Consider the following 72,089-nt stretch of genomic DNA (forward strand, 5'->3'; position numbering starts at 1 on the left):
TCAATTAAAATCGTACTTACTCCAATCTATGTCTGAGTCTTACACCTCTTGCAGTGACATTTTTATGCTCATGTATGAAAATAAACTTATTAACGTGTTCCCTAACTGCTATGCCATTTTAAAGATTTTTTTAACATTGCCAATCACTAGCTGTGAAGCAGAACGCTCCTTCTCCAAGATGTCCTATGTAGAAAATAAATATAGGACAACAATGTCGAACCATCGACTAAATAATTTATCACTTCTTTCCATAAATTGTGATCTAACAAAAGACTTGGAATGTAATGACCAAATAACTGTCAATTTTTGTGACTACAACCTATCAATTTCTTTTACTAATTCATAATAAGTAAATAAATAAAATTGTTTTATTGTTTTTTTATATTCTTACAAAATCACTATTTCGGTTTCTCTCTCACCCAAAGTTTGCCTGGAAGAGATTGTTACCACAGCAATAAGGTCGCCTTTTGTACAACTAATACTTGCGTAGATTTAAGTAACATTTATGTTACTTAAATCCACATATCACAAATACCGAAGTCTACAGCAGAATAGGCAGAGAAAGAGAATTGCTCAATATAATAAAAATAAGAAAAACATCATACTTAGGGCATATATTGAGAAATGAAAAATACCACGTCTTACAATTGATAGTTAAGGGTAAGATTGAAGGAAAGAGAGGTCTCGGCAGGAAGAAACTATCTTGGTTGAGAAACATCAGAAACTGGACTCACCTAACTTTTGAAGAACTTATAAGGAAAGCCGAGAATCGTGAAGATTTTGCCAATGTGATCGCCAACCTCCACGAAAGAGACGGCAGGTAAAGAAGAAGAATAATAATATATCATTATAGAAACAGTTTTTTGATATGGCTATTAGTTGAGTACTTATGTAGGCCCCTAAGTAGTTTCAGCCCAGGGCCCCACAAATTCACGATCCGCCCCTGATAGTGTGGACAAACCCCTTCCATGCGAACAGACAGCGAAATCAAGATTTAAAAGAACTGCATCAGACCAATAATGACATATTATGGCATAGAAATCGGAGAGGAAACAAAGAAAACCAAAAGCATGTTAAGAGTCGCTGGAATGAAGAACCTAAGAACCATAATGGAGAAGACTAGAAGAGACAGAATAAGAAACACAAATATCAGATAACAATGTGGAATATAGAACGTAGTAAGATGGGGTAGGCAAAGAAAAAGACAATGGTTCGCACACGTAAAATGCATGGAAGAAAACAGGCTACCACACATAGCTCTTGAAGAAAAGCCCATGGGTAAGAGAGAGCCGGGAAGACCTCCAAAAAGATGGAAAAACAGTTGACAGTCCATCTCCCAAGAACTCCTACAGAGGCAACCTTAAAACTAACAGATCGACTAGATCTAAAATAAGAAAATAAGTAGAAGAAGAAGAAGTAGCTTCATACATTTTAAATTAATTAACGTTTGGGTTTATTAAAATTTCATTACTTCTAACTTTTACAAAGCACTTTTGTATAGAGGTACATAAACTGTGTCCACTTAACTTATTTTGATTGCAAAAATATCTACGTATTTTTTTTTGTATGTTGACGAAATATTGGGACGCTCTGTATTTACTGGTCATGCTGAGGCCTACTACATTAACTTTAGAACAAAAGAGAAAGAAGTCTTTTATAATATATTTTTGATAATTTTTATATTTTCTTCAATGCTCACTAATATCTAATGAATTCATTTTCAGCAATCAGTATGGAAATGGACATATCAACGGGAAAGAAGACTGTAATTCTTGCAAGGTAGGTAATTTATAAATTTTTCATCTCGTTTTATGTTGTCCGGAAACAGATCGATACAGGGGGTATCGGAAATTTTAATTATCGGAAAATAATTATGGGGCTCTGTCGGATAATCTGTTCCATTTGTAAGTACAGATATCAGTGGCGGGTTATGTTAATTTAGAAAGAGAATTCAATGATGTTGAGAAACAAAGCAATACAGATACTTTTTTTACATATACAGGGTGGTCCGAATTATATTCCGGAAACTTCGGCAGTATAGTCTGCAGATAAAAATAAGTAAAAAAGTTCGTATAAATGTATGTCCTAAAATGCTTAGTTTCGGAGATACAGGGTGTAGAAGTTTCATTTTTATTTCGATTTTATCCAAAAAGTTTTTGAAGTAACGTAAATATTTGGATGAAAATTGGTGTTTGGTAGCTTTTTGACATGAGAAATTTGATTTTGATGTCAATATGACTCCTACTTGTAGCCACCACCTACATATTTTTAACTGGTTTGAAGAGTACCTAATAACTTATCGTCCGTACCTGTATAAAACTACTGAGTAAAAAATATACATTAACGACGTTTTTTATGTAAAAAAGGTCTTTTGGTAAAAATCGCTACGAGTAATGGTTTTCGAGATATTTGGAATTGAATTTATCAATACCTATTATTATTGACATAAATTAAACATATTTAACTAAATAATTATTAGACTGAAATCATAAATTTGAAATGTTTTTGTGTCAAAAGTTTAACAGAAACTGTTTTATCATTATTTTTTCGCAGAAAAATTTATGATTAATTTAAAAAAAAATTATTATTTCAGTCAAATAACTCAATATACTGAACTTATTTATTTTTTGTCAATAATGACACGTAATGTCCATTTTAAATATTTTAAGAACGGTTGCTCGTACCGATTTTTACAAAGAGACATTTTTTGCGTAAAAAGTTACGAAAATATATATTTTTTCACTCAGTGGTTTTATACAGGTACAGACGAGAGAAAAGTTATTACTCTTCAAAACAGTTAAAACATATGTATGTAGGTGGCGCCCCCTACAAATTAGAGTCATATTGACAACAAATTCAAATTTTTCATGTTAAAAAACCCTCAGACACCAAATTTCATCCAAATATTGACGTTACTTATTTGGAAAAAATCGAAATAAAAATTAAACTTCTACACCCTGTATTTCCGAAACTAAGCATTTTAGGACATACATTTGTACGAACTTTTTTACTTATTTTTATCTGCAGAATATGCTGCCAAAGTTTCCGGAATACAGTTCGGACCACCCTGTACAGATATATTTATAGCTCTGTATTTCTAAAAATCGTATCAATATGTTGTGATTACATATTACATAATACAGCACATAATATTCACTTATTTCAATTACTAAAAAAATATAAGAAACACATTTTTAAAATTTTGTTAATCATCAATTTTTGAATGATGTGATCTTAAAATAAATGAACGGACTAAAAATCTAATAATGTAATCTATAGATAAGACGAGGACCACAATAGCTTAAAAATCTAAAAAAAAACAATTTCAAATTCCTACGAAACTGATTCTAGTAGAATATTTTTTTTGTTGACGTTGGAGTGTCTACTTGCTTGCTTGGCATAGTGACACTAGCCGTACATTTCACGAGCCGCCTCTGTTGATTCGGACGGCACCGAATGATAAATAATTTCATTAGGGTAATTGCAGCGGCGTACTAGAAGGGGTGAGGGAGAGAACGAGAAACAGTAACGGAGTGACATTTGAAAATAAAATCCGTAAGGCAGTGCTCCCGCCGAGATGTTGCTTTATAAATTGCGTCGGGCTTGAAAAGAACACCAAAGATTCAACTACGTAGGTTGTTTGGGTTGGCGACATATAATTTTAATTTAGCCTATATTATAATCTAAAAATATTTAAAAATGATAGTAACAGAAAAAAAATGACTTGGATTTTTCATTTTAGTTTTATATTGGATTGGTAATATTCTGGAAGTAAAACTAAAATAATTAAAAAAATTTTTTTTTAAATATCAAGTTTTTTTTGAAACTTTTACTAAGTTTTAACTTTCGATAAAGTTCTTTGAAATTAAGTTTAATTTTTAATAGATATTCATAATTATTGCGTATATGATAATCATTTGTTATTTGATACACTTTTGAGATACTCTACTTAATGGTAATACTGAGATATTAAATAATTTGTTTGGTTCAGAAATTACATTTTTATAGCAAGTACTAATTTTATACTAACACAGGGTTGCGTGTAACCTTGCTTTTATACAGTATGTCCACGGATTGTCTTTACAAGCGGAAAATTTTTTATTATTGACATTTTGAGGAAAATGCATTCTTTCTAAAGATTTTTGCTTGTTCTGAAATAGTTAATCACGTTTATACTTTTTCAAATTCCCATGCCGTTTTAGAGAAAAATAATATGGTTGAATTTTAAAAGTTATAGTTTTCAAGTTTATGTAAATATAATTTCGATTTAATTCTATAGTAGATGGTTATTATTAATTTTGATTCATATTTTTTGATGTTGGTAAAGTATCATATTTTCCTGTAACTATTTCCTATATACAGGGTGGTCCGAACTGTATTCCGGAAACTTCAGCAGCATATTCTGCAAATAAAAATACGTAAAAAAGTTCGTCTAAAATGCTTAGTTTCAGAGATACAGGATGTAGAAGTTTCATTTTTATTTCGATTTTTTTAAATAATTTTTGAAGTAACGTCAATACTTGGATGGAAATTAGTATTTGAGAGTTTTTTGACATGAGAAATTTGATGTTGAGGTCAGTATGACTCCTACTAGTAGAGAGCGCCACCTATATGTGTTTTAACTGTTTTGAAGCGTAATAACTTTTTGTCCGTACCTGTATAAAACTACCGAGTGAAAAAATATGCATCTCTGTGACTTCTTACGTAAAAAATATCTCTTTATAAAAATCTCTACGAGCAACCGTTCTTAAGATATTTAGAATGGAAATAGTCAATACATGTCAATATTGACGAAAATTAAACACGTTGAGTTGATCATAAATTTTTCTGCAAAAAATGATGATAAAACAGTTTCTGTTGAACTTTTGACTCGTAAACATTTCAAATCTATGATTTCAGTCTAGTAACTATTTAGTCAACATATTTAATTTATGTCAATGATGACAGGTATTGATAATTTCGATTCCAAATATTTCAAAAACCATTACTCGTAGCGATTTTTTCCAAGAGACCTTTTTCACCTAAAAAACGTAAATGTATATTTTTTTACTCAGTAGTTTTATACAGGTACGGACGAAAAGTTATTAATCTTCAAACCAGTCAAAAAATATGTAGGTGGCGCCTTCTACTAGAGGAGTCATATTGACATCAAAATTAAATTTCTTATGTCCAAAAATTCCCAGACACCAATTTTGGTCCTAATATTGACGTTACTTCAGAAATTATTTGGAAAAAATCGAAATAAAAATGAAACTTCTACACCCTGTATCTCTGAAACTAAGCATTTTAGGACATACGTTTATACGAACTCTTTTACTTATTTCTATCTGCAGAATATGCTGCCAAAGTTTCCGGAATACAGTTCGGTTGTATATATTCTTTTCGGTAGCATTGAATTAAATAAATGTTGTGCTTCTTTGATCTTTTAAAATAGCAAAAAATATGACGGTAATTAAAATCATCATTAACTATACTGGGTGCGTCTCAAAAGTGGCTCCGAAAAATTTCCTGTGAAACAGGAAGTGACCAAAAACAACTGAATACGTCACTCAATCCTAATTTATGTCATATATTAACATACCAAATCTCGTTTTATTATCTGAAAAAATAAAAAAGTTATAAGGGTGAGCCACTTTTGAGACGCACCCGGTATATAAAAAAAACGACATTATATTACCATAGAAACGCGTTTTGATTTTTAGAATTTTTAATTCAACTGTATTTCCATGTTTTTTTTTTTAATTTTCTTTAAAATGGTATGGAAATTTGGAAAAGTATAAACGGGATTAACCATTTTAGAACAAGCAAAATTTTTATGAAGAATGCATTTTTCTCAAAATGTCAATAATAATTTTTTTTCCTCTTTTAAAGACAATTCGGGGACATTGATTTTAGACTATAGCATTTTTTTACTAGATTTTGTAGTTTTTAAAAAAAATGTATCTGTAAAAAACACCGTATTGTAGCTTAATGACGTGCTTTTCAAAAATTTGCCTTTGATCTGCCATCCTAACTTACAATAACCTAACTTACAACGATAATATATAAGATCTGTTCGTTTTCCTGTTATTATCGATTCTGAATCGTCCTAGAACTCTCCAGCGCATGCGCAAATGAAATAATGCCTTCATATTTCCTTCTGCGCATACGCATCACAATTCTAGGACGGTTCAGAATCGGTAATAACAGGAAAACGAAAAAAGCTATAAATTATCGTTGTCAGCAAATAATTTGATTTGAAGTACTTCAGTGTTGTATTGTTATTAGTATTACTTTCATAAAACCTATTTTGAGATTCGCATTTGTGGTAATATTTGCTGTCTGTTAATATTATTAACAAAAAAATATTAGATTTTAAATTAGTTAATAATAAGTCTCTAATAAATTAGACTTTTACAGATGAGTAAAATTTCTCTAGCAAATGAATAGTGATATAATAAATTGTTTTCCTCCTAATTTTTCAGTTTTTGTCCATTTCCAATTTTTGTTGTATTAACATAAAATGAAAAAAAATCATAATCTGATTCCTCCCGCAAATATAGCGAACAACAAGGAGATGCATTTCATCATTACACTGCGGTAAATAATTTCAAAACTTGTCGCACTAAACTGCAAAATAACGACCGTCCCGTTAAGTTCTATTCTTTTGAAACGATGTCTCCCAAGGCAAAGAGTTCCACTCATTCTTAGAAATATATTCAGCTTTGTTTACTACTCTCTGCTCTTTCTCTTTCTGCCATATTCTTTATTTGCTTTTATAAGAATAGTTTAAACTTGGCCTGGGCTCCACCTCCGGGGCCTAGGGTCGTTTCTCCTTCCTTTATTTCTGTTGTGCGTTGATTTATTTTTTGCGATTATGGTTTCTATCCACTTAAGTGATTGCTAGAACAGAAAAAGTAACCGAAAAAACACAAGTTTTAAGACAATTTTGTTTGAAAGATTGTTTTGAAACTCTGACTTTGATAAAACTGAAATTTGTTTTAACTTTTAAATTCATAATTAATTTTAGATTCATAATCTAGGTGTATTTTGTATACCAGGTGTGTATATCATACTTCTTCAGCTAATGGTAAACTGCTGATGGACACATTCCATCCAGTTCGAAAGGACCCAGTCCAGGAAAGTATTCTCATTATACTTTGGTTTTAATATATTCTTTTGATGATAATAATGTTATTTATTAACGAATTTGTACCCCCCAACCGAAGAATCATACTTCTTCAGCTAATGGTAAACTGCTGATCAACACATTCCATCCAGTTCGAAAGGACCCAGTCCAGGAAAGTATTCTCATTATACTTTGGTTTTAATATGTTCTTTTGATGATAATAATGTTATTTAATAACGAATTTGTACCCCCCAACCGAAGAATCATACTTCTTCAGCTAATGGTAAAATGCTGATGGACACATTCCATCCAGTTCGAGAGGACCCAGTCCAGGAAAGTTTCCTCGTTATAATTCGGTTTTAATATATTCTTTTGATGATAATAATGTTATTTAATAACGAATTTATACCCCCCAACCGAAGAATCATACTTCTTCAGCTAATGGTAAAATGCTGATGGACACATTCCATCCAGTTCGAGAGGACCCCGTCCAGGAAAGTTTTCTCGTTATAATTCGCTTTTAATATATTCTTTTGATGATAATAATGTTATTTAATAATGAATTTGTACCCCCCAACCGAAGAATCATACTTCTTCAGCTAATGGTAAACTGCTGATGGACACATTCCATCGAGTTCGAAAGGACCCAGTCCAGGAAAGTATTCTCATTATACTTTGGTTTTAATATGTTCTTTTGATGATAATAATGTTATTTAATAACGAATTTATACCCCTCAACCGTATAATCATACTTCTTCAGCTATTGGTAAACTGCTGATGGACACATTCCATCCAGTTTGAAAGGACCCAGTCCAGGAAAGTTTTCTCATTATACTTTGGTTTTAATATATTCTTTTGATGATAATAATGTTATTTATTAACGAATTTATACCCCTCAACCGTATAATCATACTTCTTCAGCTATTGGTAAATTGCTGATGGACACATTCCATCCAGTTCGAGAGGACCCAGTCCAGGAAAGTTTCCTCGTTATAATTCGGTTTTAATATATTCTTTTGATGATAATAATGTTATTTAATAACGAATTTATACCCCCCAACCGAAGAATCATACTTCTTCAGCTAATGGTAAAATGCTGATGGACACATTCCATCCAGTTCGAGAGGACCCCGTCCAGGAAAGTTTTCTCGTTATAATTCGCTTTTAATATATTCTTTTTGATGATAATAATGTTATTTAATAATGAATTTGTACCCCTCAACCGTATAATCATACTTCTTCAGCTATTGGTAAACTGCTGATGGACACATTCCATCCAGTTTGAAAGGACCCAGTCCAGGAAAGTTTTCTCATTATACTTTGGTTTTAATATATTCTTTTGATGATAATAATGTTATTTATTAACGAATTTATACCCCTCAACCGTATAATCATACTTCTTCAGCTATTGGTAAAATGCTGATGGACACATTCTATCCAATTCGAAAGGACCCAGTCCAGGAAAGTTTTCTCGTTATAATTCGCTTTTACTATATTCTTTTGATGATAATAATATTATTTAATAACGAATTTGTACCCCCCAACCGAAGAATCATACTTCTTCAGCTAATGGTAAACTGCTGATGCACACATTCCATCCAGTTCGAAAGGACCCAGTCCAGGAAAGTTTTCTCATTATACTTTGGTTTTAATATATTCTTTTGATGATAATAATGTTATTTATTAACGAATTTATACACCTCAGCCGTATAATCATACTTCTTCAGCTATTGGTAAACTGCTGATGGACACATTCCATCCAGTTTGAAAGGACCCAGTCCAGGAAAGTTTTCTCGTTATAATTCGCTTTTAATATATTCTTTTGATGATAATAATGTTATTTAATAATGAATTTGTACCCCTCAACCGAAGAATTATACTTCTTCAGCTAATGGTAAACTGCTGATGGACACATTCCATCCAGTTCGAAAGGACCCAGTCCAGGAAAGTTTTCTCATTATACTTTGGTTTTAATATATTCTTTTTGATGATAATAATGTTATTTATTAACGAATTTATACACCTCAACCGTATAATCATACTTCTTCAGCTATTGGTAAACTGCTGATGGACACATTCTATCCAATTCGAAAGGACCCAGTCCAGGAAAGTTTTCTCGTTATAATTCGCTTTTACTATATTCTTTTGATGATAATAATATTATTTAATAACGAATTTGTACCCCCAACCGAAGAATCATACTTCTTCAGCTAATGGTAAACTGCTGATGCACACATTCCATCCAGTTCGAAAGGACCCAGTCCAGGAAAGTTTTCTCATTATACTTTGGTTTTAATATATTCTTTTGATGATAATAATGTTATTTATTAACGAATTTATACACCTCAGCCGTATAATCATACTTCTTCAGCTATTGGTAAACTGCTGATGGACACATTCCATCCAGTTTGAAAGGACCCAGTCCAGGAAAGTTTTCTCGTTATAATTCGCTTTTAATATATTCTTTTGATGATAATAATGTTATTTAATAATGAATTTGTACCCCTCAACCGAAGAATCATACTTCTTCAGCTAATGGTAAACTGCTGATGGACACATTCCATCCAGTTCGAAAGGACCCAGTCCAGGAAAGTTTTCTCATTATACTTTGGTTTTAATATATTCTTTTGATGATAATAATGTTATTTATTAACGAATTTATACCCCTCAACCGTATAATCATACTTCTTCAGCTATTGGTAAATTGCTGATGGACACATTCCATCCAGTTCGAGAGGACCCAGTCCAGGAAAGTTTTCTCGTTATAATTCGCTTTTAATATATTCTTTTGATGATAATAATGTTATTTAATAATGAATTTGTACCCCCCAACCTAAGAATCATACTTCTTCAGCTAATGGTAAAATGCTGATGGACACATTCCATCCAGTTCGAGAGGACCCAGTCCAGGAAAGTTTTCTCGTTATAATTCGCTTTTAATATATTCTTTTGATGATAATAATGTTATTTAATAATGAATTTGTACCCCCCAACCGAAGAATCATACTTCTTCAGCTAATGGTAAACTGCTGATGGACATATTCCATCCAGTTCGAAAGGACCCAGTCCGGGAAAGTTTTCTCGTTATAATTCGGTTTTAATATATTATTTTAATGATAATAATGTTATTTAATAACGAATTTATACCCCTCAACCGAAGAATCATACTTCTTCAGCTAATGGTAAACTGATGATGGACACATGCCATCCAGTTCGAAAGGACCCATTCCAGGAAAGTTTTCTCGTTATAATTCGGTTTTAATATATTCTTTTGATGATAATAATGTTTAAAGGTTTAATATTTAATAATTTAATTAATTAATTTTTAATATGTATTAAAAATCATAAATTATTACTATTATTACAATAATCAGAGCGGTTGTGTTCATTATTAACGTAAAACCAAACCTATCTTGTTTATAGTTGAGAAAATCGTATAAACTCTATTCCGCCTACCGAATAGCGAACAATAGGGAGATGCATTTCATCATTGCACTTGCATAAATGATGGCAAAACTCATTACTTTAAGCTGCAAAATAACGACCGCGCCTTGGCATTATTTTATTTTCGAATACAATACCACCTGGGGAACTAAAACCGCACGACTTACAAATATCAAAAAGATGAAAAAAAGCCTCTTAGGAATGAGAAAATGCAAAAAAGTGAAAAAATTATGTTTTTATCCAACAGCCACTACTTATACAGACATTACTCACATGTATACATGCATATAAAATAAATAATAACACACGCGTGAGTTTTCGAAGTTAAAACAAATTAGTGTGTTATAACTTCAAAGCCACACCATTTTATAGAAATTATTAAGCTTTATTCATAAATTATTAATTCAATTATTTATTTAAATTAACATTAGCATTAAATGAAATTAATACTAAAAATAATAATAATTTAATACTTAGTCCATAAGGATGATGGAGCAAATTTCTTCTGTAGTTCAAAGAAGTAAGCAAGCAAGATAGTTTCGTTTATACCTTTGACATGTTTTACTTTCATCCACTCTTCAAACGCCTTGAATTCCCTATCATATACGCCACGAGACTTTTCTGGCAGTATTTGTACTGTAGCCGCCTCTACCTGGTTAATAATTTCTTGCGGAAGATCTTCCTGAATCACTTTTCTTTAAAATCTGACTTGCTAGTTGATAATTCACTATTTTATCGTTAAAAAATCGCGATTTATCTAAATGAGGTCTTAATGTCAGTGCTATTTACAAAAAAAACAAAACGCACATCTATATTGCATAGTAACATAAACGCACCCTGATAATTTATTAATTCGCAACACAGAGTAGAACTGGTAGAGCCTTTTAAATATATTATTCTTTAGAGATTGAACATGAAACAGTTCTGCTGTTGGATAAAATTTTGTATGGCACTCGCGTGTTATAACATATAAGTTACTTGATCGATGGCTAAACATTTCCCAGCGTGACATATACAGTGTGTCAATTTTAAAACTTCCCACCCTTAATATCTTTCTTGCAGTTAAAAATATGAAAAATTGGAAAGACACGTCAATTTTATTTGTAAGGGGGACACTTAAAATGAATATTTTTAGCCTTTTTTTTTCAACCCCCTAAGAAGGGTAGATATCACCTTTACAATCTTAAATGGGAATGGGTGTCAAGTGGCACATCGTTTTAAAGGGCGTTTAATTCTCTTTTCAGTGGTATCCTACTTTATTGCTTTTTATCCAGAGGTTTCCGAATAATCGCGTTTCAAAGGTTTTGGTTTTCAGGTTAGTGTTTACACAAAAGTTATTGCAATGATCTTCTTGTAGTACAAATGATTAGAAGATTAGGTTACACCCCACTTACGTCCTATCTTATAAGTTGTTCAAAATGTTGTCCATTTTCCCGTAAACAGTAATAAAGTGTGTTTTCAAACACCTCTTTAACATTTCGGAAAATTTCACCGGAATTTGACTGGCATTCTGCTGTAATTCGCCTTTTAAGATCATCAATATCAGTAGATTGTGTTTTATAAACAATGTATTTAACATGTCCCCCCACCCCAAAAAAAGTCTTGAAAGCCATTCAATTGGTCCCCTTCTGCCAATCCATGTACCTGCAAATCTCTCGTTTAACCACTGTCGGACCGGAAAAAAATAATGAGCTGGAGCACCCTCCTGCTGGAATGTTAACAATTCCTCCTGTGAAACTGATTAGAGGTTGCATTCGAATTTGAGAAAGGAAACGTTAATGTTTATGATGTCTTCTGTTTATTAGTATTTCGAATTTTGACCCTCTAAAAAAATTTAATGGCTACGTCCATATTGCCACCTAATTTTCTAATCATTTGTACTACAAGGAGATCCACTGCAATAATTTTTGTGTAAACACTAGCGTGAAAACCAAAGTCTCAATGCAGGCATGTTTAATTGTTTCTGCATTTTTGAAACGCGATTATTAGGAAATCTCTGGACAAAAAGCTACAAAGTATGATACCGCTGAAAAGAGAATTAAATGTCCTTTAAAACGATGTGCCACTTGACCCCCATTCCCATTTAAGATTGCAAGGGTGACATCTACCCCTCCTAAGGGGTTGAAAGAAAAAGGTCAAAAGTATTCATTCAGAGCGTCCCCTTACTAATAAAATTGACGTGTTTTTTCGATTTTTCATATTTTTAACTGCAAGAAAGATACTAAGGGTGGGAAGTTTTAAAATTGGCACACTGTATGTAAGATACCACACTAGTAATAACTATTTGTGCGATTTTTTGTTTATAACTTTAAAACATATCAACTTCTCGTAAAAAATCTTTCTATTCAAAATTTAAGTAAGGTAATTTCCTTTTTCCTTTACAGCCAATTGAAAATTAGCGTTTTTTGGTTGTCTCCGCAATAATAATCCGAATGTCAATCGATAGTGATTTTAATAATTATAGTCCAGTAAATGAGGACACTGAACTAACATTTTCTTGAAATAAAAAATAAAGCTTAGGTTATTATCTATAAAAAAGATCCTAACATTTTTTTTCGTAAAGTCTCAGGAAAATGGTTAAAAACGGCCCTAAAGGATCAAAGAACGGGGTTTTCGCCAATATTGGCCGAAATATGATTTTCGTGATCGCCAAATCTTAGTTAAAAATATGATCCTGACACTTTTTTGGTAAAGTTTTCAGATATGTCCAAAAAACCGAGTTATTTTATTTTCAAATATATATTTTTTTTTAATATTTTGATGATATCTTATTTTCGTAACCACTGGATTCATTTTCATTTTTTTGTAAATTTAATCTACCACCTATATGTAGTCATAATATGACGATATAAGCCTATTTGCCAAGATCTATATCTGAAATCTGCCTAAGGCTTAGCCCGATCCTTTCATGTTAAGCCACACCCAAAATTCCAAACACACGTGCTTTTATTAAAGCTTGATTATGGTTTGCAGAGGTTCAGCATTTGCCATAAAATAGCCAGCAATTTATTACAAAACCATATAAATTATGTACTGTAATCACAAAACTTTGCACTGCAATGCACTGTAATCACAAAACTTCAATCTATTTCCGTATTGTAACGGAATTTTAAATTATGTCTTTATTTTCGAGAAAATTTTGACTAATCATAAGGAATATTTTGTTGATGTTTGACCATCAAAATCTTAAAAATAAAGAAGTTGTCTAAAAATGTGCTACAATACGGATATAGTATAATCTTTTATCTTTAATTTTCTTCTTCATTTGTGTAAAAATACCTAGTCAGTTTTACATAAAACGTTAAATGCCGAACGCTTATTTTGATACTTTTTTGGAAGTGAAATGGACTCTTAAACGTGTTTCTGGGGTTGAAATGTACCACCCCTAAAATATTTGCACTTATTTAAGACTCATCCTGTCTAATGTCACTGAATTTATACTTACTACTGATAAAACGAGGGGTACGAGTTTCACTCTTTGGCTCAATGAGCTCAATGAGCTTTGGGTTTAGTTTTAAGGAGGTATTAACGCCAGCACCAAAGCCACGAGTTTTACATTTATTACAAGAAACCTTTTGAGCTTTGTGCACTTTTTGCCGCTTGCCGTATCTTTCTATACTTTTATTCTGTTGATGTTTCTCAGACAAGAAGAGTATAAACTTATGAAGGGCCTGTGTTAAGCCGCAGACCCGAGATTTCGGGTGCCGGCTTCTTCTCCACTTCTATTGTTTGTATTGTGCGTCTGTTTATTTTTCGGCCCTATCTGCCCGAACTTTTGAAACTTTGCTGGTTTTGTTTTTTAACACTTTGGGATATCTTTGTCGCAAGAAATTAAATTTGTTTTTTGGTTATTTGAAATTCAATTTTAACTTTAAGGACTTATTTTTTTATAAGGTTTAATCCGATAAGTAGTAAAAAAAACAACCCTCGGAGTTCCCAATTGGCAAAAATGCGATATCCCCAAAGCTGTTTACAGCAACACTAGAAGAAATCTTCCGTCAACTGGACAGGACCAACAAAGGATTAAAAATAGATGGAGAATACCTTAACCATCTAAGACTCGCTGATGACATAGCCCTAATTGCAAATAGTCCTGAAGAACTACATGCACAAATTAATGATCTAGATACAGCGAGCGATAAAGTGGATCTTCAAATGAATTTAGCAGAAACTAAAGTAATCTACAAGGAACTAGTGGAAAGAAAAGACATTCTAATAACACAGCACTGGAAATAGTAGAAGCATATATATTTGGGACAGCTAATACACAGCTCGGAATCTCTACCACCAGACATCAGCAGAAGAATTAAGTTAGCATGGAGTATTTATAGAAGAAACTCAATCATATTCAAATCTAGAATGCCACTCTATCTAAAGAAGAAAACATTCGACCAATGTGTACTACCAGTCATGACCTATGCATGCCAAATCTGGACACTTAAAACGGACATCATAAGGAAACTGCAGGTTGTATAATGCTCAATGGAACGAAATATGCTGGGAATAACCAAGAGAGACCGTAAAAGAGCAGAGTGGATACGACAAAAGACCCAGGTAATAGATGTCATCCACAGAGTCAAACCCCTCAAGTGGCAATACACAGGGCAACTGGCAAGAAGGGTGGAGAATAGATGGACTACAACAATAGGTCTGTTCACTAAAAAAAAATTTGCACTAAAAGCAGTAAAAAATTAATGTTTTAATATGATAATACCAATTAAATACCTATTTTTTCAAAAAAAAATAAACTCCTTTGACAAGAGAGACTCTTGAAGTTATGCGCTCCGTTCAAATTAAATAAACGTGCTCTCATTGGCCTGACGTCACATGCCTGCCGCACGCAGCTCCACTTGCGACGGCATGACGGCATGACGGCAAGACCGTGATTCAGTTTGACTGTGACACTCCCTATACAAGGTATTGAAGTACAGTCGACATTTACAGTAGTTACATTATTATTTTTGTTGTTGAATACCGTAAAAGAAGTTGTATTTGTTGCTAAATATGGAGGAGGGTTTACAGAAAGGAGATTCACAGAATTTACCGCAAGTAGATGTCAATATGGTATTTGACTTTCTCGCGATGAATACTGATTATAACCAAGTTGAATCCAGTGGTGTTAAAGTCTTTTTACAATATGTTAATAACAATAACGAAATAGAGAAAAACTACTTAGCACAAATAAATCTGCAAATGTTAGCAAGAGGTGTTGAAAAAGGAATATTTTGCGTAGCACATCCCAATTTTGAAACTACAAAGGCAAGGAAATTACTGTTATCAACGTTAAATATGATGAGGATTTTACAAAAGGTCTTATTGACTCTGCCATACACTTTTGGAAAACCAACATTTTTAAATTACTGTATGCAGTTTTTACTGAATAAACATTTAAGATCTTAATAAAAATATCGTTTAGGAAACCATTGTTTTATTTAGAAACAGACATAGTATAATCTTAATGTACTATTGTATTATAATGGGTTTTTGTAAGTTTATTATGGCACAGAAAATACTAACTATGTTATCTAGTTTTTGAACCATTGCTGAAGAAATAGTAGAGTGGGGTCCTAACATTTTAAAATGTCGCAAGCGATTTATTATACGTTCAATATGTATTCGCACACTTGCAATTCGTTTTGTAAACAGAACGTCATCCTTGGTCATTTTTACATTACTTTCAACACTTGGAGGTCTGATCAATGTACATTTTTTTTCCTTAGGGATGTTATAATTTGTTTAAAACCTCGGTCTGCCATAATAACGCAATTTTCTGGAAGAACTTTTAAATATCCACAATCTTCAAAAATTGCAACATCGCTTGCGCGTCCTCCATACCCACAAGATATAAAGTTTATGAAACCATCAGGAGGGGGTACATGATATCAAATACTTTATAGTGTTACACTTTTTATAATCGGACCAAGTCAGCGCCTGTTGAACAGGGTCGCTAGGTTTTTGAATTTCAATTTCCAAGCAGCCGATGATAGACTGTACATTGTAAAAAGACATTCGAAATTGAATGGGAAGATTTGAATATATAAAAACTTAAACAGTTAGTTTTAAAAGTAAAATTTGATATAAAAATTGCCGACTCTGAACTGTCTGGAACTTAGAGAGGTAAAAAGTAAAGTGCGTGTTGAAAAGTAGAGTAAAAAGCGACATCTTGGGACTGAATTGAATTAAAAAGTGTGATTAAGTGTTAAAACTGTACCTAGTAGATCCTTTGTTTGCGTAAAATACAAACGTGTCTGAACAGAGGCTATATAATTTTACAATAAGGACTTTCCATCGACTAATAATAATTGAAGGGTCGTTTATGTCTAAGCGTAAAACAGAATCGGTACAAATAATTCTGAATACAGTGGCGTAACTTGTAGTACAGATAAAACTTGACTACAACTATGTAACTAATCTAATTAAATCTAGACAGGGATACAAGAAAACGGCGCAACGAATCCGTCCGTTATGTCTCTGATATTAGCGAGCATGTGACGTCACACCCACGGTAGCTCTCCTGGCAGCGTTTTCCCGCCTCGTCGAAAGGATTCAAATTGAATTACGAATAACTCGAAAAGTATATGAGTATTTGTTTTCAAACTTTGTACGGTCTTTCAATATGCACAAATTTATAATTTGCAGTAGAAAACTAAATTTTGTTGACAGACCTATTATAGCATGGTACCCACGAGGAATTAGTAGACCTAGAGGAAGACCAAACCTGAAGTGGAACCATGATATTAAGAAATTAGCAGAGATAACTTGGACCCGCAGAGCCAAAAATAGACAACAATGGGCCCAACTACAAAGAGAGTATCTAAATATGTGCGGAAGGCTACACCATAGTTTAAAATGGTTGAATAATTTCAAAATGATGACAATGATGATGAAGTAGTAAGTTATAGAAAAACGGATATGCCAAAGAGTCAAATATATAAAGGGTGAGTTTTTAATAAGTGCAAAAATATTTAGGGGTAGTAGATCTCGATAAAAGAAACATATTTTCTCTTTTTTTCGTTTTTCAAATAAGTCCAAAATAACGGAGATATTTTGCTTTGAAAATTAAAAAAAATAATTTTTCACTTACATTTTGAGAACCGCTGGATCTTTTCTTTCGTGTAAATTTAATCTGCTACCTATATTGCCTATTTTAATCTGCTACCTATGTTTTATGTAGATATTATGGTTTTTAACTAAAAATCAATCTTTTTAATTTTCTCTAAAATTACTTTTTGGAAAAGTATAAACAGGATTAACCATTTTAGAACAAGCAAACATTTTTATGAAGAATGCATTTTTGTAAAGATAATCCGGGGACATACTGTATAATAAATTCAATTTGTAGAATAATTAGATCAGTTTTATTAATGATAATCATTATAATTATAGGACAACCTCTATAACGATAAAAATGTTATAGCTGAAATTAAAAACAGGCATCTTTTGTATAATCTCACATATAATGTAATAATTTCTCTTGTTATACCGCATGATAGAATAAAAACGGTGTGCAGCTGGCTTGGAAATGACGATCGATGGCATTCTTCATATAATTTTGTATACAAAATCACAGCGATCTTCATTTCAAAGCCATCGCTGACGCTGTTTTTTTCGATGGTATTGTACAGGGTAGACCATTTCGGTTGTTTCTATAGGGTATCTAGGAAACCGTGAGAAATATTCAAATTTCGATACTGCAGTCTTTTAAAAAAAATACAATGGCGCAAACGGATCGTGGCTATCTTGATCGGTTTCTAAGCTACAGGGGGATTCTCAATTTTTTTACTTTTTGAAGATGTTTGATAGTTTGTTTATTTCAGCAACCACGGAAAAATGAATTATACATTCTAGAGGAGATTCATTCTTTTCTATGTAGAATGCAGTGGCGCAGTCAAACATTTTTCGAAAAAAATATTTTTTGAGATATTAACTATACATATGTTTTTTTAAATAGAACCCCCCGTATATTTCTAAATTTTCTTATTCACTTTGGCATGGACTTCTCGAAAATACATAACACTCTATATTTATTTTCACTATTAACCTCAACATTTCAAATTTTTGGAGGACATTAATATATTGATTTTATTCATCTTCTTTCTGACAATTTTTCAGACGCGATTTTTGAAAAGATCCCCAAAATTGATTATTTAAACTATATTCTAACCTTTTAAAAATGGCTGGGATTGGTTGCTCGCGCTCTGGATACCGCTCAAAATACAAATCAGCTGCCATTTGCTTATATTTGTGAGACTCAATATAACATTCTAACGTATTATATTTCTCAAATGTTTCAAATTTACTCATTTTTTTATTATTTAAAATACACACACTTCAGTCTGTTGAAATGAAATGTCCCGCATCCATCAAAAGTATGTTCCGATCACCATGACAACCGTTTACTTTGTTACTCGGCGCGGCCTACTATGTACTAAGTGGATATTTTAAGAAAAATTTGAAATGTTGAGATTAATAGTAAAAACAAATATAGACTGTTATATATTTTCGAGAAGCCCATGCCAAGCTGATTACAAAAATCTAAAAATATACAGGGGGTTCTGTTTAAAAAACCTAAGTATAGTTAATATCTCAAGAAATATTTTTTTCGAAAAAAGTCTGATTACGCCACTGCATTCTACACAGAAAAGTGCTTTTAGAATGTATAATTCATTTTTCACTATTAAACATCTTCAAAAAGTACAAAATTTGTAAATCCCCTTGTAGCTTCGAAACCGATCAAGATAGCCACGATCCGTTTGCGCCATTGTAATTTTTTCAAAAAAAGAACCCGAGACTGCAGTATCAAAATTTGAATATTTCTCACGGTTTCCTCGATACCCTATAAAAACAACCAAAATGGTCCACCCTGTACAAACCATACTTCAAAAAGTTTTATAACAGAATTTATAATTTAATATCAAAAGTAACGGTGTTGTATTATTAAATATTTTTTGAATGTTTTCTGGTCAATATCAATTAACACAAATATAAATTAAATCGCATAAAGTCAACTATTCTCATTTAATTAAACAATGCATTTAATTAAATTGTGTTTTGAAATATATTCGTCAATATTTGTTTATAGTATCGCTATAAATAGCTCGAACGAATAAAACCATCAATTTAATTTTGACTTTTAAGTGTTTTGTTTATTTTTGTCGTCTAAAATGCCTTAACTCTTTGACAAATCACAATTCCCAACAATTTCTGAAGTTTCAAACTCGGGAAATTTGTTAAGTAATTTAATTATATCTGCGTCGACGTTTTATGGAGAACAAGATTTTGGTATTTTCTCCCTTTTAAAAAAGACAAAAGTAAAATTTTCGGTAATCATAATTAAACTACAATAATTGGTTTTTGACTTAAAGGGAAGACAGATGATCAAAACTAAATTAATATAAATTGAGCGTTTATACAGAGTGTTTCTTAATGACATGCTAATATTTAAGGAAGTGATTCTTGGACCTATTCTAAGAAAAAACCTATTTGCCAAACAATACATATTTCTGAATACAATCTCTTCATGTATCAAAAATTGTAATATAGGTGAATCGTTGAATTCTGTCTCATGATTTACTTAAAGAAGTGGGCATCATAATCAGATAAGTTATGATCTCACTTTGATTTTTAATTATATTTTGTCTTTTCCTTTTTTTGGCACTGGTATTTTAGTCTGATAATGATGTAATTTGTCTGTTTAATTGTGCGTAATATTAATGAAATTAATTTTAAATAAATTGTTTGTAAGTCCGCCACCTTTTGCAATTGACAGCTCACATCACGCACGCTTATTTGTAATAAATTGATATTCACTGCAAACCAGTGATATACTTGACATTATAGAGGGTGGTCCAAATTGTATACGGGAAATATGGCAGCATATTCTGCAGATAAAAGCAAGTAAAAAAGTTCGTATGTATGTCCTAAAATGCTTTGTTTCGGAGATACGGGGTGTAGAAGTTTCATTTTTATTTCGATTTTTTTTTAAATCATTTCTTAACTAACGTCGATATTTGGATGAAAATTGGCGTCTGAGTGATTTTTGATATGAAACATTTGGGATTTTGATAGGACTCCTACTTGGCATCGTTAGTAAAGTATCACATTTTTCTATAAATATAAGCACCTTTTCCGTAGCATTCAACTAGGTAAATAAATTTTGTGTTTTTTTGACATTTTAAAACAGCAAAAAATATGACGTTAATTAAAATTGTGTCAATAATCTATCAAAGAATGAAATCGAAATTATATTACCATAGATATGTCTTTTGATTTTTAGGACTTTATCCATTAATAGACGGTATTAACCATTTTAGAAGAAGCAAAATTTTTTATAAAGAATGTATTTTTCTCAAAATGTAGACAATAAAAAAGTTTTTCATATATTCAATTGAATATTTCACGAAATAATTTGTTTCAAATATAACAAATTCATGAAATTCATTCAATAATTTGTAATATTCTGTTTTACATAATACAATTAAATGATAAGCTCAAAATTTTTTATGCGTTTGAATGCACCTAGATATTTTTTATATTTCTATTTCTTTAAATTATCCTACTATCGATGCTTTCTTTCAAATCGTTGCAGAAAGTTGGCGTTGAAATAGCTAATCCTAGCAACCGGCGCTCGTGATTTGTAAAAAACGTGAATATTTGTTTTTTTATTCTACAATAATACCAAGCTTAGTTTTTAGTTTTGTTTTTATTTTGCGTTAGTTTTAAAGTAGTGTAATGCGGTTTAAGTGTACTGGTTCCGTTTCAGCAGTTTTATAGTAAGGTAGGATTTATTTTATAGCTTTATATTTTTATATTTCTGTTGTTGGGAGGATTAAAGTTTTAAAATAAGCATGTGAAGCATATTTTTAAGATATACTTTTTTTGTTAAATACGAATTTTTAGCTTTATATGGCTCTATTATAATATGATCTAATAGGCGTGGTATATTGTAAACAACCGGCATATACAGGGTCCGGTAATAGTGCGTCGGGCATCTGTAGCTCCTAGAATAAAAAAACTTGGAAATGTTGTTTAAGTGCTAACCTAAAGTATGTACTAGGATGTATTTTAGGCAAATATTTTAACTTCTACAGGGTGGCTCAAAAAAGTGTGAGTGGATCGGGATAATTTTTTTTTTAATAGAACAACCCTGTATATTATTGCATTTTTGGCTTTCCTTCAGATCACTTTACATAATCCTAAGATATGAGTAGATATATTTCGATAGTTTATTATAATATTTCAATAAATAAATAAAAAATGATGTATATTTTTCATTCTTAAAAAATGTATTAAAAATACAAGAACTGTCCTGAAATCAAAACTATATTATGTATTTATGTTAGATGGTCTGTACTTACTTTACTATAAATATCGTAATATTAAATCATACAAAATTCTATGCCAAACTTTCTAAAATATAAAATAAGTTTTCTTGTTTTTTTTAAATGGAACACCCTGTATATTTTTTTTAGAAAATGGAGAATTAAAAAATTTACATTTTTATGTATTTAGAGTATTTCAAAATTTTTAACGGTTTCGCAAATATTCGCGGTTTTATATTTCATTTGGCATTTTCCAGAGTAAACTTTTATCAAAGCCACCTAATGATTCTTCTCTCGTATTTTACCGTTGAAAGAGCCATAGGGAATAATATCGCGAGTATCTGCCAAGCCGTTACAATTTTTGAAATACCCTAATTACGAAAAATGTTCATTTCTTTATTCTCCATCTATTAAAAAAAGGTATTCCATTTAAAATAACAAAAAAAAAATTATTTTATATTTCAGAAAGTTTGGTGTAGAATTTTGAACACCCTGTATGATTTTACCACGCCCTCCTTTACACGTTTTTCGACATTTTTTCGACGATTTTATTAACATTTAAAATTGTCACAACACAAGCGACGTTCAGTTCCGAAAGAGCGTTGATTTTAGCACTATTGATTTCTCTATATAAACTCACCGGCAAAAAAACCCGCCACTAAAAACTAGACCCAATTTTAAAGTTGGATTTCTCCCGAACCACTCATTAGATTTTGATGATTTTTCTTTTAAATTGTAAATTAATTCCTTTTTGCGGATGCTCCGTCAGAAATTTTTATTCCGAACTTATTTTGAGCTTATACAGGACACAACAATAAGACGAAGTTTCTTGCCCGAACTTTGTAACACCCTGTAGGGTGCAGCAGCGGTAGTAGCTATCGGTATATGGAAACAGGAAATTTCACCAGGCAAGTGGACACTAGATATTAGTCCCTTAAAATGTCTTTACCTTTTTTTTAATTTTCATGTTTTAGTTAGTTTACGTCTACGTTCTGATGTTTGGTTTGATTTTAAACCTTTTTTCGAGGCGTTTATTTTAAAGCAGCGTATCTCCAATACAAACAGAGATAATGTCGTGATTAAAAAAACAAAATGCTCACAAAAGATGAGGCTATAATGTGGTTAGATTTAGCAATAGCTACTACAGCTGTTGCACCCTACATGGTGTTACAAAGTTTAGGCAAAAAACTTCGTCTTATTGTTGTGCCCTGTATATGCTCAAAATAAATTCGGAATAAAAATTGCTGACGTAGCATCCGTTAAGAAGGAATTAATTTACAATTTAAAAAAAAATCATCAAAATCTAGTGAGTAGTTCGCGAGAAATCCAACTTTGAAATTGTGACTAGTTTTTAGTGGCTGGTTTTTTTTGCCCACGAGTGTATATTTAATCTAATATTTTTTGACAATATTATGCAACCAATCTTATAAAATATAAAAATTGTAAGATTTTTATTAAATCCTCAGCACTGAATTGACAGAAAAATAATTAATAGCGTTGATATAAATTTTATGTTTAATTCATTTGTATTTAGGCATAACCTTTTCTTTCTCTTCTGGATCTAAGCTGTTGTAAGATACACAAACAGGGCTCTTGTTCGTTTCATCTTCCGCTGCTCCTTTAGCGGATGATGATCCTCCTCCCAATTTGTCTATGACGTTTTTCGGAAAATGGGCTATTCCAGAAAATATGTTTGAAATAGCTCCGTTCCAAAGCCTTTGAAACTTCAACGAAATATCCTCAGCTCTGAATGGCGGCAAGTCGCAGTGTCCGTACGGATCGTAGCTTGATTGCTGCAAAGAGATTTTTGTCATTAGTTTTACTCAGGGTTGGAAAAAATCATGATTTTTAAAAAAAAAAAAAAAATCAGATTTTTTTGATTTTAATTCAAAACAATATTTAAATCGAATTTCCAAATGACTAGGACTTATTTCCAATTAAAGTCCTATCCTAAATGGCTAAATCTTTATAACTCTGCCCGATACCGATAACATTAACAATTCTACGGCGCGTGTCATTTTTCCACGTGTCGGTCACCAATATATTCCGCAAAAAAGTCGCTCGCTTCAGATCAAAAGGATTTTTTTTCAAACATCTCAAAAATATTAACTTTTGTCATTTTAACGCCTAGGCATAAAAGTAAAGTCTGTTACGCTTAAGCACAAAACTACAAAAATATATTATTAAACTGATATTAAGTGTCAAATTCAACGAGTGTACAAATTGTTGCTCGATTACTGTTCATATTATATGCAATGTTTGAAATTGATTAAAAAATTATTTGTAATATTTTAAAAGAAGTAGTATGTTCTATTAGGAGTAAAAATGTACTTTTTGTGCCTCCCTGTAACGTCGGAATAGCTTTACGTTGGTCCACAGTGCTTCGAACATATGGCTCTAGAGGACAAAAATCCAAAACTTCTCTTTTATTGTAAGCAATTTATTCAAACTAGGTTTATTTGACACAAATGATGAGTACTCTCATTGTACTAAATGATGATGTTCTTAGTCCCACGTTTATGAAAAAAAATCTAATAAATAATAAAAATATTGGAGCTGTGTTCCATCTAAGCAAATAATAATTTATAGTATGAAAACGGTGTAAGTATTAAATAAATTCCTGTGATAAAAAAGAATTGAAATAACATTAGAACATGATTCCTACAATATAAGCCTAATACGTAAGATAAGATAAAAATGTTTTTGTTTAATGAAAAAGAAACATTAATGTTATATTTAATTAAAAAAAAAACTTAAGATACTATAAATTTACTTTAGGACAACAAAATGCATAGATCGTAACTACTTTGATTCAGAAGAATTACTGCTGACAGAATCTTCCAAATTTATAGTATCCAAATCAGGTAGATGAAGTATCCTCACATATAAGATATTTCTGTACATCATTTTCTAATATGTTACTTTTTCGCGTTGTTACTGTTCATTTTGTCGCTATGAGGGGTTCGGATGTTAATAGTTACCTCTTTAATACAGCATATCCATATATTATTTTTTCCTTTTCTTGGGTATGAGATTATATAATAAATTGAAAGATGGACACTTTTTTTATGCGACGTTTCGCTCCAACATAGTGGACTTTTTCAGGCACCAGTGGTGTCTCATTTGACTGGAAGGTTCATCAATATCTAATAAGAACATATTTTTTGAAATACAAATAATTTTGAGTTCTTGTCTTTATGATCAAGCCAAGTATTAGCCAGATCGGCATTGCTTATCAATTTTACTCCATCTGAAAAGTATTATAAAATAAGTTCGTCGCAAGCAGACGCAGGTGAACTATACAAAAATTAAAAGTGTAGAATATGGCAACAAAATATTCAATAAATACGATATGTTTTGATATGTTTTTTAAATGCCTTTTGAAGTTTGAAAACGTAAAATTTTTATACCCATTTAAGAATCATCTTAAAAATAAATAAAAACTAAACAATCACGAACTTGTTTGGAAATAAATTTAAAGTACATACCTTGTTTAACAATATCCATAGTGGCTTTCAATTAAGTACGTACCCGTTTAACTCCACGTATTATACATAACTACTATGAATGTTATTCTTTTCACTGATGAGGTAATGATCGCAAAATTTATTTTTAGTGAAAATATTTGCTAACAAAAACGCTGTTTATGAAAAATAATATACAGGATGGTTGAGCATTGCTATAAGTATAAAATTATATATTCAGATATTAGTAAATTTTAACTTATTTTTTGATTTTTGTCCATGGGACGAAACACTGTTTGGTCCTTCAAAGGTACAGCATCGTCAAAAAAAGTACAATTTTTACTCCTAATAAAACAATACACTATTGTTCGGAAATAGCCTTAAGTCAAGAATGAAATTAGTATGTATGATCTTATGTCAAAGTGTAAAGTATTTACTGCAGATCAAAATGTCGGTAGGAATTTGGAAACATACAACTCTGTTTCAAAAAAAATATACACACATAACACATTTTCTGACAACGATTATTGATTCTCGGGAATGAAGATATAGTCTCTATATCAGAAGAACCTAGTTCTGGCTCTAGACTTTGTGAATGAACACTGAATTCTACACTGAACACTACTTTGTGTATTCGAACACGGAATTTTTGTCACTTATACATAAATTTTAAAATAAATCTCTGCGTTTAGCGGTCTAATGGATTCACACGAAATTACTTCAAAGATCGATCGAGTATTTAAATCGATGAATAGATAGTTTTATAACATTTACAATTATTTTTCGATTTAATCTGTTATATCTGTTATAAAAATATTTTTTCTAGTTTTCTAGGACATATTTTTTTTAACTTTTACAGTTACTTTTTGACTTATTATAAAGTTTCAATAAAAAGTTGATTTAACAAACTTGATTTAAATCACGATTTAAATCATGATTTAAATCATGCCAGCCCTGATTTTACTTGACATTTTGTCTAATTTTTAAGACTGTATTTTCCTATAAAACCAGGTTAAATATAGTTCGTATCAAATAAACTTTTAGTCACGTGATTAAACTTGACCGGCACAATGTTGCCCACTTTTACATATTTCTTTTAATCAAAATATTTCAGAAAACCAAAATAAATTAATTATAAATATACAACTTATTATAAATATACAATGTTTCAAAAAACATGTGCCATCTCCCGTGGGAAGGTTCCTTACGTAAAAATATGATTTATTTTTCATATCAATATAGGTCCGATTCTGCTTTGTTTCGTAGCTACAGGGTGTTAAAGTCTTAATAATCTTTCAATTTATTATCATTTTCTTCCAAGTACTTTTAGTGATTTGAATGAAATTTTGAGGACAAAAGTTACTATAAGTGCTACATATTTTAATGCTAAAAAAGTGTCGATAAATTCATCAGGGACGTCCATATGGGTTATCATTGGAATATTTTCCAAAAAAAGAAAACATGTGCGCCACTTTTTTCTTTTGATATCAAAATTGTGTAGGCCGTTTAATACCAATTAAAAGTTATCTCTTGATATTTTGTCGAATTCGGCCTCCTTGATGAGATAAACGCAATTTTATTAATCACAATCAATAAAATTAAATTTATTATTAAATATTATTATTACTATTAGTCCAACCTACAGTAATTTAAAAAAAAAAAACCTAATTTTAAAAAGTTTTAACATCCTGTAACTCTAAAACTATGCATTTCCATATCCATGTTTATAGGAACTTTTTTTCATATTTTTTGATGAGGAATCAATGAGTACTTATTTAAAACTTTCACAAGTTAATGATATCAAATTTTTTTAATGGTTTTGGTTTTGCATCAAGGCAAATTAATAAAATTGCGTTTATCTCATTAAGGAGACCGAAATCGTACAAATATCTCTTAAACTGCTTACACTATTTCGCTAACAAGAGAAAAAAGTCAGTGGCGTATAAATATGTGGCATTTATAGTAAATTTAACCTTCAAAATTTCATTGAAACCGCAAAAAGCATTTGGCAGAAAGTTAGAATAAATCGAAAAAAAATATTAAGACCCCTAAGAGTGTAACACCCTGTAGCTACGAAACAAAGCAGAATCGGACCAATATTGATATGAAAAATAAACCTGAGAGTGAGGAATCTCCCCACGAGAGATGGCACATGTTTTTTGAAAAACCCTGTAGGTGTAATATAGATTAACTAATTATACAATATGATCTGGTGTCATTTTATATTTATTTAAATTTATATGAGAAGTGACATCGATCGTTATTTCCAGGCCAACTACAAGCATTTTTTTTCGATCATACTGTATAAAATTTAGAAATGTTCATTCTATAAGAATATTGTGCTCTATACAGGGAGTCCCTGAAATAAGTGCAAGTATTTTAAGGGGTGGTAGATTTTTTCAAATAAGTCCAAAATAACGGAGTTATTTTACTTTGAAAAAATTTCCAAAAAAAATATTTTTTGCTAAAATTTTGAGAACCACTTTTTGACAACCAATCTTTTCTGGATTTTCTTTCTTGTAAATTTTATCTAATACCTATGTTGCCATATTATCAAAAAATTATGTTTTTTTAATTAAAACTAAAAAAAAATCAAAAACATTTTCAAAAAATTTCGAATTTTCAAAATTTTTTTTTGAGAAAAAAAACCTCATAGGCGTGTTTCTGGTGTTGAACTATACTACCAGTTAAAATACTTGCACTTATTTCTGGGATACCCTGTATTTCAACACTTGAATATGTTCTGTTAATGCATTTTGTATTGTTTGTCTAACAAACTACATCTAAAAAATTAGAGAAAAAAATAGTTTACTTTTGATTGAATGTTTTTTTTCAGTTCAACAATTACTAATCAGTTTTTACTTACATGAAATAAATCGCTCTCAGCTTCGCAGGATGGTGGATCCCATTTGGTATTTTTTTTCGGCCGAGGACCCTTGAACATCGCACACGCGGTATTGTACATTTCCTGGGTTTCATCTGTGGTGCCCCATATACCCATGTCGTACGAAATGTAAACCAGTGCTGCAGCTACTGCAGATTTCATTCCAAAACCTGAAAATAGTTCGCATTCAAATTGGTATTTAAACATATAAGAAAACAGACAAGATATATGATACATAATGTCATTATCCATAATATCATAAAATGATACATAAAATCCCGACCGCTCACGTTTGTGTCATCATCATCATCATCATTCTGAAATTATTCAACCATTGACAATTATGGTGTAGCCTCTTTCACATATTTAGATAATCTCTTTGTAGTTGGACCCATTGGTTGTCTATTGTTGGATATGAGGGTCCAAGTTATCCCTGCTAATTTCCTAATATCATTAGGAACCATCTCTGGTTCGGTCTTCCTCTAGGTCCATCTGTTGTCCGTCCTTCTAGCGAGGTGTCCTGCCCATTGCCACTTGAGGGATTTGATTCTGTGGATGACATCTAGTACCTGGGTCTTTTGTTGTATCCACTCTATTCTTTTATGGTCTTTCTTGGTTATTTCCAGCATAATAAAAATAATAATTAAATAAATAGCTAATTGGGGCAATAAATCGGCGTCATTTTCGGTCAAAAAATTATTATCAATGAACATATTGACTATGTTGCTAGTAAATGTAATCGCTTCTTTGGATTTGTTATAAGATCGTGCAAATTTATCTCATCCCTGTAATCTATAAAGTCTATGTACTTTGCATATATTTGTACCAGGATGAATTTTGTTTCGGTGGTCTGGTCCCCGCAATACTTTGTATATAAAACAAGATTAGAAATTATACAAAATAAATTTTGCACGATTTTTAGATTTAAAAAAAAATAACATTTATAATTATTATGCGAACACATATCTCTTACGTCAGGAATTTGGGTTGATTACACTTGAGCAGCGTCGCACCTGTGCTGACGTTTGCTTTTTACATAAATTACTCAACAGTAAATACGATGTTTCAATTTTGTTGGAAAAAGTTATAATTTTAACGTTCCCCAGCGTAATTTTAGTGGAAGTTATTTGTTTTCTAAGAATCTTTACAATACTAATTTAGATAAGAATTCACCACTAAACCGAATTCAGACTGCGTATAACGAATTATTCCATAACATAGATATTTTTATTGTATCCTATCCCGTATTTAAAAGTAGAGTTAAGAGAAACGTTACTAATTTTTCTAATGATGCTTAAGTAATTGCAATATGGACATTAAGTATTTTTTTTCTCTTTTTTTAAAAGTTAAGGTTTAGTAATTAAGTATTATAAAATTGTTGTGATTTGTATTCAACACTACTGTAAACTGAGGTGCCATAATATTAGGTCTTGGACCTGTTTGGCATCCTTTAGTCTTGAATATTGTAGATATTGATGAGAATAAAAACCACTTAAATTAAATGGCTAATAAGTGGGTGGGTATTTTAAATGCACATTTAACATAGTGGCTCCGAAATGCATTTTGTAAATTAAAACTTGTTCGAATCACGCAAAAGCCTAAGGTATAGAAAATACAATTTGACATTCACAAATTATAGGTTGACAACTTAAGGTATCTTGACATTTGTCTATTGTTGGCTCTGCGGGCCCAAGTCATCCCTGCTAATTTCCGAATATCAGAGTACCATCTTAGGTTTGGTCTCCTTCTAGGTCTCTTAATTCATTCGTGGGTACAATGCTGTAATTTTTGTAGTCCATCTGTTGTATACCGGTGATTCTTCTTGCTAGGTATCCTGCCCATTGCAATTTGAGGGATTTGACTCTGTGGATGACATCTATTACCTGGGTCTTTTGTCGTATCCACTCTATTCTTTTACGGTCTCTCTTGGTTATTTCCAGCATATTTCGTTTCATTGAGCGTTTGTTTATCGCAGTTTCTTTATGATGTCCGTTTTAAGTGTCGAGGTTTCTCATGCATAGGTCATGGCTGATAGTACAAATTGATCAAATGTTTTTTTTTGGATAGAATGGCATTTTAGATTTAAATATGATTAAGTTTCTTCCATCGAAACATTGAAACCTGGTCATTTCTAGCTGCAATGGAGGACGCGAGAATTGATTCCAGATATTATTCCATTATTAAAAATATCTATGACAGTGCAACCTTCCAAGTTAAATTAGATGATGACCTCAAAACAGAAAAAAATACCACTCGGCAAGGGTGCGAGACAAGGAGATACCATCTCTCCCAAGTTATTTACACTGGCACTGGAAAATGTCTTCAAGAAATTAGAATGGGAAAATAGAGGTCTAAACATCGATGGGGTACACCTTAGCCATCTTAGGTTCGCAGACGATATTGTCTTGCTGACCACTGACATTCAAGAACTGAACACCATGCTAAAGGAGCTAAATGACCAGTCCCAGAAAATTGGCCTTAAAATGAACTTGAAGAAGACCAAGATAATGAGCAACAATAGCCATAACATTACCGTAGACAACGTTGTTATTGAAAACGTAGAACATTATATATATTTAGGTCATAAAATCAAGCTGGGTAAGGAGAACCAAAATACGGAGATCAAACTCAGGATCCATTTGACATGGGTAGCATTTGGAAATATGAGCGATGTTTTCAATGATAGAAAGGTGCCCATCAACCTAAAGAAAAAGGCTTACTACAGCTGCATTCTACCTGTGCTTACGTATGGCTTAGAGACTATGGCAATTACTCCAAAAACAGCAGAACAACTACGAGTAGCAGAAAGAGCCATGGAAAGAATCATGCTGGGAGTCAGCATTAGCGAAAAAATACGGAACACTCATATACGTCAAAAAACAAAATTAATAGATGTCGTTAAAAGAGTGGCAAGTCTAGAGTGGCAATGGATAGGACATGTGGCAAGACAGGATCCAGACCGATGGCCCAAAAAAGTCGTCCTATGGAGACCTAGGGGAACAACAAGAAGTGTGGGCCGACCAAAAAAGAGATGGGTCGATGACGTCAGGGCAGTGGCGGGAAGACAATGGATAAGATTGGCTAGAGATCGTGAAGCATGGAAAAACCTAGAAGAGGCCTATATCCAACACTGGATAGAACCAGGCTGAGAAAGAAGAAGAAGAAGAAGTTTCTTCCATAAGTCCTCCACGCTAACTTAATTCTTCGGTTGATTTCTGATAGTAGAGATCCTAAGATGTGTATTAGTTGCCCTAAATATCTTCCAATATCAATTTCGGCAGATAAAAATAAGTAAAAAAGTTGTATACATGTATGTCCTAAAATGCTTAGTTTCGCAGATACAGGGTGTAGAAATTTTATTTTTATTTTGATTTTTTCCAAATAATTTCGGAAGTAACGTTAATATTTGGATGAAAATTGGCGTCTGGCAGTTTTTTGACCTAAGAAATTTGATTTTGATGCCAATATGACTCTTACTTGTAGGGGGCGCCACCTACATATTTTTTTACTAGTATTAAGAGTAATAACTTGTAACAGCCTTTTTTCCTAGAGAGCTATTACTAACGCCTAACAGTCGGTCTTTTTGTTCTAGGGCGCCACCCCCAAAGTTTAAAGTGTTTGAGAGACCACCTCGGCCAATACGGTAGCTTTTCTACAGTGGAGAATCCAGGGAAATGGGGTAAAAGCCAGTTAAAGTCGAATATATTCCATAACGAGGTTTATTTAAATAAATTAATTACGAATCCAATATCTTCAAATAAATAAAATATGAAGAAAATAATAAAACATGAAATATCGCAAAATCTCTTTTTTAAGTAAATCGGCGTCGGATCAACCGAAAGGGTCTGGTTTTCTGAATCGTCTACAGCAGCCCGGAATCCAGGCACACTAATTATTTACGGTCAGGTATAAAGAAAACTTAAGAAAATCGGCGTCGGATCAAAACGAAACGGTCTGGTTGTCTATTCACGGTCAGGTATAAAAAAACTTAAATGCTCGGTTTTTAACTATCTATACTCATAAATCAGAAATACGGTTTAGACTTATTTTAAATCAAATCTCTGCGACCATGATTTATACTTATTTAAAATCAAAAACGGAGATACGGTACTTTTATGTTTTATGTTTGATTTATGTTCACGCCTAGCATTTAACCGGTTAAATAAAAAAATATACGGACTTCATTACAAACTTTTCGTCCGTACCTGTAAAAAAATCCCACAATTATGTATTATAAAAGTGAACCGAACCGAGCTATTTCCAAAATTATAACGAATTCCCTTCTCAAAGACGAAGGCAGCAGGCGGAAATTCGAATTTTCCCCCATTTTCGAAACAATTACGAGGCGCCTTGACAACCGGATGGGTGGGACGAAAGCCAGCGTTTCGTCTCATTATTAAACTCCCCTCGCAAAAACTTAGTTGGACCGGTTTCCTAAACTAGTCGCCGCCGCCTAACAACGGGCAGGCAGGCGGTTGTGACAGAAGGACGACGACAAACGCCTCAAAGTTATTCGGAATTAAGTGGCGGCTGATAGTTGTGCTGTTTTCGACTTCCAACGTCCCTTTGTATGAATTAATTATTGTAAATCTAAAATCAATTAGTTGTTGGAAATGTTTGAAAGTTTTGAAATTACGCATCGCTTATTAACGTACAGTTTCAGTTAGAGTCTGCATTATAGGCTTGATGCATTCTCCGCCGCGCCGGTGCTGCCACCATCGGAGAATATCGTAAAAAAAATAAATATATTGATATCTTCAGAAGGTCTAAATTGTATTATTAGTTATTTTTTATACAAGACGATAAAATGGTATATTAAGGTATTATTATTATTATGGTATAAAAAGATTTATTCACGAGCGATGAAATCGGGAGTGAATTAATTTCGGGAGACGATTATGCAATTTTATCGTCGCGCATAAAACAATATTTTTTTATTATTTCAAAGAATTTATTACGAATAGAAAAAATATTGTGCTGGGTTGGCGTTTGTTTCTATGTAATTTGACAAATAAATAAAGCTGTCTCTTTAGTTGTCAGTTTTGAGTCAATATTTTTTAATTCTCTTTCGTGTCGATTGCTGATTGAATTGGAGCAAGAAATGGCTCAAAACGAAATAAGTAATTTACCAACAGATATTCAGGCTGAGGCGACAAACGCCGTATCCAAACTACTTCCATTTAAATCCCGAATAAGTTATGAAAAACAATACAAAAATTTTCAAAAATGAAAGCAATTAAAAAACGTGCGAGAAGAAATAAAAAGTTTAACCTATCCTCGCTGCTAAAGTATCATTTAATCTACCCTTGCGGTTAAAGTACTATTTTATCTACTATTTTTGATAGATATAAGGCAATTTTAATAGTTGCTATAGAAAAAAAATATTATTTCAATTAAAAAAAAAATAGATGAGTTCAACTACGGTAGCGAGCAGAGTTTTAATCACGGGTTTTGCTAGTGGGGTATAATTGGGGCTATTTCGGCTATAACAAAAAAATTTAAAGGTACATAATTATAATTTTAGAAGATATTCATAAAACATTTAATCACTAGTCGATTAGAAAAGTATACATTAATATTACAAATTATATTTTATCCTCTCATAGTATGTCTATTTAATTTCTTGATTATATAACGAGTACTTTGTTTTTAATCACTTGTTTCCTCGAAGAATCCATTTTTGCTAGTGATCAAATCGGTGTGAGAAATGATGAAGCTATAAATGTTGTTTCGGTTTTCGAGTTGAATGTCCGGGAAAGTTGAGTTATTGAATGTTATTGCACCCAACAACGCTTTAATTACGGTCTCCTTTACGCGTTACCATTTTGTCGGCAATTTTATTAACATTTGAAATTGTCACAACACAACACGACGCCTAGTTCGAATTCTTTTTCACTTATTTTTTACTACCCGAAACAGCGTTACATTACACAAACTTCGTGTATAGGTACCTGAGTATTTTATAGTCTCAATAACTGCACTAGCAAAAAACTAAAATACCTAAATATTATGATAAAACCACGATTAAAATACTATTTTAATGCTAACTATGTGTTGATAATTTTTGATTTTTGCCGTTGAAGCGCTGCGGTCGGAATTTGTTGAAATCAACTGAAATGTACCAAGCCTATAATATAAGACTTTTTCTTTTATTTCCTTTGATAAAGTCTGAATTCGGCGATAGTTTTTGCTTTCATTGGATTGAAAACGACTTAAGAAAATGTTGCTCTCGAGTATACCGCGTGGAAAAAAGAAGAACTGCATTTACTTTTAAATTGAAACTGAAAAGACACCTACAAAGATAGCATCTAAATATGTGAGAGAAGTTACACCATACTTGAAAATGGTTGAATAAGCTGAAAATGATGATGATGATGATAATGATGATGATGATGATGATGATGATGATGATGATGATGATGATAATGATAATTATGATGATGATGATGATGATGATATACTACCTGTATCTTATTGATTTAAAATTGCTTCTTTACTTAAATATAAGTATATTATATTACCTAGGAATTTTAGAAGTCCAAATCTCTTCTTTACTTCTACTTCCTTAAAACATACTGGCGGGGCACACATCTTCCTTAACTCTTTACCAGTACATATGTTTATTCTTTTTGGTTTCGGTTTACATATTGCTAAATTAAAACAAAAAGAAAAATATAATTAAATAAAATGTAAGTAGATCCAGAAATGTATAGGTTAAGAAGGTCAGTTTTGTTGATGTGAATAAAAACTGTTTATATATTTATAATTAATTTATTTTTGTTTCCTAAAATATTTTGATTAAAAGAAAATATATAAAAGTGGGCAACGCTGGTGCCAGTCAACGTTAATCACGTGACTAAAAGTTTATTTAATATGAACTAAAGGGAAATTAAAACAACTTTCGTTGCACGTCATCAATGACACCATGTCGTCTTATGGCGTTTGCTGGTGGTCGTATTATGATGTGCAACGAAAGTTATTTTAATTTCCCCCCATATATAAAATAATCTTCAATTAACAAGATCCATATTTCGCCAAGTTTATTTAAAATTTCATTACTTATGGTAGATATAATTTAAGCAGACCTGTGCGTTCGACCGCTTAATTTAGTCAATAGGGTAGACTTTTTTTAGAATTTTGAATGAGTGGGAGGGGGGTTAATCACTTCGACCTTACAGATCCATTGTGTCCCCCTTTCTTGAATCATAACTCATCATACAGTCCCAGGGCTTTGACAAAAGCCAGTATCTGGGACGGTTTTATAGAGGGTAGTTCTCCATCTCCAATATCAGTCGTACCAAAATTCATGGCACGAATGGTTGTCGTCTCGGTGCACTCAGTGATGAGGTGTACTGGTGTTTCACCATCTTCCCCACAGAATCTGCATTCGCCGTTTCTTCTTAGTTTCAATCTACTGAGGTGTTCATTGAGGAGACAGTGTCCTGTTAAAAACCCGTGACAACCGAAGATTGTTCTTACTCAGACCCAGGAAGATCTGTGATTTTTCTTGATCATAAGCCCTCAGAAACTTCTTCGAGTGTCCTAGACCATTGCAAGATTTCCATTCTAGGTTGCGGATGGAATCTTCCAAGTTCTTGTGTTCCGCCTTGAGTTGGTTACCACTTGGAAAGCAGAACGGTTCTGGTCCAGTTAGTGGAGTGTTCGCTCCTTTCCTAGCTAGATTATTTGCTTTTTCATTGCCTTCTATCCCTTGGTGAGCAGGCACCCAGTGTAGGAGGACTTTGTTTTCTTTGCCTAATTTATTCAGCTTCTCTATGCATTCTTTGACCAATTTCGAATTGATTGATACTGAGTTGATCGCCTTTAACGCTGCTTGACTATCAGATAAGATGGCTATTTCTTGTTTCCGATAGTTCCTATCTAAGATAAGTTGTACGCATCTCTCGATAGCGTAGATTTCTGCCTGTAGGATACTAGGGTAAGTGCCCATTGGTTCGGAGTTGCCCATTGGTTCGGAGTGTCAATAGGGTAAGTCTCAAATTTCCTTTGTAGGGCATGATATTGAAGGGGAGCTAAAACGGTTTTAGTGAAACGTTAATGCGAACTTCTGTCTTATTGGTTTGATTTTGGATTTATTTGTGCTTAAAGTTAGACGTACAGCGCCCGGCAATAGTCCTTCAGGCATCTGTAGCTCCTAGAATAAAAAACTTGAGAATTTTGTTTAAGTACAAACCTAAAGTATGTACGAAAATGTATTTCAGGAAAATATTTTAATTCCTAGAGGGTTGGATCGGGATGATTTTTTTAATGGAAAACCCTGTATATTATGGCTTGGTGTTCCGATAATCGAATATTTTTACTTACCGCTTTGAAAGCGTAATGTTTTTATATCAAAGTTAAGAATTCTGTAAGTTAGAAAACGCTAAGCGCTTTTAGACGCTCAGTGTATATGACGTTAATTTCCTCTTGGCGCGCACTTAACTACCGATTTGGGTATTCTCATCTGACACGCTTAGCGTCTTTACCCATTGCGCTAACTGATTTGAAAACGGCTACCTTAAAGGATCGTTTTGCTTGTCAAACTGTCAGTAAAAATAGAAAAAAATTGTGATTTTGTGCGTCTTCTTGCTCTCTAGTGAAAAGTACGTTCTTCTTCTATAAATTCCTCAATAAGGTAATTGTTAATTTACGACTTGGCAGCTATAAATATTGTTTAAAACATCGAAAATGTTGAGAAGAGACTTCAATATTTCCCTCGTATAATAAGAATTATACATATCCATAGAAAAATAGGTTGACATAACTCAATAATAGGTTATGAAATTCACGTAACATTGACATTTTTCATCGTTTTATTTACATTTGACTATTGGTAAACTATTAGATACCTGAGAAATTGCTGCCAATATGTGATCAACGCGTATCCAGAAAACGATTCGCACGGCAACGAGTATACCAAAATCGACTGCTTGGGTTCCGCTAATCGAATACTTTCGCTTACCGCTTTGAAAGCGTAACGTTTTTATGTCGAAATTCCAGAGTTCGGGCCATACATATAAAATTTGAGATTTTCATTTCCAATCTCCGATGCCATTTTTTTCAGTGGTATCATATTTTTAGTCATGTCTTGACATAGACTCTTCTGTGCGCTGCGCTGGACGTAACAACTTCTTTAAAAAAACTGATGCTCCAAACAAAACGGAAAAAAAAGGAACAAATTAGGATTGGGCCTGTAGCCGTCGCATTTCCAATTAAATATGAATACCGGCAGTTAACACGCCCTTCGCTGTTTACCGTACGTGATTTAATTTCCAGCCGTATTGTTATGGCGTGCTTTTACAGTAATTTTATAGTTACACAGGGCCAGCGTCCCATTTATACAGGCCGACAGTTATTGTAGATTTTCTCCCTTTTTAATTCTCGTTGTTTCATTTCGGTATTTCATCGGATGCTCTTCTGTACAATGAGTTAACGAGTTGGGAAGGGATTAAGTATTTGAACTAGTTTAATGGATCAAGCGAGACATTAGAAAATTTTGTATCATTATTATTTCCAGATTATTCAACAATTTACCATTTTTTTATAGCCACCATTACATATTTATATAATCTTTTTGCAATTGGGCCCTTTGATGTCTATTGTTGGCTATGCGTGTCCAAGTTATCCCTGCTAATTTCCTAATATAGGTTTGGTTTCCTTCTAGATCTCTTAATTCCTCTGTTGAACCATCTTTAGTTCGTCCTTATTGCTAGGTGTCCTGCTCAATGCCACTTGAGGGATTTAGTTCTTTAAATGACATCTATTACCTGGGTCATTTGTCGCATCCACTCTATTTTTTTACGGGTATTTTAACACTCCGTTGAAGAAATTCATTCGAACATTTCTGGTAACACTGCTCTTTTCTATGTGACATCCATGCTCGTGCGTCAAACAAACGTTAATCCATAGATAAAGGAAATAAATTTAGATTGGAAAGCTCGTCAAAATATATAATTGTTTTGGGTCGCGACCGTTGCACAGTGGTTCCCAGATAGGTCATTACTTAGAAATATCAGTTTCAAAATGTTTGCATGCAACTTTTGCTAATACTTTTCTTATATTCCCCTGTAAACGATACATAATAAATAACAAAATCAAGTAAGCCTAGTGTAGCGCTTTTTTTTATTAGAAATGTCACATTTTTGCTACTGGTATCAAGCCGACATAAACAGTTTTCAGATAACGCCAATTAATTACTTATTTTATTAAAATTGATAAAAGCTGTTGCCTTTTCTGTAATGGACGTTCGAAAAGAAGGTAAAAAGAACTGTTTTTTCTATTTTGCACTTAATTAAACCTAAGTAATATTAGTTTATGGTTTGGTTTAGTATTTTTACATTTTTGCTTGTCACTCTTTAAGACTTTTAACTACTTTCCCTTTCAAATCCTCTTAAACGGCATGACAATACTTGTTGCTTAAAGTATATTGCATATAAATTAATTGCCACTGGCTGCCGCGAATTGCCGCCGGATCTTATACCGGGTGGTTAAAGACTGACATTTTGTCTTAAAATAAAAGTAACTTATTTTTTCCCCTTCGTGTCAACTTATTTGGTGGACACACTGTATATCAATTGACAGTAAAATTATATTTATTAAATGAAACAACTGTCTCTTTAATTTTTTCAACATTTAAAATAAATTTGACCTCTTCAATATGAAAAAACATGTACATATGTGCAAACATAATCTGTATACCTTTCCGAATAGTTAGAACTTAAAATGCAATTCACACAAACTGGGCCCAATTTTTTTAATACATATTACATTAAATCTTTTATATACAATTATTTAGCATTTGTTATCAATTTCTATGAAAAAAGGTGCAGTCAAGCTATATCTAGATATCTAACAGTTATGACCGCGCAGCTAATTAAGGGGAACTACTGTGCGTTGTACGCGATCTGGCGCTGCTATAACCGTTGCTACGGACAACCGCCAAACAATAACAGAAATAATTTTCTCATGCCAAAGTCAGTATCTTCAAAAATTATAAAATCTTTCAAAATTTAAACCGCCTTTATTGAAAAAATACCGAAAAGTGTTTAAAGCGTCCATTCCCAAAGTAATTATTACTATCTTGTGAGTTCAATTTAAATTTTACATGCTCAAACCCGTGATAATTATGAAAAAGTGGCTTTAAAAACTAAAAAACTGTGTTGTGAACTGTGAACTGCAAAAACCATCTTGGATCGTGGCGTAACGACGGTTTCCAATGTTTCATAGGTATTTCACATACTTGTCCTTATATAAAATAAAGTTTTTTGTATGCAACACACTGCATTTTATTTATAAAATTAAAAGAAAATAATAATAAATTTGAATAAATAATATTTGGCGACATAATTCCGGAAAAGATCCGAAATTATCAAAAGCTTTGGGTTGCGACCATTGCAAGAATAGCGCAAAATAGTGGTTACATTGTTCTTATGGGCACTTTCCAATCTAAACTTGTTTCATTTATCTATGCGTTAATCTCATGAATCTGTAAATCGTTGAGATTTGGTTGAGATCTAAATAAAAGTCGATGACAACGGTTAAAAATAATCCATAAGGAAGGCAAATAACAGGAAAAATAGGTATAAAAGTTTTAACGATGATATTGATATAATATTAATGGTATTTTATTACAGGTTAAGGAAGACCAAGACGTATAGAACTGTAGATAGAATAGTGAATGTGAAATTTCTAGATAAAATATTAACAAGTATTGTAAGGTATAAATTGAGATAAATAAATGCTATTTATTTACCCAACCTATAGTTTTCTTTAAATATATACATATACTTACTGTTTTCGTAAAAAATATTCTCGACGTATTGTCAACAGTCGTTTGGAGATGAATTTTGATAAATACTTTAGTAGGTACTTACGAATTTTCAATCGTTTTTTGCAACCTTCTGGTCGTTCCTGTTTTTGCCCACTTGGCTGCTGGTACACTAGAAAATTTGATTTCTTAGGGCATTTTTCTGGCTTTTTGTCTGAAGACATATTGCGAATTTTGATTGAGTATGTGGCACAAAAGACAAATTTTGACAAAAGATGACAAACTCGGTGATGACTGTGTTATGTCATTGTAAAGTGTCATTATTTATTTTTTTAATCAGTGTGTAACCTTAGCAATATACAGGAAAAATTGAAAATAATGCATTTATACAAAAAAAAGTTAAATAAATTTTATTAAGGAAGAAGGATAATGATATTCATGCATTAAGACGTTTAGACTCTCAAATAATTTGCACCAATTGGTTTGTGCAAATAAATTGAACCTATAGAACGTCAAATGTAAACAGAAATCTTTAGTTTGTGCAGTTCAAAAACTTAGGTTGAGTAAAATCTATCTTGTCTTGATTTTTATGAGCGTTACCACGGTTTTAGATAGCTTTAACAGGCTGTAACATTTGTTGGTGGAGATTTAACATCAAAAATTGTTTATCAAAGATATTTAAATAAAAACCCGCAGACAAATAGCACCAACTAACTGCTCTTCATTTCCAATCCATATTTCAGTAAAATGATTTGGTTATTTGTAATATTATATTTATTATTTTTATTTTACTGTATATGGTTTTTCGTATTCAATGCTTTACCACACACGTCATTGTTAAGTTTTAAAGCTCATCAATTACGATGAATAAATTGTGGCATATTGTTGTACTCAGGTGACTGAATTCTATCAAAACCTGAAATAAAAGATTCAGGTCCGTATTTAAAAAAAATAAGTTGGCCTATGTATCTCACAAATTATCAGCTAATTTGAAAATTTAAAAATACTATCAGGTAGCCTTGATAAAGTGGTTATGGGAATGTGCAATTAGTTTTTGGATTTTTTAAAAAGTAGAAACGACAGGAAAAAAATAAAATAGATTTTCGAAAAAATCGTTTTTTTTTTCAAAAACTTTTTTGATGCCATCTTGGTGAACATCCCAAAGCGCAAATTTGCCCAATTTAACTATGTTCGTATCTATTACGGTTTCCGAGATACCGATGCTCGTACCTCCAATTTGTAGCACCCTGTCTACTAATTTTTCTCGCTACGCCGCTGATTGATTGCTCGTCATGTGGGATAAAGAGGGCCGTCCCTTTTTGCCACTACTTTTAAGTGTAAATTGAACCTGAACCGCTTTTTTCCAACGGCTTTACTTTTACAAATCAATCTCGGTTCGCAGAGAGAAGAGATTTATCTTTTTCTTGCGACCGCCCCCTGGCGGGATCGTTCCACGTCAGTCGTCCGGCAAAGAAGTAGTTTCGTTAATAGGACTTTTTGTTTTTCTCGTACGTTTCTTGTATTACGATTTTTAAGAAGCTGATTCTAAAAACCGTTTTTGATAATTGCACAGAGACAGAGATACATTTTATGAAAAATACCAAAAAATAATTTATTCTTCTGCTTCTTTGATATCTTGGTTTCCTCTGTATGAGTTCTTAAGAGGTGGACTGTGTTTTTCATCTTTTTGGGCTTTTCCAGGCTGTCTCTTACCCATCGGTTTTACTTCCAGAGCTATGCGTGGTAGCCTGTTTTCTATCATGCGTTTTACTTGTGCGAATCATTGTCTTATACTGTGTGTACCCCATCTTATTACGTCCTATACTCCACATTGTTGTCTGATATATGTGTTCCTAACTCGGGCTCTTCTAGTCTTCTCCATTATGGTTCTTATGTTCTTCATTTCAGCTACCCTAAACATCAAAATAAAACACTTATTCACCACAATAGACCAAAACACTTTACTTTTGTATTAAGACTAGATAGTTTCATCATCTACTGATGATGCTAACGGTTGACTACACCCAACTCAACGGGCGAATGACTGGCTGTAGTATAACAATTCAGTAGTTTTAGGCATTAGTTTAGTTTACATTTGATAACGGTCAGTGATCCTTCTAACCGAAACGTTGTGTTAATTGAAAATAAATAAAGGCAATGGAAAATGACAAGTCCGAAATTCTTTTAGTTTCAAGATTATTTTCATTAAAAACTGCTTAGATTATTGAAATCTGACTATAGCAAAAATATTTTAGTTGTCGGAACTTCACAATTTTGTTTAAGCGCAAATCTAAAGTATGTACGAGGATGTATTTCAAGAAAATATGTTAACTTCTGTAGTGTGGCTTAAAAAAGTGTGAGTGGGTTTGCAGGGCCGTTCCTGGCGAGCATGCAGTGCGTGCACGCACGTAGGTGCAACATTTTGGGGGCGCAAAATCGAAGGGTCAATCAGTACTTGGTAACAAAAAACCGATACGCTTTCTTGCCAATAAACAAATACTTAAACATACATCATAGGATAAAGTTTGCTTAGCGTCTTTTTTGCGTTGGCCGCGCCGAATAAACAAGTCTAGGGCAATCTGTCGGCAACACATTGATCTCATCTATTTATTATTTCATTTTATGGAAAGCACTGTTTATTAAAATGTTGTATCCTATGTTATAGGGCTTTTTTCTCTCTATAATTTTCTGTCTCACAATGTACCGTTTGTGTCCGGGCCGGGAAGGGTTCATAGTTTTATAGTTGTCGATTTTCGAAAGAAATCAGTACATGTATATTATTTGGTATATTTTTTATTTTATTGATTTTATGGAAAGCACTGTTTATTAAAATGTTGTATCCTATGTTATAGGGCTTGTTTCTCTCTACAATTTCCTTTCTCACAATGTACCGTTTGTGTCGGGGAAGGGATTATAGTTTAATAGTTGTCTATTTTCGAAAGAAATCAGTACATGTATATTATTTAGTATATTTTTCATTTTATTGATTTCTTGGAAAGCAGTGTTCATTAAAATGTTGTATCCTATATTATAGAGCTTGTTTCTCACTACAATTTCCTGTCTCATTATGTACCATTTGTGTCTGGGCCGGGAAGGGTTCATAGTTTCATAGTTGTCGATTTTCGAAAGAAATCAGTACATGTATATTATTTAGTATATTTTTTATTTTATTGATTTCTTGGAAAGCACTGTTCATTAAAATGTTGTATCCTATGTTATAGGGCTTGTTTCTCTCTACAATTTCCTGTCTCACAATGTACCGTTTGTGTCGGGGAAGGGATCATAGTTTCATAGATTTTCAAAGTATATTATTTCCGATTTTTAGTTTATTGTTTTTATGTATTTCATATAAAATGGGTCAGTTTTTTCTTTAGGGTACTATTTTTGTTACTAAATATTTTTGTGGTTTTGTTTATTTTTCCCGTTTTATTTATTTAATAAATGTTTTTATACTTTAATTAGAATATTTTTTTATATTTTCAATTACATATTGCTCGTTTGTCGCAGAATATAAATTCTTCAAATTTTTGAGATTAAGATTAAAATATATAATTGATTTAAATATAAAAAGGGCGCACCAAAGAATGCTGCACGTAGGCGCCAGATACCGCAGGAACGGGCCTGTGGGTTTGGCTTCCTTTCAGATCACTCTACATAATCCTGAGTAAATATCTACATATATAAAACGCTAATGTTTGTCTGTGTCATCTCTACTGAAGTAACGCTCTAGAAAGTTGCTTTTTTTACTAAAAGATAGCTAATTGGCTCTTCTAAAAACTGTCGTCGCCGGATTTTTTGTTTTTAATATATATAGTAATTTAAAAAAAAAATAAAAAGTATTTTTTTCTGATGTCGTGCCGGATGCGCCAGGCTTCAACTAGTATTTCAATAATTTCCAAGATATTAATACATAAATAAAAAGTTTTTCAACCTACCTTAAAATAGTTATTACAAATTCAAGAACCTGTCCTAAAACCAAAACTATATTAGGTATTTACTTTAGATGGTCTATAACTTACTTTGCTATAAATATCGTAGTCTTAAATCACACAGGGTGTTCAAAATTCTACGCCGAACTTTCTAAAACATAAAATAATTTTTCTTCGATTTTTTGAACGGAAATTTTTTTTGTTACATGGATACTTAAAAAATTAACATTTTTTGTGTTTAATATATTTCAAAATTTTTAATGGTTTCCCAGATACCTGCAGTATTTTCTATTTCACATGGCTCTCTCAACGGTAAAATACGAGAGTGAAATCTTTGGGTGGCTTTTATTCTTTCTCTGACTTGGAACCATTTTTCAGTAAGACAGTTTCCGTTCTTTTTATTTGTATAGTCTTTGTAGTAATCATTAATGTTAGGAGCGTAAAGGCCTGTAATAATAATTTTATTTAAAATTCCGGTAACAGGACCGTACTTGATCCAAATTCTTTCGATCCCCTCTCGGGTCATTCTTTATTTACCTCCCCTATAGGTCCCCTTAACTCACTCACCGTGAGAATTAACCAGGTTGTAACAATACGTTCTCCGGAACAACCCTCACTTCCGAAGACTTATCTCCTTCTCCGCCTCCTCTCGTGGTGGAAGTTATGTTACGGCACGTAGCTTTCAAATTCGAATGGCAGGGCGTCGAGGATGCACATAAATTCACCTTTATTGAAGAATAGCGCGGCATAGCGCGTGTTCCCAACGATTATGTGGATATGTTGACTCCGTTTATTAAAAAGGGGCGGTTTAAATCTGTTAAAAGCTTCGAATCGTTTAACGCTTTTAGGGTTTCGAATTTCGTTCTATATAATAATTCTTAGGGAAAAATTATGGATGGATATGGTATAGGATTGATTTTATTTTTTTGAAGAAAAAAAATATTATTTATCCTTCTTCTTCTTCATCTTATTCATTTTTAAGATCTCGCGATCTGTTAATTTTGATGGGTCCTCTGTAACAGTTCTTGGGAGGTGGACTGCCAGCTGTCCTTCCATCTCTTAGGTGGTCTTCCAGGTTCTCTTTTCCCTGTTGGTTTCCCTTCTAATGCAATTCGTGGCAGTCTTCTCTCATCCATTCTTCTCACGTGGGCGTACCAACCTCTTTTTCTTTGTCTGCCCCACCTTACTATGTCTTGCACCTCACATTGTTCCCTGATGTCGGTGTTCTTAATTCGGTCTCTTCTTGTTTTTCCCATTATTGTCCTGAGCGTTTTCATCTCGGCTACTCGTAGCATGCTCTTCGTTTTGTTGGTTTCCTCTCTGGTTTCTATTCCGTATGTCATGATTGGTCTGATACAAGTCTTGTATATCTTTACCTTGCTATCCCATCTCATGTATTCGTTCGCCCATATCGTTTGCCTTAAGCAGCCCGACATGGCAGTCGCTTTGTTGATCTGGCTTCTTAAGTCCTTCGCTGGATCATGGTGGCTCGACAGATCCATACCCAGGTATTTGAATTGTGAGACTTGCTCGATGATTTTGTCCTGAACTACCAACTTACATCTCACGGGGTCTTTAGCAAAGGTTATGCTTTTCGTTTTTTCTGTAGATATGGTCATATTCATCGCTTGACTGACCTGGTAGAATCTGTGAAGCTGTTTCTGCAGGTCGTCCTCCGTTTCCGCGAAAATGGCTGCGTCATCGGCGTAGCATACCATGCTGATTCTTTTCTGTCCCATTCGGTATCCTATATTTAGTGATGATACTTCCTCTATAATTCTGTCCATTAAGAGATTGAACAGAAATGGGCTAAGGCTGTCACCTTGTCTGATGCCTCCTGGTGTCGGTATCTCTTCCGTATAAGTGTCTCCTACCTTTACTCTAGTCCTGTTGTTCATGTTTAGGTTGTGGATCGCTCTTACAATGGTGTCTGGCGCCTCTCTCGCCATTAGTATATTGACGATGTCGTAAAGGCGCACCCTATCAAATGCCTTGGTGAGGTCGATGAAGCAGACGTATGCTGGTGTATTAAATTCAATTGACTTTTCTTTTAGTTGTTTGATAATGAATATGGCATCGGTCGTGGATCTGTTTCGTCTGAAGCCTTGTTGTTCTTCCTTGTTTGTAATTTGTGTTTCAAGTCTCTCCTTCAAAATACCCGTAAAGAGTTTCATGCTTGTGTTCAGCAGTGTTATGCCTCTGTAGTTGTCTTGGTTCGTCTTCTGTCCTTTCTTGAATATAGGGATAGTTATACTTTTGTGCCATTCCGTAGGTATTTCCGATGTTTCTAAGATTTTGTTGTAAAGGATTTTTAAATGTTTTCCTAGTTCAGGTCCGGCGTATTTCAGAAGTTCATTTGGTATAAGGTCTGTTCCGGGAGCTTTTCTGTTTTTCAATTTTTTCATTTTTGCCATTACCTCTTCTTCGTTCAGTGTTATTTGATGGTTTGTCTCGTAGTTTTCGACGTTTATGACTTCTTCGGTGTTGTAAAGTTTCCTGAAGTAGCTCTTCCATACATCCTTAGTAACTCCTTTTGTTTGCACAAACTCATTTACTGGCTTTTTCCTGTTCTTAAGCATCTTCCAGACTTTCTTCTGTGCTCCGTATAGGTCGTGATCCATATCGCTTGTAAATTTTGCCCGTAGCTCGTTTCTTGCACAGAAGTCTATCAGGAGTTTTCCATTTTCGTTGGTTATCTCTTCATTGTATTTTTGTTTTATACCTGGTATCACTTCCCTGCCTATTCTGGCGTTCAAGTCCCCGAGTATAATAATTTTGTCCGTGTTGTTTAGTTTATCTATAGTATTTTGTAGGTCTTGGTAAAATGTTTCGCTCTCCTCTATGGGTTTGCTTATATCCGGTGCGTATGTGCTTATTAAGTGTGTTTGCCTGTGGTTGATTTTTAGAGATACTTTAATGATTCTGTCGTTAATGTAGTCTATGCTTTCTATACATTGTTCGTATTTCTCGTGGAGTAGAATTCCTACTCCCGATTGTGCTCGATCTTGTTTAGCTCTTCCGCTGTAGGCTAATATGTAGTTATCGTATCTTGATGTGCCCTGTCCTTTCCTCTTCGTTTCTGATAGAGCGCATATATCGATCTTGTGTTGTTTCATTTCGTTAACTATCTCCTGGTCTCTGCCATTCCACGATGTTATATTCCAGCAGGCAAGTCTTGTTATGGTGTGTTTACTTCTCCCTAGTCGTCTTTTCCTTTTCATAGCGTGTGTCGTCATCATATGGTTCCGATCGTTTTCCGAGGCTATCCCTTCAGTTCTGTGAGCAGTATGTTTCTTTTACCTCAGGCAGGGTGCTAACCTAGCCTGAGAACCCTCCTCCTTTATCCGGGCTTGGGACCGGCACTGGCTTTTACTGGGTTACTCAGTTCACCCAGTTTGTACCAGAGGCGGAGTTATTATTTATCCAACAGTCACTATTTATACAGACATTACTCACATGTATACATGCATATAAAATAAATAATAACACACGCGTGAGTTTTTGAAGTTATAACAAACTAGTGTGTTATAACTTCAAAGGAACGCCATTTTATAGAAAGTTTTAAGCTTTATTCAAAAATTACTAATTCAATTATTTATTTAAATTAACATTAACATTAATTGAAAATTCAATTTTTTTGTAGATTCAGCAATTGTAAAACCTTGTATGCCTGCAGGTGCTGTCCCTCCACTGCTTGAAATAGGCTCTGTCATTACAACGGCTCGTTCTAGAACACTTAGAGTACCTTGAATCTTTTTCGCAATCTCTGTTTTATTGTTGATGGACTCTTCGATATATACTTCCGCAACCGTTGCAGATCGCCATCCTCCGTGTCTTTTTAACGTTGTCATGTTCACTCCTGCATGTGCCAGTAATGTAGCGGATGATCTTTTCATACAATGGCCAGTGTATTGCTGAGGATGTTGTAGGCTCAGGTACTTACGGAAGATCTTCCTGAATCATTTTTCTTTAAAATCTGACTTGCTGATTGATAATTCACTATTTTATAGTTAAAAAGTTTTATTTAGTAGTATCGCATCATTTCAAGTATCGTTTAGTTCTCTATCTAACTAAAGAATAATATAGAGGGTGTTCCATTAAAAAAATCATCCCGATCCACTCACACTTTTTAGGGCCACCCTGTAGAAGTTAAAATATTTTCCTGAAATACATGCACATGTCAACGTGTCAAATATAATAATTAACTAACGTCCTGAAAAGTAAAAAATATGTTTTTATTTTTTTAGGAATATCAGCGATGTTGGTTTTGTATTTTATTCCAAGACCAGGCAAGAAAACCTGTATTACAAAATTTGCTTTAAAATTTGAGCGTCCTGTATATTTATATATTAATATTTTGACGTAAAACATTCAAAGAAAATTTAATCTGCCGAGCCTCATCACCAAAAGCGAAGAGGGAAAGAATTTAATCAATACGGTATATTGAAAAAAACTTATATTAACTTAGGGCGATATCAAATAAGGCAATATGTTTTATCGTTTCTGAGCCAATGTTATTTTAAAACGTAGGCGTTGTTTTCCAATATTCCCAATTTCGTAGAGACCATACACGTCAAAATATATATTGATATCCTAAAAACATGTTTTTTTAGAATATTTTTTTTAATCATATTGCTTTTTTTATACAACGATATAACGGAGGGCATAGAAGGTAAATACCACAGATATATTAAAAAGTTATATAATTTATAAAACAATGATCTGTTTTATCGATTTAATATTCAACCGAAATTCTGATAGTGACAGTTGGGGGACTTAGTTAAGTATTTGGTGATCACTCCAACAAGGATCTGGCGCAGGAATTTACTGCAGCAGTCCAAAGACTGAGATCTACCACAGTCTTGGAAAACACACCACAATTTTCCAAGCGGAGCTATATGCGATTGAAACCTGTGTGCAACTGCTGGTAGAACAGCAATACACCGGAAAAACAATAAGCATATTTTCGGATAGTCAAACCGCGCTGAAAGAACTTGCGGCAACGAAAAGCACGTCCAGGACGATTCTTCGTTGTAAGAAACTACTCAATATATTAGGAGATGGGAACAAAGTGTCGCTAATATGGATACCGGAACATGTCGGCCTAGAGGGAAATGAATGTGCTGATTCCCTCGCCAAAACTGGTGCTGGCTCGCCATTCGTGGGCCCAGAACCGACACTTAGCGTACCAAAAAATCTCGCAATAGACAGGCCTGTGAATGGCTTAGGGGTGCGACGTTTCGGGACTGGTATGACAGTCCCGGAATGGAACATGCCAAGACAATCCTAACAGGGCCATCCAAACGTAGAACGTGGGACTGGTGGAAGACGCCGAATGCCGACTCTGTATGGAAGATGATGAAATAATGAAGCACGTTATGTGTACCTGCTCCGCTGGGGGCAGGACCAGGTTTGAGGTGTTTGGCAAACCCATGCTAGACCTATCAGACCTAGAAGACATATCACCCCCGGACATAACGGCCTATGTTAAAAGGCTGGGTCTTAAGGATGAACTTTAATGCTCTTTTTCTATTAAAGAGCTTGTAGAAACTGAGCCACAATAGGCCCTCGCAGCCGCAGTGGAGGGTCCCACCTGGGACCCACTCTTAGTCAAATACAATACAAATACAATACGCTAACATTTATTGAGGTCTCTATATAGAACTCAGTTGCAAACGTTGTCAAAGTTATGTGATATGTGAGATATTTCCAATATTAATAACAATCAAGTTTCATTTTTTAACAATTGTTTTTGCTTAAATACCTTAGTGTTATTATCACACCTTCCTTTTCGGTCTCCAAATACTCCTCACAGCCAATTAACCCTCCTGAATTTTGTCCACCTTAGCTAAACGTGTCCAATCGTCTCCGACACAACCTCGAACGGGCCTACGACCATCCGATCGGTCGTCACATGTCCGGATCCAACCGATTCCGGGATACCCTCCGGAGCCATATCGACGGAGAGGGCGAAAGCGCTGATCCGGAGTTCGTAAATAACCCTCGCGCGACTCGTAAAAGTGTTACGGTCCGTGTGTGCACCCGTTTCCCCTCTCTATGCCTTTCATCGTTCGATTTTGACTGATGATCGACGGGCCAGAGATAGGGTCGTCATAAAATTCCGTCGATGTGAAATTTGTGTCCTTTTTCTCGACTGTTTATACGAGGGTGGTTGTCGTTATATCGGTTTGTTTACTGTATCGAATTAGATTCAATTAATATCATCAGCATCATGTTACTATTTCGAACCGCGATTTGACTGCATACGAAACATGGTGTAGTAGCCATGGATTAATAATAAATTCTAATAAAACTCATGTAGGAGTAGAAACTTTATTATTTCCAATTTTTATTTATCTATTAGTGGTACTGTGATCCAATGGGTCTATGTTGCCAAGAACCTGGGAGTTTACCTAGACAGCGGCCTGACTTTCGAACATTACTGGAGATATTAGATTAAATACTTTTTTGTACCGTCAGTGAGTTAAGAAGCTCTTAACTCACGCATTTTGAGTAATGAATGACATTCTGAATATAATGACATATCATATGTTAACTTTTGAGTACCAACAGCTGTTGTAACGTTTTTAGTTCGTTACATGTCTTTTTTATATATAATATATGATGTCTGGCCTATCATCACCGGATTCCCTCTCCTTCAGGCCGGATAGTTTATTTGACGCGCTTGGCGTAATTTTTACGTTCTCTAGTCCACAACCCTGTTATCGTTTGACACAACCCTAGTATCGCTCTGAGGAGGCGCTGTCAACATCGCTTCTGTCAACTCTCTCCGTGCTTAACCTCACTTTGTTTTGCCGCTCTGTTGTATCCCGGCTTTTAGAAATGGTGATTATTTAAATCTTGCTGTATAATTTGAATCAGCTGCTATTTCAAAGCAACAGGTAAAGATGAGATATTATTCTTTTAGATTCGATATTATTACTGCATATTTTTAGAGTAGAGTTTAGGATGTCCCAACTTAACTTGTATTTGTATTTTGCCGGCACGTTGGCGTCCCTTTTCTTTTGTCCTCCAGAATGTTACATGGAAGAAAGGACAGTTTCTTTGTTTATTATTGAGCCCTCGGAAGTAATTCGAGGTAGGTTTATTTTGTTTATTAGATCTTGTTCGGTTTTAAACAAGAGTTTCGTATTTTTAGGGTCTTATGGACGGACTGTGTCCAAGGTACGGGTAGTGTTCCCCTGTACCGTTATCTTATGGACGTACATTATCTTATGGACGTACATTATCTTATGGACGTACATTATCTTATGGACGTACATTGTTTTATGGACGGACTGTGTCCAAGGTACGGGTAGTGTTCCCCTGTACCGTTATCTTATGGACGGACTGTGTCCAAGGTATGGGCAGGTGTCCCATATCTATGTATTGATTTCAAGGTTCGGGCATTATCCAAGGTCCTAGTAGTGTTCCAAGGTACCGGTGGTGTCCCTATATTGCCACAGTATGGATGTAGCCTAAGCCCCATGCTGCTTCGTTCCCATTTCTCAGTCTAGTCAGTAGTTACGGCTGTATCAATTCATGGTGTCCTCATTCTGGCCCCCTTTCGTTGTATTGCATGGCCGAGTACAGAGATGCTAGACCACCTCACGCTGTTAGTGTTTGAAGCAGGATTACATAAAGAACAGCTAAGTGTAGATTGAAGTTCTAGTTTTACATTTAAAATTTAAAAACATTTTCAGTATTAAACAATAACGTACGTCTTAAGTAATATCGTACAGACTATGTTTAGTGGTTAGATTGTTAAGAACATTCATGTCGATTTAATATTTAAAATATGATTTAGATCTTAGGTTTCATTACATTACGTCTTGTAAAGGTATTACTTTCATAGATATTTAGTACAACTCTTAACACCATTTTTTTTTGACATATAACCACTATATATTTATTAGAATTCTACAATGTCATGTACCAGCAAAGAACATCATGAAATATAGTCATTAGTTTTAAGTAATATATAACTGTTTTCTTTCTCTGTACATGCCTGGCGCCCAATATCTATATTTTTTTGTTTATTGTTATTGATTAGTTTTCTCTCTAGTGAAATACCTTACCCACGACTACTCTCCGATGAAAAGCTGCCGTTCGCAGTGGCAAGGTTTATAAAAAACGCTACACTGTGTTAAAAACACTAATTTTTAATGAGGTATCCTTGGAAAAATAGATTCGTATAATATTTTTACTGTCTTGTCCCGGCCGGTTAAAAGATGCCCAAATCGTATTTTTAATCGTATCTCATTTTTTTCAAATGAAACAAGAGTGGCTTATTGTCAAAAGTTGACATATGATATGTCATTCTATTCAGAATGTCATTTTCTATCGAATAAAGAAAAAAATACCGAAGGTGTCATTTAAAAATCAAACGTTGTAGTAATTTCTGGTCAAACAGGAAGCGACTGAAAACAATTGCATATGTTAATAAATCCTAATTTATGTCATACAGTAAATATCAAATCTCGTTTTTTTATCTGAAGAAAAACGTTATAGAAGTGAGTCACTTTTGAGACTTTTTAAAAAATCAAAATTATTTTTAATATATTATTAGACAGATGCGTAGAGAAAATTTGAAAATTATTATAAATTAAGGATAAATATACGAAATAATATCAATACGTATTAAAAATCTACCCTAGCCATTTTGCACTCAACGAATAAGTGAACAGATAGATAATCGGATTTCTTTCATCCTGCTGGATTTCCCCATTTTTTTGCCTGATGATGGACGGGACTGATTGGATAGTCGTAAAACCGGTGACAGGGCAGTGGATTGTTCGATTTTCTTCTTACGCTTTAGTTTGTTTATGAGAGCTGGCTTGCCAAGTTTTTTCTATTGATTTTCTGAAGGTGTAAAAGTGATTTATTTAATTTCATTTTACAATCTTGTAGTCAGTTGTAGGTTGTCTAGGTATTTATTAAAAAAGTTACTAACGAAGATCGTATTTGATTATTGTATATTTTTTATTTAGATTTTATTAATAACTAGCGTCTACCAGCGACTTCGTTCGCGTCAAATTAATCATTTGTAAGTGATGATAAAGCAAAGCAAGAAATTCCATTAACATACAAACTAGATAAAATTTTTTCACATTTATGTCAGCATGAGAAAAAACAATATGGCGATATTATTATATAACTTGGTAATATTGAGGGTTAGTTTCATCTCGTTCGAGTTTGACTTTCGAAAACTCCGTTTGCCAAAAATAAGCTTTTTACGTCAAGCAGTTTAAGCAGAATCGTGGTTAAGAAATTACCCAACTTTTTGGAACACCCTGTATGATTTTTTAAAAAATTTCAAAATATGTAAAAAAACCAAATAAATTAAGCTTGTCCAGGCGTTTTCCCGAAAGACTAACCGTTTTTTAGATAACAAATATTGTAATATTTGAGAGGCGTTTTTACTCTCTTGGAATTTGAGATTCGAGAAACCCTTCCTTATCGAACCTCTACACTCCACAGTCAATCCGTTTGCCAAAAATCGGCTTTAAACGTCAAGCAGTTTAAGCAGAATCGTGATTACTCAGTGGTCATATTTTGTGAAACACCCTGTATAAATTTAAAAAAATCTTAAAATATGTAAAACAACAAAATAAAATATACGTGTTTAAGAGTTTTTCCGAAAAACTCACCGGTTTTTAAATAAAAAATATTTTAATATTTGAAGGATAGTTTCACCCCCTTAGAATTCGAGTTTCGAAAAATCTCTTCTTATCGAACCTCTACACCCTAAAGTCAATCTGTTTTCCAAAAATCAGCGCGCTTAAAGCAGGATCGTGATTAATCAATGACCAGATTTTTCGAAACACCCTGTATACATTTTTAAAAAATCTTAAAATATGTAAAAAAAATGAAATATATGTGTTTAAGCGTTTTTTCGGAAACTTGACCGTTTTTTATATAAAAAATATTGTAATATTTGAGGGGTGGTTTCACCCTCTTGGAACTGGAATTTCGAAACATCCCTTCTTATCGAACCTCTACACCCTAGAATCAACCTGTATGCCAAAATTGAGCTTCTTACGTTGAGTGGTTTGATCATGATCGTGATTAATCAGTATGTCAGTCACTTAAGGATTTTATATATTAGTATAGATTCATGATATTTTTTCGATTTTTTATTATAATAAATTATATTATATTTATCATAATATTGTATGTATTATAAGTTAAACTCTGATTTTAGACTTTACCATTTTTTTTACTAGATTTTGTAGTTTCTTAAAAAAATGTATCATAATGTCAATAATAAAAATATCAATAATAAAAAAAATCTCTTGTAAATACTATCCGGGGATATACTGTCTAGTTTGACAACATGCTGGCCTACCACTTAGCAGTTATTATACACGGTGTCCCAGAAATAAGTGCAAGTATTTTAGGAGGTGGTAAATTTGGTCAAAAGAAACATTTTATCTCTTTACCTTTTTTCAAGTCCTTCAAGTCCAAAATGACCGAGTTACTTTACTTTGAAAATTTAAACAAAAATCCTTTTTTGCTTAAATTTTGAGAACCACTGGATCTTTTCTGGATTTTCTTTAATGTAAATTTAATCTACTACCTATGTTGCCATATTATCAAGAAATTATGTTTTTTTTTTAAATGATGTTTTTAAAAATTCCAAAATTTTTTTAAAAAAATTCCAAATTTTCAAAATTTTTTTTTCGCAAAGAAAAATCTTATAGGCGTGTTTCTGAGGCCGAATTACTTATACTACCAGTTAAAATACTTGCACTTATTGCTGGGACACCCTGTATAAACTTCAGCAGTATATTCTGCAGATAAAAATAAGTAAAAAAGTTCGTATAGATGTATGTTCTAAAATGCTTAGTTTCCGAGATACAGGGTGTAGAAGTTTCATTTTTATTTCGATTTTTTCCAAATAATTTCTGAAGTAACGTCAATATTTAGATTGAAATTGGTGTCTCTTTTGACATGAGAAATTCGATTTTGATGTCAATATGACTCCTACTTGTAGGGGGCGCCACCTACAAACTGGTTTGAAGAGTAATAACTTTTCGTCCTTACCTGTATAAAACGAGTAAGTAAAAAAAAATACATTCAAGACGTTTTTTACGTAAAAAAGGCCCCTGCAAATAGGAGTCATATTGACATCAAAATAAAATTTCTTATGTCAAAAACCTCCCAGACACCAATATTCATCCAATAATTGAGGTTACATCAGAAATTATTTGGAAAAAAACGAAATAAATATGAAACTTCTACACCCTGTATCTCCGAAACTAAGCATTTTAAGGCATATATTTATACGATTTTTTATTTATTTTTATCCGCAGAATATGCTACCGGAGTTTCTGGAATACAATTCGGACCACCCTGTATATTAATTATTAACAATGAGTCTGTCTGACAATTTCCAATAATACTGTCGAGGGTCTTTGGGCAAATCCGATTTTATATTATTTAGGTCATCCTTAAAAATATTATTAACTAGTTTTAAGTAACAAGAAAAATTTAATAAAAAATATCGCAACAAATCCGGACGAGAATTAAATTCTTATCTACTTCCGGAAGAAAAGCAGCGTATCAAAACGTCTGAAAAGTTATTAAAATACGATTTCCCGTTGCCCGGAACACCGGGAGCTGGGGTTTATTATTAAACCATCACCGCAAATAATAATCTTATCCCGTCAGAATCGTTTATTTTCCTTTCGTCGCTATTTGCTCGACCGTCCCCTCCTTTCGAAAAGGCTGCTCTTCGTTTCGTCACTGTTTCTCTTTTTACCCGTCGCGGGGACAAAGATTTTCCGACAGCGGTAATAAAGTATATGAAAAGACGACGTTTGCTATATTGTGAGATCGCAATTCCAGGTAAGCCACTGTTGCGTATAAAACTGAAAATACTAGGCTTGGTAAACTACATTTATTTAAGACAAAGTTGGGAATATGAAAGCCTTAGGAATACTAGGAAATTACTATATCTTTTGGACGAGTTCATTATAATCTATACTAATATACAGGGTTGTTCACCACATAAGACACGGAGTATTGTAGCTAAACGATGAGATTTTTACAAATTGTAAGTTTGGGGTTCGTTGAAGGACTATTAGAACTACAATTTAAAAATATTTTTACAAGATACAGAGTGTCCCAAATAAATAAAAAATATCAATGTTGTATTTTTTTAAATGGAATACCCTGTATATTATTACATTTTTAGTTTCTACGATTAAAATAAAGGTAAATTTGATTAAGGTTTATTATACTTAAACCTTACCGTTTTTGAAATATTTTCAATTTTGTGAAATTGCAGTAAAAATTTTAAAGCTTCATTTCTCCAAGGGTATCAATGTTTTTAATACTAAATATTTATGAAGTTTATTTATTGATCAGTTATTGTGTTGCAATAATAAAAATAATAGGTATTACCTTATACAGAGTGTCTAAAAAGTTATTTTAAATAATTATTAACTTCAAACGTGTGGGGTCAACGTAAGAAGCTCGATTTTGGCATACAGGTTGATTCCACGGTGTAGAGGTTCGATAAGGAGGGGTTTCTCGAATCTCAAATTCCAAGAGGGTGAAAACGCCCCTCAAATATTACAATATTTGTTATTTAAAAAACGGTTAGTCTTTCGGAAAAACGCTTGGACAAGCATAATTTATTTGTTTTTTTTTACATATTTTGAAATTCTTTAAAAAATCATACAGGGTGTTGCATACTATGTTGGGTAATTTCTTAAGCACGATTCTGCTTAAACTGCTTGACGTAAAAAGCTTATTTTTGTCAAACGGACTTTTCGAAAGTCAAATTCCAACAAGATGAAACTACCCCTCAAATATTACCAAGTTATATAATAATATCGCCATATTGTTTTTTCTCATGCTGGCATAAATGTGAGAAAATTTTATACAGTTTGTATGTTAATGGAAATTCTTGCTTTGCTTTATCATCACCGTTACAAACGATTAATTCGACGCGAACGAAGTCGCTGGTACACGCTAGTATAGTAGAATTAAAAGAGTTATATAATTAAAAGAGTTATATAAACTCATGGCACTTGCTCGAAGTCGCGGACGGTCCGTCCCGGACGCTCCGCTCCATCTGAAAGCGCTGTAAACCTTCATTCAGCAACTCGCAATTAGTGGAAATAAAGTAGAGGTTTAAATTACACTTTATACTTTTTAGTTTACGATTATTCACAATGTCAATTATGAAAATTACTATCAAAATGAATAGAATATTCTAGCAACAACTAGTTAGTTGTATCCATAGAGAAAACCTAATAGGTAGGTATTTCGTTTATAACACAATAAACTTTTGATTTCTAACCACAATTCTTTTCACGGGTGATCAAAGACCAAAATGACATTACCCGCCCATTTTGAAATATAATTAGCGGAAAAGTTAAAAATTTGTTAATTTTTTCTACTAATTGAAAATTACTATTGCCAATTTTGACGTTCTGAATGCTTACATTGAAATTAGAGGAACAATTTCTTCAGTAACTGAAACCACTAATTTAGTCCACTAATTTCGAAATTCTGAAAATTCCTGATAGTAATTTTCAATTAGTCGAAAAAGTTAACAAACTTTTAACTTTTCCACTAATTTGGTACTTCAAAATTAGCGTGGAATGTCATCTTGGCCTTTGATTATCATCCGTCAGGAGAAATTAGTCCAGTAAATAAGGACATGAAAAAAAAAACAAGTCTCGGCGCAATTCGTAGGCTTTGATTTTTTATGGGGATTGTGTACCTTTTAGGGAAAAAAATTGTAACACCGAGCTCGGCCAGCTTTAGCCAAAAAATGGAGCCATGGAGATGGCAGAAAAAAATCAGTTTTTTGCAAATATCTTCCAAAATATGCAATTTACAAAATGTTTCTTGGAGTAAAATAAAAAAATGAAGCTTAGGTAATTACCTATAAAAATGGTACTGAGCACTTTTTTTGCGTAGAATGGAACTTGCTTGAATTTTGTCATATTTTATGCTAATAAAAAAACGGACCAACCATTCCTTGGTCCAGAAATTTTCAGGTTTTTTATATTTTCACTAAGAATATCTTATTTGTCAAGATGCTTCGTAAGAAGCTTACTGTTTTATTTGAATAATTAACTTTTAAATATTGACTTTACTGAAAAAAAAGTGGAAGGTTTAGTTATAGGAACATGATATATCCTTGAAAAGCAATTTTATTAGCGTTTTCACTCTCTATATACAGCAACATACTGCTCTTTTCCAAATTATACAATTTCTCTAGTTAAAATTAATTCCAGCTTGACCCCGTTTTAAATTAGCCTAATAAGAACATAAACGTTCAAACAGTACGTCGCACTATCTATGCAAAGTAAGAAATTAAAGTTGGCGGAAGAAGACTTGCAGCGGCAATAAAAGTTTATACTGGCGAATATTTAACAATTCGGCCGGTTTTGCATTGCGTCCGTTATCTCGCTATCTAGCGCTTGCCTCGAACAAGTTAACTTTGTTTCGTTGTTATTTATTTAGTAAACTCGAGATGAATACAACGGCGAGTTTGTCAAGTAGTGTGTCGACGATGCGATGGAGAAAGGGTGATTAAAAAGGGCAGTTGGAAAACTGTGTATAAAGATGAAAAATTGATAGTGAGCTAGATAATGTAACAGGAATGAAACAAAAACAATAAAGTATTTTTTAGGAGTCCCTTGCTTTGTGTAGCATATTTATGTATGGTTTTGATTGGGCTGGCAAAGGTTAGTCTTGGGTCGAGATTTCCGTATGTAGGAAGAGTACAATGCGTTTATAATGTATTGAACAAAGAGAGGACAGTAAACACGTTGCCAAACGTATAGCCGCGTACACACTTAGCGAGCGCATACGTTCGACCAAATCCGCACACGTACGGTGATTTTGTTTGAAGTACTTTTTCGCTGTTCGCTGCTCTTTTCGCTGTACGCACACACTTAGTGAACGCATCATACATCTGTTTGCGTGCGGTAGTATTCCCTTTGAAGTACCGCCAAGTCAGCGAACGCAACCACACGCAAACGTATGCGTTAGTTGCTACGTACACATTTCCCGGATTCCTTCGTTCTAAGCCATACGGCCGTATGCGTGCGCTAAGTGTATACGCGGCTTATGAATTAAACCGAGAAACTGACAACATCGCTAAGAGACGCTGGAAGGGGATATAGCAGATTTTTTGCAGTTGACCGGTCGACCCAATCAATACCTCTGTCAGTACTTAAAGTTCTATGGAAAGGTGTAAGTTATGCGTTCAGCATGACGTACACCTTTCCATAGAACGATTTCCATAGAACGATTTAATTACGTCTCGTGATATTTAATTTGTTTATTTATTAACGAGTCGTTGTAATTTTCCCTATAGCTTTAATTTTTTTAAGTGCAAGCTAGAAACACTTACATTTTTGGTAAAATTAAGTGGAATTGAGTGGGTGTTCGATAGTGGTCGCGCTATTAGAATTCTGAATTCAAAAATCGATATCTCGAAATTTATTTGAAATAATAGATTGTAGTTTTTCAAGAACTTTGTTAATATTTCTACTGTATTTTCTTTGAAGACAGTATGTGAAAATCTTTATCAATAAAAAAATTACACGATTGCTGAAAATTGCTATGCTCTAAAAGTAAATGGATGGATTGTTTACAATTTTTGAATTGAAAAAACAACCTTATCGAATTTTTCTTATGTAAATATATTGTAAAATATCCGATCTTAAAAATAAAAAAAAGTTTCAATATCTACAGTGGTTTTTGAGTTATGACCTGTTATGTGTTAAAAAGTTGAGTTTTTAAATTATCGCGATTACTGACGTTCTCTCGTTATACAAAAAATGACACCTTAACGATATCCTTATAATTCCATTTCAGATGCCCAGAAACATGTCTAATGATTTTATCTAGTTATCTCTTGAAAAAAAGTCTTTTAAAAATAAGCGGTTTGCGATCGTGATTTTACTTTACTTGATAGGAAAAGGCGTATCGGCAACGCCGCAACAGCACACCGTTGCGCGTCGCGTCGGTCGGTCGCATTTCTCTCACTCCGACTCAATAAGATCCCTATGCGATTTACTTCCACATATGTAAATGTCGACCCAAAAGTAACAGTTGCCAGCACGGTATTGACAATTTCACATGGGCGCGTATGCTCCGTTCGGCGGAGTTCGTCCGACGGCTATCTTGAAAAAACACGACGGACGGTCCGTCGCATGTGAAAGCGCTGTCACTGATGAGGTATTGGTTGTTTGTTTTTTTATTATTAACCCAGATTAACAATAAAAAACAAGCAGCCAATCACGGCACGTCTCGATCTATTTCAGGAAACGTGGGAACTAATTTTTATAACACGGGCTTATATTTATCGTACTATTTTGTAAAATAGCACGAGCCGATCAAGGTCAAACGTTGTGGTGGCTTCAGAAAAATAAGTAAACATGGAAAAACTGATATGAAAACAGTTAAATTAAATTGGCTATTCCTCGAAAGTTACAGAAGAATATTTAGTTTTAATCATTGTCTAATATTATTAATTACAATATAGTAAAACCATATAAAACAGTGACTAACTAGCGGTCTACCATCTATCCGCTTATAATCCACGGTATTGCGCCTCATGAACACAATATACAAAAAAAATTATTTAAAAAATCGTCTAATTATTTATTATTTTTGGTTATGGTAAAGTAACATTTATACTGTAGTCTGTAGCAAAGTTTAGTTTACAAATTTGGTTTTGTTTTTCTAGTTTTAATTATCTAAATCCCTGCATAATAAATTCTAGTTGAATGGATTTAGATCAAACCATGCTGGATGCTAATAAAAGTATCGTTTACAGATTTCTCTTAAGAACAATAAAAGAACATTGCTTTTAAATAACGTCCGTGGACCATACTTTTGTTGACATCGGGTCAATTAATAATTTTCCCAAGCGGATATATTGATAATGTTACCAGTATTACTCATCAACCAATACTACAGTTATATTAATCAATTAAGGCCGTAAACAAACATTTCATATACAATTTTATATACTAATTCATTCTAATAAAATTAAATCTTAAAAATATTGTAATTATATATTCCTGCAATTTAAGTGAAAAGTTTTGTTCCTAAATATCTATTATACATATAATAAACGTGTGTTCAAATATTAATTCTGTGGAATAAAATATGACATAAAACGAGATGAAATTAACGAAATATCATCGTAACAACAGCTATTTTAGAAACGTCTAGGTTTACTTATTTCACTGAGATTTATGAAAAAAATCCTTTGCCTCGGACACAGATACCGCCACGTTTTGGAAATAGCTCAAAACAAAACAAAATTGAACGAGGTAACAAAAACGCCAACAAAATATCTCCTCGCCCTCCTCACGAGTAGTTTTCAGGCGTTTTTAAGAATCGAAAGTAGGTCGAGGCAAACCGAAGTGAGTCAAGGCAACTGGAAATAAATCGAAATGCGTCAAAGTTGGGCGACGAAATGCGACCTTGACATGTTTCGAATTGTTTCTCGCATAGTGTAGACGCTGTTTTAGAATAATAATTATATAATTTCTTTTTCATATACTCGCTGTTTAAATTCGTGTATATGTTACAGTAAAAGTTGGAAATCAGTGATTGTTAACAATTAGGTACTAGTGAAAGCTCACATTCACTGATTTGCTAAGACTACGCCAGTAAAAATTCAACAGCAATTTTCGAAACCAACTTTTACTAGTGAATGTTAGCATTCCCTGGACAATAGCAGTGAGTTTGAACGATTTAGTTAGCGCGGTTGCCACATGTTGTAAAATATAAAAATAAATAAGGTCAAGTTGAATAATAGGCAATATAATGATAACATTAAATTGGGCTAAGCGTTGACAACGTTGACAGGCATCTGGCATAAATTCCCATTGTTTTTTTGTGGTTATGTATAATTGTTTTGTTATCGTTGTAAAAAGTCCTGTGCGGTATTTTCCCTATGGAAGAAATGTTCTGTGAAAAATTCAGCCAAACTAAGCATTAGCAAGAATGTAACAAAGCTTGTTTTTCATTTTTTGCAATATAATGAAATCATAGCAAAAGTTAAGTATGCAAGAGAAAAATATATTAAGGAACGTAGTGACTATGAACTTATTAAACGTTTTAATATGCTTAAAGTAGCGGGTTTGAAAAAACGAATAACTCCCGTTGAAGAAAATTCGGGCATACTTTATTTTGTCCACGGTGAAGAACTTTATTAAAAAATACCTTGTACCAGTAAGTACTCTTATGTCTATAAATGTATTTTTTAATAGTTCTGTACACTTTAAAATGTTTACTATGTTTTTTCTTTTAATATTTTTAAAAGGTTATGTCGTTATTTTCTATAATTTTTAATTAATATACTACAGAAGTATTTAATTAATATACTACAGTAGTTTTGAGATAATAATATGTGGATCAGCTGGAATATTGAGGTGATCCAATATTTTTAAAAGTTTTATTTGTCTTAACTTCCAACAACACTCTTACTCGCCACGCTCGTTCTGTACAATAGAATAACTTTTACTGGCAACTTTTAGTAAATGTTATTTTTACTATAGTGAATGTTAGAAATTAGACTGCACTTAAATTGCCGTTAAACGGTAGCTTACTAAAATGCCGTTAATATGTTGATGTGTAGGTCGTTTAGGTGACGCACTTGACGGCTTTATGAAATATAGGAATTTTATAAGGACTAACCAACGCTATCCACCCCACCAAATAACCAACTTAACCAACGCAACTAACGTCGACACTGATAAAAGAATATAAAAAACAAATATAAAATAGTATAAACCAACCAACCCCATCACATAACCAACTAACCAATAAATTAACACCCTCCAAATAACCACGCTAACCAACCCGCCAAATAACTTTACCAATCCAACCAAAAAGAGTGAAACCAATGTAATAAGATCACGCTATAAGCAAAAAAAAAATATAAAAAAGTCTTGGTCGGCGTGAGATTTGAACCACGGACCATTCGCTCACGAAGCGATAGCCTCAGCCACCGAGCCACAGGCACTCTTGCAAAATGCTTATAGCCCAGGCATTACTTTCCGCCGACATGAATGACGTCACAATATCTATTAACGGCATAATAATTTTTAATTTAAGTCGACAAATCTCTTTAAAATACCACATTCACTGGTCCAATGCCTAATTGTTAGCATTTCCTAGTGAATGTTAACAATCACTGAATTTCACCGACTTTCACTGTAGCATATATACCGATTGTTTACGATATATTCATATGATGGCAGCACCGGCGGATGCACTAAGCCTATAGTTAGACAGAAGAATATTATACTTTCATTTCTAATTTAAATTACAGGTTTACTGAGTTAATTTTGTTTGAAAATACCTGCGACCTATTCCTTTTTATTCCGCTCCTCAGCTAGCCTCTGCAATTCATAGCACCGATTTCCATGCAAAGAAGACTTGTTTCATTGCGCCCGGCATCTAATAACAAAGTAAAACTTTAAGCTAACTTTTAACGTGCATTGAAATTTAGATGAAGTTTATTTTAAATGCGTCGTAATAATATTGTGGTAATTTCGATCGGGCCGAGACGGCAACACAATGGATCGAGGCTGATGCAGAGCACCAGTGGCGGATCGTGGTTATTATTGTAGGGAGGTCAATATCAAAAATATTGCGTCGATTTTTTTACGACGCGACCAAATTTAATTGGTTTCTTACACGGTACTTGTACATTTAGTTGAAAGAAAACAAATGTAAAAATAAATACAAATTATGTTAAAACGAAACCTACCCTTACATTTTTAAACAGGTGGTCTAGTGCCATTTCACTAAAAATCCAGTCAATATTTTTTACACAAATTTTTCACGGTAGGATTTAAAAGACACTTAAATAATAATGTCACAAAATATAAATATGTACAGGGTGGCCCATTGAAAACGTTCCGCAAGGCATAACGATCAGGGTATTTATTTTTTGAAAAAATCCAAAAACACGTCAATTTTGTTTGTGAGGGGGACAACTTTTGACCAAAAAATGATTGCAAAATCTTCAACCCTCTAAGTCATCCCCCAACTTTTTTCAAATGGGAAGGGAGGTCAAGTGGCGCCGCAATGAAAAGGGCTTTCTATTCTCTATATTTCCCCACTTTGTTTTTACAAATCGGTGGAGTCATTTTGAAAATATGAAAGATTGAAATTTGAAAAGTACTTTTTGCAAGAAAACGCATAAATTGAATTAATCAAAAAAACTTACAGTTGTTTTCGCAAAAAAAACCTCATAGGCTTGTTTCTACATATATATAGTGAGTTAAAATACTTGCACTTATTTCTCGGACACCCTGTATATTTTAAAAGTTAGCGATTTTATAGTTTTTTATACGCATATTTATTATATGGTACGACATACAAAAATACCTATTTTGCCAACTTTCCACAAAAGTAAAATGTTCTAGAAAAACATTTTTACGTCAGAACAAAAAAAACTTATCGGGCTATTTTTAAAGAAATATAAACCTTCTTAAATCGCAAGCTTTTTTCTAAAATCGACCTTATTTTCGCAACTGAACTACAAAAACCCCATTTTTTATCATCAACTGACTCCCTTCACATTCATTCGTCACCACATCGTTTGTATTGTCGTCCGAGCCGGCGTTGCCAGTTCTTTTTTCTATTTATTTTTTTCATAAATGTTCGATACATACACGCTAGGTAAAGGCTCAAATATGTATTAATTTTTAAAAATGCAATTTTCTTATTGTTCATAATTTGTTCGACTATGATTAGCATTTGTTATGCAGAAACCTTTACTTTTAATCGTCAATTTGTATTTTATCTACTTAATAGAGATATATTCCCTAAAACAATAATTTAAGTTCCACAAACATTGTGTGGAACAGTAACACAGAAAAAAATTGTGATTGTGAAAATATACAGGGTGAGTCTTAAATAAGTGAAAATATTTTCAGGGCTAGTAGATCTCGATAAAAGAAACATATTTTCTCTTTACCGTTTTTTCAAGTAAGTCCACAATAACCGAGTTACTTTATTTTGAAAATTTCCCAAAAAAATGATTTTTTGCTTAAATTATGAAAACTACAGGATTTTTTCTGGGTTTTCTTTCTTATAAATTTAATCTACTACCTATGTTGCCATATTTTCAAGAAATTATGTTTTTTTAACTAAACAAATTTCCATTTTTTTAAATTACAAATTTTCAATTTTTTTGCGAAAAAACCTTATAATCGTGTTTCTGGGGTCGAAATATACTGCCCCTAAAATATCTGCACTTATTTGAGACTCACCATGTATAACTCACAAAATTAAGTCTTTTAAGTATTAGGTATAGTTTGATTGCAAATAATTTACTAACAGCATAGTAGACGACCGGACTATAAGAAATTGCATCTAAACTTCTTTGACTGACATTGTGTTTAATTTTGAAATTTTATATATCTTTTCGTTCATTGACCGTTATCAAGTGATGTCCATATTGTGGAAATTTCTATACTGAGGTGTCTAAAATATTATATTATTGTTTGATATACCGGCTTCTTTAAATATTTTCGCTTTTTTTTTATGAGTTTTTTTTTGTAGACAACTGAAAATTAACTTGAATGTAAGAATTATGCACATGGGACCGACCCCATAAGCTCCATCACTCTTTCAAGAGAAAGTGAAGGTCTTTCCGAAAATCTTATGTCTTTTCTTTAGCCCGATGATGTCGATCTGTATTCTTGAAAGGGACGTTAGTATACAAACTTCCTATGTTAAAACTATCACATTTTGTTAAGGACCTATTTGAAGGGCCTTATGTTTTTTGGTATATGTACAAAATGCTTTAAATTATTAATAAACCAATTAGATTTTTTTTCCATAGCAACTGTTAAAATTGTCTTATATCTATCAAAAATAGTAAAATAGTACTTTAACAGCAAGGGTAGATTAAATGATACTTTAACAGCGAGGATAGGTTAAAAACTTTATTTCTTCTGGCACGTTTTTTAATTGCTTCCATTTTTGAAAAAAATTTTATTCCTTTTCATAAGTTATGCGGGATTTAAATGGAAGTAGTTTGGATATGGCGTTTGTCGCCTCAGCCTGAATATCAATTTACTTATTTCGTTTTGAGCCATTTCTGGCTCCAATTCAACTAGCAATCGACGCGAAAGAGAATTAAAAAATGTTGACTCAAAACTGACAACTAAAGAGACATCTTTATTTATTTGTCAAATTACATAAAAATCAACGCCAGCCCTGCACAATATTTTTTCTACTCGTAATAAATTCCTTAAAATACCGCGATTTCATCTTTTTGGTCGACGATAAAATGTCATTTTATCGTCTTGTATAAAAATAACTATTCTTTATTCCACTGGTTTTACAATTTGAATTTCCCCTAGGAGATGCAAGACCTTGTCGTTGGTGGGGAAGCTCCTGGTCAGGTGCTGGGGGGAATCCCCTCTAGCACTTGGCTTGGTCTAAGAAGCATCTCACTCATCGTCTTGTCCCTGACTGTAGTGTCGTGGCTAGGGAATTGCACCAAGACATATAACGATACCGGGCGGGGCTACGGACACCCTCAACCTTGGGTCACCGGGGGGCACCCCATTGTATTTTACCCCTTACTTCTACATGCGGGGCTCTGTAGAAGTGGACCGACTGTCGGTCCACTTCTGCACTGTAATAATAGTAATAAAAACATTACCGGTGAAGCTGTGGGGAAACCCCCTAGCGACACTGGGAACAGTAACAATGAAAGTTCCAAGGGGCCAAACCCAAAGAGAACTACAGGAGAGGTGGCTGACACTTGCGTGAGACCATCCTCCGCAAGTGGCATACAAGCTACCACCTCCTCCAAGGGTCGGGAGCCTACCTCCTACCTCTAAACCCAACAGGCGACACAAGCTACCGTTTTGTCTACCCGGCCTGGGTCGTAGCTCCTCGACTGTGAGGGACACGGGTCTCCGTAGGAAGTCCTGGGACTGTATGATGAGTTATAACTCAAGAAAGGGGGACACAATAGATCTCTAAGGTCGCAGAGATTAACCCCCCTCCCACTTATTCTAAAATTCTTGACAATTTGAAAAATAAATCTATTAAAACTACTATTTGCTGAATGTCTTGAAGTAGTGATAGGTCTGACCCACCATCTTTGTAAATATTTAGTAATTCATGTTGTTTATTTATGTTGGTAGTTTGTCTTATACCCAGCATTTCTTCAGTATAAGTAACATTTTCACTTATAAAATTCAGGAAGAAATGTAGAAATTTTTTTGGAGAACTATAAAAAACATAGGATTTTGCTTTTAACGTTGGAAACTATTGCTCTGGCAACCTCGACTTTTCTAATAACCAAAACGGTTCGAGTGGAGCAAACGAAATCTAAGTCCTTCACAAGGAGACTGTTTTGCTCTAAAAGATATAACTCCCCGGAGACTAGGGGAAATCGAGGGGTGTATATAAAACGGTGGACCATTGGGATAGATAAAGAAGGGGCGGGGGAAGCACCGCGGCGAGCAGCAACTTTTTCAATTTCATGCCTCGATGTCCGGCAGAGGACAGCAGCTAGACTATAAAACTCGTATCGTCGAATGTGCGATATTGGAGTCGTCCATGAGTCCTCTATGCTGAATTTACATGTACAGGGTGAGTCAACGATAGAGTAAAGTCCTTTAACTCATTTGTTTCGAGGTTTACGAAAAAAATTAAATATAAAAGTTATAGGGAAGGTTAAGATACACATTTTAAATTATTATAGAGTATACAGGGTGCTTCAAAAAAGTGTCGCAAATATCTTTTTTTTAAAGGCGACACCCTATTTTTATCTTATTTTTAGATTCTTCGTAAAATTCCATAACTTTTTTGTTATAATACTATATACATAAAATTCATCGTTTTTGTAATATTTCAATTTGTTGCAACAAATGTTAGATTTCAGTGTGGTAAAAGATTGTCAGTGATGCCATTGTTTCTGAAGTTTTAAAACTAAAATTTGGTAGATGAAATATATAAAGATGAAGAAATAGATATATGTAAAGATATTTTGGTTAGATGCTACAGGGTGTTCAAAATATTTTTATGAATTTTTAAAATTCTATAACTTTTTTGTTATAATATTATATACCTAAAATTAATAGTTTTTGTAATATTTCAATTTGTTGCAACAAATATTAGATTTTAGTGTAGTAAAAAATTGTCAGTGATGCCATTGTTTCTGAAGTTGGACAACTAAAATTTGGTAGGTGAAATTTATAAAGATGAAGAAATAGATATATGTAAAGATATTTTAGTTAGATGCTACAGGGTGTTCAAAATATTTTTATGAATTTAGAAAATAAGTAAGTTGGTTTTATATAGTCCTAGAGTTTCCTTCAGAGCATGTAATTGCGAACCCAAATAAGAACATTACACCACTGGTTCCACTTGTACGCCAGCTCTCCAGTAGCTGGCGCAAGTGTAGAGCTGGCGTGCCAGTGACGTCAGCTACTGGATCCCTCTACATGTTTTCAGTAGCTGCCGCCACTGGTCTTACTGGCACGCCAGCTCTCCAGTAGCTGGCGCCAGTAGCATGCACGCCAGCTCTCTACTGACGCCAGCTACTGAAGAGCTGGCGTGCTAGAGAGACCAGCGGCGCCAGCTACTGGAAACATGCAGAGAGATCCAGTAGTTGGCGCCACTGGTCTCACTGGCACGCCAGTTCTACTGCAGCTGGCCCCAGTGTCTACACGTATCCAGTAGCTGGAACGCCAGTTACTGGCAGCACTCCAGTAGCTGGCATCACTGGCCTGCCAGCTCTCTACTGGCGTTAGCTACTGGATCTCTCTACATGTTTCCAGTAGCTGCCAGCTACTGGAGTGCTGCCGTGCCAGTGATGCCAGCTACTGGATCTCTCTACATGTTTCCAGTAGCTGGTCTCACTGGCACGCCAGCTCTACTGGATACATGTAGAGATAAAGCTCAAAGATAGAGCTCCTTGAGCCCCATCTACCTTTCGAGTTTCAGCCTCCTATCTCGGTCATATCTGAGCTAGGGGGCCGAGTTACGATGCTTCGCCTTAACCACTTACCACTTACTTACCTTATTACCACTTTTCCTCTCGCGTCTCGTGCGTCACGTCAATTTTTTTTACTCTTACCGCGCGTAAAAAAGTTTCACTTCAAAAACTTACAAAATATAATTACAGAGGATACGACAAAAGATATTAGCGTCAGCGAGAAACGCGGAAACGGAAATCTTATCAATGACCGTCGCGCCTCAAATAAATTTCGTCGATGTCGTTTCGGCTCAAATCGAGCGAGGAAATCGCGTTAGCGGCCGTAAATCCGCAATTACGCGTCCGCAAAGGAGACCGAACCGCCGGCATTGAGGTCGTTTAAGCGCCGTCCGTGTCGGTCGCTGGTTCACTTGCGGCTCAAATAAAAATCGTATATACGTATATATAGGGTTGGACCAGCGATGCACTCGCCAATATTAAGCCACCACGCTCCATACACGATTTATGGACTTGTCATCGGTTTCAACGAAAACGAATTGTAACGAGGGGCTGAGAGTTGAGGAATCGTTATTAGGGTTTGCGTTTTGAATCTGTAATATTAACGTCGATTAAATATAACGGGGTAATGTAAGAAGGGTTGGACGATTTTGCTTAAATATATACAAAGATTTTAAATTCTATAATTTTCTATACAGGGTGAGTAAGTGCAAATATGTTTAGGGTAGTATATCTCGACCCCAGAAAAAATTCGAAATTTCTTGAAAATTTTTTTGAAATTTTTTTAGTTAAAAAACGTAATTTCTTAATAATATGGCAACATTTAGGTATTAGATTAAACTTACAAGCAAGAAAACCGAGAAAAGATCCAGTACTGAAAATTTTAGCAAAAACATTATAGAATTATAAAGCTAGAAAAAGTATACTGTTTTATATTAACTCTATTTTTTTTTTCTAAGTTTAGTTTTCTAAGTTATCTCTATCTCTAATCGTTCATTATAACTGAGGAACATCACTTCTATGAGAATACTTTTCGGTTGAAGTTCCACAACTAATCTGTCTTCAGCTCGATAGATAGCTGAGTGTAGGGATAGACCCGTTGTTTCTCTGACTTATCGGTCAATCTTGTTGGGGAACGATCTCCACACCTTTTTCCTTGTATTTCACCAGTTATAATGATTCTTTTCATGTTGTCAGCAAGTCTTCGAGTAATGTGCCCAAAGAGTAATGTGCCCAAAGTACTCGAAAATAAAGTGCTTATAGCGAATAAAGTGCTTAGGTTATTTATTGTTTGCGATTATGGTATTTTGAGCAAGTTTCAAAATTGTTTATCATGCGCCTTTCTGCCGATTTAATACAGGATTTCACCTCATACAGACATATTGAAAAGATAAATGTATGCAGCAAATTATTTTACTTATAACCCGACTTTGTTTTGTTTATTTAGATAAAAAGAACTTCAAAAAAGAATATTCAGATTGCTAAAAAGATCACATGTAAGTACAGTGAGTACATGTTAATGTCAAGTTAGGATAAATGCAAACGCATTTATGTAGGACGCGTTGGACCCAAACCATTTTCGACAATTTACTGTTACGAGCTTGCCGGACAGACGGCGCTGCCGGCACATCCCCCCATCGTCCCGCCAAGTTTTAATTGGTTTAATCAATTCGCTTTGACGGCTACATATCGACGGTCGCAATTTGTCATCGATCACTGGCTCGACACACGCACGTGCTCATTGCGTTATTATTGCCGGGCACCGTTATTAACGTATCTGCGGTGGTGTCGCGCCGATATTTAATCGGTCGCAATGTGGAAAGATGAAATGGGACTGCGGCCGGGGTGGGTGGCTGAGCGCCTTTCACGCATTGTAATTGTCGCTCTCTCTCTCTCGTTACTGTAACATTTAGTCGAATCGATAGTGAGGGTTGATTGATTTTGGGAATGCGTAATTGTAGTTTTTGACCAAAGTGACCAGATTTTGAGACGGATCGGTCACATTTTTCAAGAATAGTAATATACAGGGTGGTCCGAAGTTCGGTTACCAAACCAAATTTTCCGGAATACAGTTTGGACTCCGAACTGTATTCCGGAAACTTTGGCAACATATTCTGCAGTGAAAAATAAGTAAAAAAGTTCTTATAAATGTATGTCCAAAAATGCTTAGTTTCGGAGATACAGGATGTAGAAGTATCAGTTTTATTTCGATTTTTTCCCAATAATTTATGAAGTATCGCTAATATCTGGATGAAAATTGGTATCTGAGGGTTTTTTGACATGGGAAATTCGATTTTGATGTCACTATGATTTCTAATTGTAGGGGGCGCCACCTACATGTGTTTTAACTGTTTTGAAGAGTAATAACTTTTTGTCTGTATCCGTATAAAACCACCTAGTGAAAAAATCGAGGGGTAAACACCTGTGGATTTCTGGTGTACACCTATATGGATTTCCGGGGATTTCCATGGATGTCTGTGGATTTCTGTGGGTTTCCATGGATGTCTGTGGATTTCCGTAGATTTCTGTAGATTTCAATGGATTTCCGTGGATTTCTGTGGATGTCTATTAGATATCTGTGAATTTCTCTAGATGTCGTAAGTAGATTTCCTGACCAAACTGTGTACACCAGAAGTCCACTTTTGATAAATAAATCCAAGAAAATCCACAGAAATCCAAAGAAATCAACAGAAATCCAAGAAAATCCAAAAAATATTAGATGGCATTTTAAATAGTAATATAATAATATAAAGTCGATATAGTATATTTCAGGAGATTTCTATATGACATATGACCAAAGTAATAAAAAAAATTGAGAGTAAGTTTTTTATGTGAATAAACGTCTATTTCACTTACTATTAATATTATGCGGTGATTAGTATTAGTGCGCGTATTACATACGCGAAAAAATTACCAAAAAGTGTGTTTTCATAACAGTAATGCTTCCATAAAATTTTATTAGTCTATCTCTTTTCGTGTTCAAGATAAAAAATAAAAACATTATTTTTCCGCCATCTTTGTACCGCAATATCTCCCTAACGGTTGTGTCCTCCTAGTACACTATAAAAATATCAAATATGAAATAAAACTATTCCAGTATACAGTATAATGTATAATAAACCAATTAAAGTTGCCGATTTGTTCATTCAAACAGACCTTAATATTAATGACTTACTATATAATAAATTCTGTCAAACTGCAGCTTAAA

The 72,089-nt window shown here is 33.5% G+C and overlaps 1 protein-coding gene across 1 annotated transcript; it reads right to left on the reverse strand.

Moving 5' to 3' along the window:
* Window positions 1-23,321: 23,321 nt before the first annotated feature.
* Window positions 23,322-40,292, reverse strand: LOC115888026. The gene is made up of 4 exons (XM_030907595.1): window positions 40,095-40,292; window positions 34,743-34,871; window positions 28,204-28,391; window positions 23,322-23,666 (listed from the first exon to the last, which is right to left on the reverse strand). The coding sequence occupies exons 1-4, from the start codon at window positions 40,210-40,212 to the stop codon at window positions 23,394-23,396; spliced, it is 708 nt and encodes a 235-aa protein (XP_030763455.1). The 5' UTR covers window positions 40,213-40,292; the 3' UTR covers window positions 23,322-23,393.
* Window positions 40,293-72,089: the final 31,797 nt, after the last annotated feature.

The sequence above is a fragment of the Sitophilus oryzae genome, unplaced genomic scaffold, assembly GCF_002938485.1.
Source record: "Sitophilus oryzae breed Bouriz unplaced genomic scaffold, Soryzae_2.0 scaffold_682_pilon_pilon, whole genome shotgun sequence".
Classification (NCBI taxonomy): Eukaryota; Metazoa; Arthropoda; class Insecta; order Coleoptera; family Curculionidae; genus Sitophilus; species Sitophilus oryzae.

What these genes read in the sequence shown, in the direction of transcription:
- LOC115888026 (XM_030907595.1), bottom strand. Translation starts at nt 40,212, where the DNA reads ATGTCTTCAGACAAAAAGCCAGAAAAATGCCCTAAGAAATCAAATTTT. An exon ending in CAAAAAACGATTGAAAATTC is followed by an intron (nt 34,872 to 40,094) that starts GTAAGTACCTAC and finishes GTTTTAATTTAG; the next exon opens with CAATATGTAAACCGAAACCA. An exon ending in CTGAGAGCGATTTATTTCAT is followed by an intron (nt 23,667 to 28,203) that starts GTAAGTAAAAAC and finishes ATCTCTTTGCAG; the next exon opens with CAATCAAGCTACGATCCGTA.